General features: G+C 41.5%; 5 protein-coding genes across 6 annotated transcripts; all 5 read right to left on the reverse strand.

Annotated features, from left to right (window-relative positions):
* Positions 1-24,115: 24,115 nt before the first annotated feature.
* On the reverse strand, positions 24,116-26,284 carry foxc1a (forkhead box C1a). Its single transcript, XM_080439001.1, has one exon. It carries the CDS (start codon positions 26,020-26,022, stop codon positions 24,583-24,585), a length of 1,440 nt encoding a protein of 479 aa, XP_080295127.1. The 5' UTR covers positions 26,023-26,284; the 3' UTR covers positions 24,116-24,582.
* Positions 26,285-30,684: 4,400 nt separating this feature from the next.
* On the reverse strand, positions 30,685-31,089 carry LOC308092890 (small ribosomal subunit protein eS17-like; the record flags this gene model as incomplete). The annotated part of the gene is made up of 1 exon (XM_080439006.1): positions 30,685-31,089. The coding sequence occupies one exon, from the start codon at positions 31,087-31,089 to the stop codon at positions 30,685-30,687; it is 405 nt and encodes a 134-aa protein (XP_080295132.1).
* Positions 31,090-33,406: 2,317 nt separating this feature from the next.
* Positions 33,407-34,243, reverse strand: LOC308093478 (DNA repair protein complementing XP-A cells homolog; the record flags this gene model as incomplete). Its single annotated transcript, XM_080439814.1, has 1 exon — positions 33,407-34,243. One exon carries the CDS (start codon positions 34,241-34,243, stop codon positions 33,407-33,409), a length of 837 nt encoding a protein of 278 aa, XP_080295940.1.
* Positions 34,244-43,352: 9,109 nt separating this feature from the next.
* Positions 43,353-46,440, reverse strand: foxf2a (forkhead box F2a). The gene is made up of 2 exons (XM_080439003.1): positions 45,127-46,440; positions 43,353-44,306 (listed from the first exon to the last, which is right to left on the reverse strand). Exons 1-2 carry the CDS (start codon positions 46,073-46,075, stop codon positions 44,137-44,139), a joined length of 1,119 nt encoding a protein of 372 aa, XP_080295129.1. The 5' UTR covers positions 46,076-46,440; the 3' UTR covers positions 43,353-44,136.
* A 2,836-nt stretch (positions 46,441-49,276) lies between these two features.
* Positions 49,277-51,382, reverse strand: foxq1a (forkhead box Q1a). Of its 2 annotated transcripts, XM_080439005.1 has the most exons (2): positions 50,474-51,382; positions 50,297-50,421 (listed from the first exon to the last, which is right to left on the reverse strand). In XM_080439005.1, the coding sequence occupies exons 1-2, from the start codon at positions 51,173-51,175 to the stop codon at positions 50,416-50,418; spliced, it is 708 nt and encodes a 235-aa protein (XP_080295131.1). In that variant the 5' UTR covers positions 51,176-51,382; the 3' UTR covers positions 50,297-50,415. The 2 variants fall into 2 exon arrangements, with proteins under 2 accessions (XP_080295130.1, XP_080295131.1); XM_080439004.1 differs by having other exon boundaries at positions 49,277-51,382.
* Between the last annotated feature and the right edge of the window lie 20,707 nt (positions 51,383-72,089).

Here is a 72,089-nt window from a genome sequence, read left to right on the forward strand (position 1 = left end):
GCCCAAGCTAGGGGTTGGAATGCTAAGGGGGGTGGGGGGGGGGTGTTCTGTGCACAACTTGTGCTTGTGTGTGCATGCTTCCAGGTGTGTGTGTGTGTGTGTGTGTGTGTGTGTGTGTGTGTGTGTGTGTGTGTGTGTGTGTGTGTGTGTGTGTGTGTGTGTGTGTGTGTGTGTGTGTGTGTGTGTGTGTGTGTGTGTGTGTGTGTGTGTGTGTGTTTTTTCACGCGAGCATCTGTGTGCATGTCTGATATCCTATAATGTTCAGTTTATCTCTTAGTTCTCCGTACTGTATCCACGGTGTTACTGTTAGAGCCCCGCAAAGATAGAGAAGCAATTAGCACCTATCGGATCATTCAGTAAGTGAGGTAGTAATACACTGATCTGCTGTTAATGCATTAATGTACAGTATGTATGATAGAGCCATCAATGCCAAGCCCACACTTTGGCACAAATGACAATACATTTTTGGAAACATGGGACATTTATCTGGGGTTATTTGAGGTTGCTATTTCATTTGGCAAGGTGATTTAGGGGCAGGTTGACTCTAAATCATTCCATAAATCTTTCACACTGGGCATTGATGAGCCAGTAAAACAAAGTAAATTATTGCTTGGAATTGAGCCTATCGCTCACTGCCATTTCCTATGGAGTGTTAACCCATCATCACCACCTCTAAAGTATCATCCTGTGAATTTCCCCCTCTGCAACAACAGGTTAACTTTATAAATGAGGCATTTCAGTCTATGGATGCATATGGTGAAATGCGTATCGTGGCGGGAACCTAGACGAGCTAAAACGGAGAAAATCCATTGATTTCTTATTTCAAACTATAATTTTGCAACAATTTTAAGCTTTGAATTGTCAGGATATACAGTATAATTTATTATCTAGCATGAAGCAGGGCATGTTGACTGCAAGTAAAATTAGATGTTACAGAAATCTAATTGCATAGCAACACATTGGATCCATTGGATGTTTTGGCCTGTGTTTATCTACGCAGTGCCGTCCCACCCTGCTTATTGAGACTGCTGAATAGCAGGTGGGGCTCACATTTAGGTTATTTAGGGGTTATCTGCGATCGCTCGTCATAGTATCTATATGTCAATAACATGCTCTCGATTTGATACTGTATGTATCCTGTTTTATGGGCATGTTGTAAAGCCAGCCAGCCAGAAGGGGATTTCTGCACTCCTCGTTGCAGTAATGCTGTGTGAAGTGATGGACAGCTTATTTCATTTTATTGGGTGAGTGGACAATGTGTATGACATGTTGGGATTTTCTGGATTTACAATTTTATCGCGGACTTTGGTTTACAACCCGCGTAACTATGCCTATAAAATTCTCGACTGCTCGCGGGAGCCAACAGTCCGACGGATAGGACACGTCTAATCTGCGGTTGTGGAGACGTCCTGACAGATGTCAATGTATAGGACACAATGCTCACTTCACTGGCGAGCACCAACTTTCTTTTTAAAAAGTAGTTCGAAGATCATCCGGGGGGGAGAAGAGAGGTTTTAGTCTCTTTTAGTATATCTCCTTATACCAAAAGTCTTCCATTACATCAGGGGTCTTCAACGTTTTTCAGGCCAAGGACCCCCTAGTTGAGAGAGAGAGATGAAGCATGGACCCCCTCTATATTGTACAGAATTGTGTTGGAGATTAAACTCTTTTTTTTTTTACTTGGTCTGCTCTTTTTTCCCTCTACACCATACCTCTTTGCCAAAAATAGCCGATCTACAAGCTCACAACGCCTCGCGCTAAAGGCCTCCTCAGAAAAGGGATGCTAGGGTTCAAGTGGTTCATGTAAAAAATAGATACTGTATCATATCACACAAAGATTTGGCGGCCCCCCCTGTAGTAACTCTGAGGACCACCCTAGGGGTCCCGGACCCCCTGTTGAAGACCCCCCTGCATTACATAACATTAATAGTACCCTGGATCACGGCTAAAGAGAGAGAAAAAAAAAAGCTCCCCCTCAAGAGTTCCTCCTTCAGAGCTCAGCCATTTCCTGTTGGGATATCCCCTTCTCTTGACCTCTGAGGGGAAGAGGAGAGATGGCGGAGAGGAAAAAGTGAGCGCGAGACTGGCATGAGACTCATTACGGGGCGTGCCCTCTTCAAGAGGAGGCTGGGGGTTTGGAGAGAGCAGCCATACGGCTGCAGCCTGACCTATAATGGATGTTTGAGTGACGGGCAGGCGGCCCGCTGGAGCAGGTGACGAGGAGTCGTCTTGGAAAGAGGCCCCCTCGTCTCCATTGTTCTCCCCGTGGCGTTCCCTGCCATGCTTCAGCGAGGGCAGGTGCTTTCGGGTGTGAAAAGAGGAAGCCCTTTTGGACAGGCTTGGCCGATGTCCATGCTCTTCTGACATAAGACAAAAGCGCCCACTCTCACCTCCAGCACAATAGGGCGAGTAAAAAAAGTGAGAGCAGGTCTTTCTCCTAAAAAGCTGCCAGAGACCCTCATGCTCAAACAGGAAATGGCACCGACTGACCTTTTTGACCTGCATGTGTCTGCTCCCTGGAAAGAGTTGCTCATCTCCCCTTCGTGTTGTTTTGTGGGTTTGTCATAGCAGTGATGTTGATGACGATACGCTAATAGTACTGTTTCAACCAGAATTAATCTGGTCATTTTTGGCCCACGCACGGTGCATTATGATTCATGGTCATCTATCTGACCAAAAGCTTTGCTTTTTGACCAACAACTTCTTTAAGCCTCCCCAAACATCCAGTGATAGATTCGTTGTAATGTATAATTATGTACAATTCTGTACTTGTTTGTGTTACAGTATGTGCACCTACTTTGGAAAATTATTTCCTCTGTAAAGACAATCAATCAATCAATCAATCAGTCAGTCAGTCAGTCAGTCAGTCAGTCTGTTTATCTAATCATCTCTGGTAGTTTGGAAAGCTTTATACGTTGTTTTTAGGCCATACTCTAATTACCTGACATTCAGTATATTATGCTTAACATTGAGAGTGAAATGATTAGCAAAGTAGAGTAGGCCACTGTCCAAAGGAGGAGACACATAGTTTTCCTTTTCTTTTTTATGATAGCCCCCCATCTGAATATTTTCCACAAGATTTTCCTGTCAGGATGTTATGATTGTCTTCATGTTTGGTGGCCAGTGATAAATGGTGTCGCCTTTTCTGAGGCTGATGTCATACGACAGCTTCAAGGCCTGACTTCCCCTTCCAGTAAGTGTGAGCTGAAGGATGCATCCAGGGCAGCACGCGTGTGTGTGTGTGTGTGTGTGTGTGTGTGTGTGTGTGTGTGTGTGTGTGTGTGTGTGTGTGTGTGTGTGTGTGTGTGTGTGTGTGTGTGTGTGTGTGTGTGTGTGTGTGTGTGTGTGTGTGTGTGTGTGTGTGTGTGTGTGTGTGTGTGTGTGTGTGTGTGTGTGCCCCTCCTAGAGCATACCCTACTTTCATCATCAAATTTAAAATAAATGGGACCATAATTTATCAAAACGCATATCATGGTGATTGAAAGAAGACTTTAAACTAGCGGCTGGAAGCATATAGTATATATGACAATGTTTGTTAAGGTAATAAAATCAAGTCTAAAGTTCGGCAAAAACCCACCTACTTGCATTGAGAGTTATTTCTTCTGACACCAGCAGGGGTAAAACAGCGAAACTACAGGCCATTCATATGAACTGTCAATTCCTATATAGACTCAATTTCAAAGGCGTATGCTGGGCCCTTGGTTGGTAAGAGGGGTTTGTTTCTGTCTGTGAGTGGCAGAGGTGTGGCTAAGTGCATAAGACCTGCACCTGTGTACTGCTGCGTAACTTAAGAAGACAAGAAGAGGTCGTTACTTTCCTTCTGAGTTTTAGTTTTGGGTTATAAACTTTGGATGACCAAACAATAACATGTAACACTTCCATAATAAACTGAACAGATCCAGCCCGAGGGCTCTCCAGACTGCGCTCGCCAAGGCAAGGTGAAGACAACAATTGGGCTTCACACCAGCGGGGCCTGGTGAGAGGTGAACCACACTATGGTGACTACACTCCCCCTACACACCCACCTGACAAGGCTGTCAGGTGGAAGAAGTAACACCTCAGTGGTGGAAGAAGTATACTCTGATGTTTTACTTATGTAAAAGTAGAAGTACCGCAATGTAGAAATACTCTGTTACTTACAAGTAAAAGTAAAAGTAACTCAAAATGTACTTGAGTAAAATTATAAAAGTATTGGCATCAAAATATACTTAGAGTACCAAAGTAAAAGTACTAAATTATTTCAGACTTTGTTTAATAGCTCACAGTGGGCTTGTAGATTTTATTTTTGAAAAGCTGAAGTAAGTAATAGGGCTTAATTGGTTAATGCATGTTTTGTATTAATAATCTAAATCTGCAATGTAACTAGTAACTAAAGTTTTCACATTTTCTAGAGGAGTGAAATTACAATATTTGCCTTTGAGGTGTAGTGGAGTAGAAGTAAAAGTAGGCCTATTGAAAATTGGAAATACTGCAGTAAAGTGAAAATACAAAAGAATACAAAATGTACGTTCCACTTACAAAATGTTACGTTCCAAGTTTTGAAATGTCATACTCAAGGAAAGTAAAAGTACCTCAGAATTGAGTAAATGTACTTAGTTACTTCCCACCACTGTACACCCACCTGCCAGTCTTCCTGTTCATCCATGAACATCAACACTCACACTCACTTGCATGTTAGGGCTCCTTGAAATACCCCTAGAGCACAAGAGCTACCCGTAACACGTCAGTGTTTTTTTTGGTGTTTTTTTGGGGTGTTATCCACACTTTCCATCATTGTACCTGCTTCCTGAGAAAACAATGGAGTCTTGACTTGGTCGGGGTACTCTGGGTCTACTGGTGGACCAAAAAAAAGCCTTCCCAGCCTGCATTAACTTTCAGAAACAAGAATCCATATTGCTCAACAGAAGCAATTAGATCTATCATCGTATATAGCTCGGAGCCCATGCTACAAGTGCCGTTATTTAGTTACTGTGCTTCTGATTGTCCCTCAGTGAGTGTGGAATGTGAGGGCGGAATGTATTTTCGTTGGCTGTCCCAAATGCTTCCCCAACAATAATGTATGCAATGACATTAAGTCAACAAGCATCTATGTTTTGTTTGTTTTCACAACGTGTCCAACGCTCACTCTGCAATTGGTTGATTAGACTTTAGATTTCCTGCAGTGTAATAAAAGCCATTGCAGGAATGTGTAACGGGCACCAACGTAGGGCACAGACACAAAGGAATGACTAGTACTTACTGTATGTCACTGCTAACCGTTTTACAAATATTTTGATAGAAACATTCCTTAAACACATTCCTTACACACCAGGAGGGATATTAATTAAGCAACTATTTCAACAATTCTTATGAATACAATGTATAATAAATACATCTGATAGATCGATTGTTTATGAATGTACGTCTGCAGGAGTCGCACTGACGTGATGTTGATACTTCAACAATGCTAAATATCAAAACATCTGAAAGGATTTTTTTTTGCAACTGCCAATGCTAGCAAATATGCCATTTATATTGGTTAAGGACATTTTGCAGTCATTTCTATGGTTTTCATCATCAAACGTGGCTGAGAGGAAATGGGGCATATTGTGAAAAAGGCACCTGAATGTTAAGGGGTTAATTGCAACTTGACCCAATGACTGAATTTTCCAGCCCTCTCATTTCTTTACCTCCTTCTGGTGGGCTGGTAATCTTGATTGAGCAATTCATTATTTTGCAGACACCTCAGCTGTGTGTGTGTGTGTGTGTGTGTGTGTGTGTGTGTGTGTGTGTGTGTGTGTGTGTGTGTGTGTGTGTGTGTGTGTGTGTGTGTGTGTGTGTGTGTGTGTGTGTGTGTGTGTGTGTGTGTGTGTGTGTGTGTGTGTGCCTGCCTGCCTGCCTGCCTGCCTGCCTGCCTGCCTGCCTGCCTGCCTGCCTGCCTGCCTGCCTGCCTGCCTGCCTGCCTGCCTGCCTGCCTGCCTGCCTGCCTGCCTGCCTGCCTGCCTGCCTGCCTGCCTGCCTGCCTGCCTGCCTGCCTGCCTGCCTGCCTGCCTGCCTGCCTGCCTGCCTGCCTGCCTGCCTGCCTGCCTGCCTGCCTGCCTGCCTGCCTGCCTGCCTGCCTGCCTGCCTGCCTGCCTGCCTGCCTGCCTGCCTGCCTGCCTGCCTGCCTGCCTGCCTGCCTGCCTGTCTGTGTGTTTGAGTGTTTTGTTTTTGTTCTCTGCTTGTGTGTATGCATGTGTGTGCAAGTGTGTTTATATGTGCTTGAGTGCATGCGTGTGCAATACTGTTTATGTTTCTGTACAGTGCGTGAGTATACGTGTGTGTGTGTGCGTACGTACGTGTGTGTGTGTGCGTGTGCGTGTCTTTTTTTTTTTCAGTTTATCCTCTCATTTTTCCTATGTGCTTTATCTCCTCTGTCGGTCCTGGTGAGATTGCAGGCTGACTAAAGTTTCCCCGGCGATGCCAGAGGGAGCCTGTGTGGCCATTGTTCTGGGCTGTGACGGCATTCTACAGAGCCCTCGCTGATGGACAACAACACTGATTCACTTGTGCTTCCTGTGCAGACTCAGACAGAACTCACAGCTTGCCTCCGCGCTCTTATCACGCCTGTCACCGGCACAGCCAGCAGAGAAAATAAGAATAAACAGCAGGAGTGGGAGTATTGAGTAAGAGCAAGAAAGCCAGTGCCCAATTTATAATCCGTTGTACGAAGGTGTCCTGCGACAAAAATAGCAGATCTACAAGCTCACAATGCATCGCACCATGAAGCATTGAGAGCTCGTAGAGCTGCTATTTTTTATGCGGGACACCATCGCAAGACTAAGTATACATCAGGTTTAAGAGGGCTGTTTCTCTCTGCTCTTTTAGTTGACAAAAAGCCAACAGCCATTCCGAGCGGATGAGAGGGGAGGCCGATTTTGTTGTGCGTCAAGCTTTTTTCTGTGAGTACAAACAGTATATTTCAGTATGTGCATTATGTGTATAATATACGGGGGAGGCGAGGGCCAAAATAGAACTTTCATTATGAGTGTGTCTCTCCCTGTTTGGACACGACAAGACGTAAGATTGTTGCTAGCGATAAGATCAGAATGTAGCAGTCGCTTGCTCTAGTTGCAGAAGGAGGAAATGCCTATCAGATTGAATTTTCACTTTGGATTTTGAATGGGGAGGAGGAGGAGTGATACTTACATTCATGTGACATCCCCAGGGTGTGAGATGGCCTCCGGGCAGCGTCCATTTAACTCTCAGAGTGTTCAATGCGTAATTTGGACATTTGGACACTTTCAGAGTCACAATCGTTTGTTGTATCCATCTCTGGTGGCTTCTATGAGGTCAAACGTATGAGTTACGTTAGATGTAAATACCTGCAGTGAGCATAAATTCGGATTCTTATGGGTCCAGACTTTGAAGATTCTAGCACTGCTTGGGCAGGGATTTGACGTGACGTGACACACTATGGCACCACATTGTACAGCTTTCATCCCTGTTTGACACAGCTGTTTGAATCATTTGATGATTATACAAGGCAATGTAAAGCAATAGCTTTTTATAACAATCCTTGACACGTGGCGAAAACTGCTCAGCTGTCCTGCGGTCAAAAGGACAGGCTATATTGCCAATTCCAAAACATTTATTTGACACCGAGACCATTTAAGGTCAGCTCCCACAGTGGCACCGGTATTAATCAGCAGCAGGGAGAATGACTAACTAGGAAAAGGCAGAGACTGGAAAGCTTAGAAACGGGTTTCTGGAGATCCCCGGCACACTGGATTTCCTCACGTCAAAGTCCTCCTCCGCCTGCTATTGTTGCAGCTTGTACACAGTAAAATCCTGAGTATTAATTTAACTGTGAGAGTACGCAGATTTTCATTTGGTTACAATTGTACTCTCTCAGAGTTAGAGTTACAACTGAATAACCAGTGACGTTACGCAAAATGAATTCAAACTTAATAACAAAGATTTTCCAATAACTTTTTTTCAGATAGATGGACATCCGATGGAGAAGACCGATTGCTGGTTAGAAAATGTAAATATTGTATAATAAAGTTCACAGACAACTGGCCAGGAAAAGAGGTGTTTAATATGCTGTACAAATTAAAGCTCAAGGCTTTTATTCTGACACTTCATAAGCAAGCGGATGAAGCTATAGGAGAGCACAGCCCTGTTACTGCCCGCATCAGAGTCCTGAAGGTGAAGTGAAACGCAGCTCCGTGCCTCTACAGCTGGCCGAGATGAGGGCTCTGTCTGCATGGCGGCCCCTCCTTGCCTCTTGTGTGCTCGCCCATACCGTCCACCAACGCAACGCCATCGTTCCAAAATAGTCGTCATTTCACAGCAACAAGGAAAGGATCTTTGACAGTTTGCTTTTGTGCTCTGATGCGGCGGGAGTGGTGAAGCGTGGGCAAAGTATGGTAAACATTCAGGGAGGAAAAGGAAGGATTTGAGATGACAAACATGTCTGATTGGATTTTTTAATCTTTTTTTTTTTCTACGAAAGGAAAGCCAATAAAAGGCCCTTCCGTCATATACCGATTGAGTCACTCAGAATGAAACCCAGACTTCACGATCCCAATCACACGCTCAGAGCCCTCCGTGAAGTCAATGCTGGGTTTATTTTCATTAGCAGTAGCAGCATTTCCTGTATGCAACAACAAGGACTGGCTGCCTCAGTCCCTCTCAATTGCTCTGCTAAATACCAGAAAACCACAGACAGAAGCGGGGTTCATGACGTTTTAAAGTGGACTGACGTACTGGACTCTTGACCTTACTGTCAGACCCCATATGTTCGCTCGCTCGTATAGCGAGGGACGAGTTCATTATTAAGAAAGTGCGTGAAACAGAAGGTCAATGCGTGTTGTTCCCAAGGTCAAATAACGTGTGTGACCTGTGCATTGTTGATTGATGGCTGCCTCACAACGTCAAATCGCACACGCAGCTTGGAGTTTTCTTGTTGTTGTTTTTTTGTTTTTTTTTGCAGTGTGCGGTTCTGTGCCAGGTGGCTGAAGTGCAGAGCTGTTTATTTCTGCGCTCTGGTTGGGACTGCAAACCCTGCAAGCGGTCACAGACAGCGCTTTCATGTTTCCCCACACGGCATGCCCTATGCAATCCACTCGCCTGTTATGAGCATAGAGTAAACAAAACATTAGGTCATCATTAATCACAGGCCAGTGACATGTCTGGGGCTGAGATTAGACAGCCCGAGCAGAGCAGGGAGAAGGACTCTCGTAGCAGATCTACAAGGTCACAGCGCTCACGTTACGACGCGTTATGAGCTTGTAGGTCTGCTATTTACACACTGTGCGACCAAGTATAAATCAGGCATCACCCTCTCTCCGCCTGCAGCAGCTTCTCTCCTCTCTGGTCCCTATGTGTAAGATCATTATTGAAATTGGAGCCCAATTAAGATAAGGCTAAATTACTTTCTCTGTCTCTCGCTTTGATGTCCAGGGGATTTTCTCCACTCTGCATCTGAAACACAGACTGTTGAAAATAAAGCAAAAAAAGGAAAAGGAGGAACAAAGTGCTTTGATCTTGGAGTTGTAGCTTTGTATGAGGTTTTGGTTTGATTGAAAATGTGGCTCATATTTTTACTATGTGGTTAATCTGAGACAAAAGCTCAATTTTCAACAGAATGCTACCAGTCCAGTTGCTCTGTTACGTAGTCAATTAAACTTTTTTTGCTGTTGTTTTCAACTTTTGATGAACTCAGTGTTTGTTGCCACATGTGCCTCTGGATCATTCCTTGTACATGCTGGATGTAATTGAGTGTAATTGAATATCTTTCCTACTGAGGGGGACTATGGGCAGACCACAGCGTGTGAACTAAAGGGGTCAGTGTATGTATGACAATCCCACTATGCTCCACAGGGATGCTGACAAAAATAGTGTGTTGTTCAGCCCATCGGAACATCCGATCCCCATCGGCAGTGGATCAGACAAACACTTAGAAAGGAAAGAATAGACAATAATGTACTAGTAATTGGGTGGTTATGTTTTTTGAGCCTCGCATCCTCCGGCTCAATCCTCAGTCAACAATGTGGCCTCACATTCTTAAATGCACTCCAGTGTGGTGCCGTTCATTTACATGGCTACGTGCCCTATCAGAATATAACATTGTTGTTGGTATGTATGTACTACACACATCTCGTTTCTCACCGCTTCAAGCCAATACATACCTACCACAAGCGTCTATTGTTCGCCCGCCTCTTCTTTGTCCTAAAGTTCACGTATTTGCCTGACTTCTCACTGTAAACACAATGGTGAAAACATCAGAGGTCTGTGGACTGGGGATGTTTACACGAGCCGAGAGCTTGGAGATGGAACAGAGATACGAGGCACTGATCTGTGAGAGGAACCACCGCTTGTAGCGCTGCCGCTCGCTCGCCATCACACACAAACACCAGCTGGATGTCCCTCGCCCAGACGGGGAAGACCTCACACCTGCCCACCTCATAGAAATCCTTGAAGATCCATTCATATTGTATGTATTTGCTTTAGCTTGTCTGTGAACCCCACCCCCACCTCTCCACCACCACCACCACCACTAGCTCCTCCCGAAGCTGTGAGGCCTGGATTGTAATGTCACAACTTTTGTTTGGGTTTGTACCTCTTTGTGAAATGTGTCATGTTTTGTTGTTGTTGTTTTGTTTTACTTTGGTGTGTAGTGCTTTTACGATTTTCATATTTTTACAAGTTTTACTTCAGATGTGTGTTTGGCTTCATCAAAGCGGCTTGCTGTCTCTGCTGAGCATAATGCAAAAATGTACATGTGTAATACTTGAGGTTTTATGAAGACCTTGTCAGATGGGCTATTTGCCCAAAACTAAACAGCCAGTAGACTTCTGAAAGCGTCAGACTATATTCGTTCTTTCATTCTTTTCTTTTCTTTTTTCTTTTCTTCAAACAGTGCTGGCGCCGTTTCAAACATATTCCACTGAAAGAACAATTCATTTTTCCATTGAACGATAAACTTTACTCATAGAAGCCACCAGGGCTGAATACAACACAGTTGTAACTCTGAGATTGTACAAATACCGGAGGTTCGGGCCGCTGCGCATTAACGATCAGCATTTTACAGCGTGTCTGTAGAGAAGTGTAATGGGCTTGCTGCCGGCCATTACCTCTATAGAAAGCTACCAGCTAGCTTAAAGCTGTTTTTGTGGAGGATTGAAAACGGAGAGGAAATGTTAAAAGAACATAGTTAGAAGATACATATTAATAATGTCACTTCACATTTGGAAATTAAAACAAATATCGGTATAAGAAACACGTGTTATATTGTCTGAGAGCAATCAAGAGCTTATCAGTATTCAGTCCCTTTCCCCTCTTGATATCCATCTTTGCCAACAAAAACACACAGATATGTCTCCTCTCTATGTGAAGCTCCTGCATTACTTTGTCTTCTTTCTTCTTTTAAAAATGTATTTGTCTGCAGTGCTTGCCGTGTAATAATCCCACTTTGAACTACAGTATATCTCCCTTTCCTGTGTGTGCTGTTTGGGAGCCCATTACAGTGCAACCAGGCATGCTAAATGTAAGAAAGGAAGACTCAGAGAAAATTAGTTAACTGACTGGAAGACAAACAATAAGGTGCTGAAACGTACCGGCCAGGAGGAAGAGCGCGACTCAAAAGGGTCAAAGGTCACATTGTCCACTGACACTGGCTCTGACAGCCGACACTTGAGACTCATCTTGAATCTTCTTTGAAAACCACAGTTTCCCACGCTTTAGTATTTGTGTGTGTGTGTGTGTGTGTGTGTGTGTGTGTGTGTGTGTGTGTGTGTGTGTGTGTGTGTGTGTGTGTGTGTGTGTGTGTGTGTGTGTGTGTGTGTGTGTGTGTGTGTGTGTGTGTGTGTGTGTGTGTGTGTGTGTGTGTGTGTGTGCGTGCGTGCGTGCGTGCGTGTGTGTGCGTGTGTGTGTTTATAAGGAATTGATAAGTTAACACAGGGGATTTTACTCTGTGTGTGTGGGTGTGTGTGCGTGCGCGCGCTTGCGGTGGGACATCACACACTTTTCAAGAAGGAAGGCAAGACGTTTCCGTTTCATTGCATTTCTCAGATTTTGCATTTTTTCCCCTACTATTTCCTTGGTATTCTATATAAGATTACATAGATAAAACAGGATCTGTATCCACTTGAGGTTAGCGCTACATAGTGAACCGGATCCACATGATGATTATGTGCTGTCCCATCTGGTCATACTTCCTATTGAATTCATTGCTTCAGTGTTCTTAGGCCACTGGTTCTCAAACTTGTCCATGTCATTGTGAGCTTGTAGATCAGCTATTTTCGAATAGCCTTATTATAAAATAGGGTTAAAGTGCTTAAACTGATTTTAATGCCATTTCAACAAATGTAGCTGAGGACCCCCTGGAACCGCCCCAAGGACCCCTGGGAGTCCCCAGACTCTACTTTGAGAACCACTGTAGGCAGTAGAGAATGTTCTAATAGTTGAATGTTATTCCCTTAACCGGTTTGGGTTTCCCTGTCTGTGTTTCACCTCGCACTTTCCAGCAGGATAATCTCTGTGTGTGTGTGTGTGTGTGTGTGTGTGTGTGTGTGTGTGTGTGTGTGTGTGTGTGTGTGTGTGTGTGTGTGTGTGTGTGTGTGTGTGTACCTCCCAGCTTCAGCAGGTAAATCCCTGCTTCCTGCTATTCTGGTTGCAGGGACTGATCATAATCTAGTTGGAAACACGGAGCATGCATGAGTGCAAGGCTGTCACTCCAGCAAAGCCTCCTCCTTGCTCCTTAGTACTGTCTTTACGGTCTCTCTTTCTCTTGTTTTCTTGCTCTCTCTCTCTCTTCATAATCTCTCTGACACACACACACACACACACACACACACACACACACACACACCACACACGCATGTGATTAAATGACATTGATTATGAATAATGGTAACTGAGTGATTCTTATACTTATACTATAGTATGTGTTAGTTACCGTACAGTTACAAATAATTGGAAAGACCTTGATGTTTGCATGATTAAGCGAGCACCATCATTTTTTATAAAATGATTAATAATGATCTCTAAATGTATGTACATAAATGTAGTTGTAAAGAGTCAAACAATTCCATCGAATGTGAGTAATCCCTTGGATTAAGCAACCAATTGAAATTGTATGTAGGTAATCACTAAATGTCTGCTAGATTACATTTTGAATGTAACCGTCATTAAAGGAGGGTTGCCTGTCCTTATTGGTTATATATTTAATGACATCAGCTGTATTCTCTCTCCTATAAGTTTCTATGACCAATGAAAACATTAACCTCTGATACAGCTCTTGGTGTATTCACAATGTTTCAAACACGTTGAATTAACCATTTATATACCCTACATTCCTAGTCGGAGGACAAATACATTTAGCGGAAATAGCTGATCTACAAGCTCACAATGTGTACCATTGGACCGCGTTGTGAGTTTGTATTTTTTTCCTACATTTTGAAATGTATTGACATAAAAAAATTGCCTATAATGACATGCCCAAAATAGGGACACCAGGGTTAAAGTGGTTGAAGTGGTTAATATGAACTCGTTTTTTGTTTTGTTTTCTCCAGCAGAGTTGGAATTACCAGCATTGCATAATTTAGTGAACTACACCATTACTGCTGCTCTGTGAACTCTGAGACTCCCTATAACAAATCTTGAATGCACGGGAGAGCAGATTTGGCAGACTGGAACACTTAGTGCTGCATAAAGGCAAATAGCATTGAGGGGGACATCCAGCCAAAAGGGAGCACAAGACGGAGACAAAGAGGGAGGTCCGCTGCAGACAGCAGTTCTGGTGGTCTCGCTTCAAGTCCCAATGGACCTGCCTGCATGGCCAGAAACACAAGAGCAACAAATCCTACACAAGCATCCTACCACCACAACCACTCCATCCCACACATACGCACGCATGCATACACACACACGCACGCGCACACACACACACACACACACACACACACACACACACACACACACACACACACACACACACACACACACACACACACACACACACACACACACACACACACACACACACACACACACACACACACACACACACACACACACCCCTAGCCTGAGTAGCCCTCACACCACACACATGGCACCGTCACTGTTCAAATCAGAGTCCATGTTTGTTTGGTTCACATTGGGCCCACCTCTTCTTCCCCAAACCACTATGGTACAACATATTATTGTATCTGTCTTAAGGAAAGATGGTGTTTACTATGCAGCACCTATTCATCACTGTCTCTCCCTCACACTCCATGCGCGGCTCTCTCTCCCATTCTACCAGTGGTGGACACTGACAGTAACAGTACATTTACTTAATGAATACAGTACTTAAGTACATTTTTGGAGTATTTGTACTTTACTTGGCTATTTGTATTTTTGGATACTGACTTTCACTCCAATACTTTTCAAAGACAAATGTTACTTAATACTTTTGACTGTACTACATTTCTAGGAAGGGAAAAAGTAGCCTACATTATGAATTTCAATTAATTTAATTGTGAAAATAGCAGATCTACAAGCTCACAACACATCGTTGTGATATTTTAGATCTGCCATTTCACCATTATTGATATTTTATTGGGGAAATGTATGGATTTGGGGATTTTTTGGGGAACATTCTAAATTTGAATGCGAAAATGTACTTTGTAATTTGTACTTTTGAATTATTGAGTATTTTTGTACCTTGTACCTTTGATTTGAATACTTGTTTTTAAAAGCAAGTGCTCCAGTACTTTCACATGTAATATTTGGCCAGGAGTATCTACTTTACTCTGTGTGGAAGGACTGAAGGCCTGAGTGTTGTGATGGGTCACTTCCATCGCTGTCTCCTCTATCACTTCTGATGACATCCGCCCAGAGTTATAAGGTGTGAGGAATACCAGGGACAGAGGGAAAGGTCTGGAGATAACAAGGAATTGTGTGTGTGTGTGTGTGTGTGTGTGTGTGTGTGTGTGTGTGTGTGTGTGTGTGTGTGTGTGTGTGTGTGTGTGTGTGTGTGTGTGTGTGTGTGTGTGTGTGTGTGTGTGTGTGTGTGTGTGTGTGTGTGTGTGTGTGTGTGTGTGTGTGTGTGTGTGCGTGCGTGTGTGTGTGTATGAGTACATGCCTGCATGAGTGTCTAGCAGTGGTTAATATGTATTTGGCCGCAGACCCCTATTTGAAAACATGTTGTGCCAATGACCCCCGTACAAGATTTGTGTTGTTAAAATGTTTTTAAAATATTCCATATTTTTCACGATTTTTTGACAATAGCAGATCTACAAGCCCGTCATAGTGAGACGCGTTGTGAGTTTGTAGATCAGCTCTTTTCAAATAGCTGATGTGTAAAATATAGTTAAAGTGGTTAAACTGATCTTGAAATTTTACTAACTTTGCTGGGGACCCCTTGGAACCCCCTCAAGGACCCATGGGGGTCCTCAGGCCCCACTTTGAGAACCAGTGGCAATCCAGAGTTTAATTTATTTAATTTTTACATTCCAAGAGTTCAGAATTTTGCTAGTAGCATTTAGAATGCACAATATTAATAATGAAAGAGGTCTGGTAGAGGTATTGTGATAATACAGTTGAGAAGCATAATGTGAATTATAATTGTATATTATAAAGATGAGACTTTGAGAAAAGGGGGACTTGTAAATGGCATGATATAAAATAAACATTTGAATTACAGTTACCACAAGCAGAGGTCAAAACTTGGTGAACTTTGTGTACATGTATGTTATCACTTCGTAAAAAGGAAAGACAGCTATATATTAGCCATGACAGAGGGCTATTATAGCCTATAAATTGTTAGAGATTTAAAATGAAAACCTGCTTGCATTAATATATTTGGCTTATATTTACATGACTATTGGCAATTTATTATTTTTTGTCGTTTTATGCAAGCAACAAACGTTTTCCCACTAACATACAATTTGAGATGTAAACCATATACACACAGTACATGACTTGAATAACAGCACAAAAATATGATAAAATTTCTCTCGCATGTTGCTGATTTCAATCCTTATTAAAACCGGGAAAGCATTTTAGATTTTTGCATTGGCTATTCATAAATGGCAGATCTACAAGGCAAGCTCAGCGGGTCACTTCATGCCACGCTGCGAGCTTGTACATCTGCTATTTTTGAACATTTGGGGGAAATCTTGAAAGTGAGAGAACTATACTGCTTTAGAAGGCATTTGTAGAATCGGCCTCAGGTCTTAATTATTATTTTTTTGTTTTTTAAGAAACCGCTGAGTGCCTGATCAGTTCACCTATCATCCTCTGTTGATTCAGGCCGTGACCCCCCAAAATAATCATATTTGAACTGGGGACCCCCCACTCGGTTCCACTGATAAATATTGTGAAAATAGCAGATCTACAAGCTCACAACGCCTTGCAACACTGTGAGCTGTGAGCTTGCAGATCGGCTATTCTCTTTTTTTTACATTATTTGACAATTCGGCCAATGTTAGACCAGTTTTTATAGTATAGTTTGTTTATACCTTTGATGCAGTAATTTATTTATTTATTTTTAGTAATTAAAAAGGTCCTTAAATTGTCATTTAATTGTCATCTCCCCCCCCCCCCCCCAAAAAAAAGAGAGAAATAATATTTGGAGACCCCCCTTGGGGTGCGGACCCACAGGTTGAGAACCACTGCCTCATATACCATAAAATGAGATGAGACCCGCGAAAGACACAGACAACTGCTACTGTGGCTCAAATAGCAGTAGCCGGCAGCTTTGAAGTCGTCCTATCATGTGACATGCTGCAGAGTTCAAGTTTGTTCAGTTTGAGCCCTCTTCTCTCCTAGCAGCGAACAACTGTCTGGAAACTATAAAGTCCTGTGAAATGCTGTATTCAACTAGGCTTACAGGCTATTAATTAATGAATTAATTAAATTACGAATGTATTTATTTATTCATTCTGTTTGGGCTGACAGGTATAATAACATAACAATATGCAATGGCGAGGCATTGATTGCACCGTTGTTTTCCCGAGTATTTCGAATGTTCATTCCTTTTTTAAAAGCCTGGCTGGTCAAACACCCTAATAATAAAGTGATGTGGCATTTGATTGTTGCAATTCATCCATCATTTGGCCTTTTAAACTAACAGTTTAGGCTTCCGTACGTTGTGGTGAATTTGAGCCTTATAGACTATTTATGTCCAACAGGGTTTGTTGTTACTCTGCAGTATAGTAGGCCTAAGTACACATAGGAATCAGCCGGTAATACATTAATTTAAGCCCCTAACATTTGACCTAAATAATCAAGTGCATAATTGATCTCGCAATAAGCAGCAGTATATATATCACATTTCTCACTTGAGTCTATATAGCGTTCCAAAGGGTCTCATGAGTAACGTGAAATAAAAATGTAAATATTTTGCGGTAGGCCTATAATATTATCATTAACAGCTATAGAGTGACAAGAGCGAAAATTGTTCACTTATGGATACGACACCATCGAAATACCGTATCTAATCAATTTTAAACTATACATTGAACAATAAAAACCAGTATGTGTCAAGCTCACATATTTGGGACATTCAAGTCCACGGTGCGTATTAAAGGTGCTATAATTAGATGGAGCAGCAGAGAGCAGAGAAGTAGGTTTTGTGTATAACTTCACTTCAAGGCAAGTCACTGTTGGTTTGAGGCTTTGGTGCCAAGGTTCTCGGGTTATCCGTAGGTCGTCGGCACGGCCATTTCCCCTCGCTCTGAAATCACACTGACTGCCCCATTATTCCACCAGGCGCTCTGCGCTGCAGAAAGAGCTATACAGCCTGCAGCAGACCCCCCAAAATAATCATATTTAGAGGCATTACATTTAGTTTTACTCGGTTCCACAGATAAATATTGTGAAAATAGCTGATCTACAAGCACACAACTCCTCACAGTCGCAATGCGTCTTATATTATTTGACAATCTAGTAATGTTATTAAATTGTCACTTAACTGACATCTGGATGTGACCCCCCCAAAAATCATGTGGGACCCCCCCATGTGGCCGGGGTCCCGACCCACAGGTTGAGAACAACTGCATTATTCCACCGGCGCTCTGCGCTGCAGAAAGGGCTAGAGCACTGTGGTTCTCAAACCCTTTTTCATGTCAGGGACCCCCCAAATTAAAAGTCTTCTATATTTGGGCTCCGGGCCACCATCTGAAAATAGCATAATTGTGCCAGGGACCTCCCATACATGCAATATTTGTGTTGTAAAGTTTTTTCGTAAAAATATTCAAAAATGTCACATTTTTCCATTTATTTATTTTTTCAAAATAGCCGATGTGAAGCCTATATAGTGTTTAAGTGGTTAAACATATTTTGATACTATATCAACTGATTTGGCTGGGGATCCTCTGCAACCCACTCAAGGACCCCTGGGGGTCCCCGGACCCCACTTTGAGAACCACTGGGCTACAGTAGGGAATGTATTTGATCATTTTTTTTAGATAACATGAACAATTTCTTGTTCATTATCTGTTTGCATTTGAGGGACATTTCCGTTTTTAATTGCGTGTTTTCCAAACGCTTAAAATAAAAAATAAAATAGCAATTGTTTAGTCTATAGCTGCAAACGTTTAACTATAATCATTTATGCCCGGACCTGCAGGCCAGCATCTGATCCAATGTTATACTTAAACAATAGCCTATTTATTTGATCAGGGTAATTTAACACTGAGATATAATGGGACATTGAGAGAGAAGAAGCTGTATTACGGAGGGATTGTTTTCCTCCAAAGACAAGTGTTGGACCTCCAGCCTTTTTTACTGGTTTGACTGCAAAGCACAGTCTGCGTGTAGGGGCTCCTAATTGGAAACAGATGGTAGTTGGAGTTAAGGCCTTGTAGGCTACAGTTTGTGAGGTAAAACACAGCATTTTTCCATTGAGCGGAGGCAGTTGTACATGGAGCCACACAGGTGCACGGTCCCTAAGGGCCACAGCATATCTGCTCTGTGGAACATGGGATGATTTAGCTGGAAATTAACAACAGAGAATGATAAAGTGTCTTTTCGGGTATATCATTGGAGTTATAAGGGTAAAAAAAAAAACATGCGTTACAGAAGTGCCCCCTCATTCTGGCTGCAAAATACGAGGGCATTGTCGCTCGTTTGTATGTATTTGTATCTGGATGGAATAAATAGTCCCACTGTACTCAACCTTTTCAGGCCCGTGAGCCGTGACCCCCCAAAATAATCATATTTTAAGTGGGGACCCCCCAGCCTGACAAGCACTTGGAATTGTAGGAGTTGAGACATTATACATTTTGACTATAGGTTCCACAGATAAATATTGTGAAAATAGCAGATATACAAGCTCACAACGTGCGCTGTGAGCTTGTAGATCAGCTATTTTGAAAATGTTTGCCTCTTTCCATATTATTTGTCAACTTGGCCAATGTTTGACCATTTTGTAGTTTGTTGATTATACTTTTGATGCAGTAATGCTCTTTTTTCATTTCATTTTTTTTAAATTGTCACTTAACTGTCATCTGAGGACCCCTCCCCTACACCCCCCCCCCCCCCCCGTGGAGAGGAGAGGGCTAATTGTCATATAGCCTCTATCTTCAGGCGTCTGCATCTGATGCTTTATCATCGGACACGATGCAGGACATTACGCACAGAGAAGCTCATGCAAACATTAGCCAAATAAACCATTTTCCGTTCACTTTATTTTCTTTGTCATTTATAGGTCTGTTTATATATATATATATATTACAACAAGAGATGTTTATTGTTTATCGTCATGCTTTTAAAAATCAGTTAACGTTGTAATCTATGGCACCTCGTGATTTCCCATTTCTTTTTTTTCCTTTTTTTTGGGGTTGTTTTTACAGTAACGAACTTTGACCTTTATATTCACATTATTCTTTGGTGGTCCTTGTCCATTCCACACAGGCTTCTCCTGTATTTTTTTGTATTAATAGTATACGAACTGTTAAATTATAACTAGGCCTATGTCTATAATTTATTTGAAACCATGCATTTGTTTTATTTTATACGTTTTTTAATTAGCATAACATATGGATCAACTATAGGCCTACCGAAGTATTCCTCCCTGTAAAAAATGAATACAAAATAAATAAAATGAAAAGGACCGTTTTGTTCACATTAACAATTATAGCATAACACATGATAATAGTTGTTGTCTTTTTGCTTTTGAACAAATAGCCTACTGACTGATTAGTGGCCTACATGATCTATGGATGAAGATGCTGGTGTTGTGTTTAGTTGAATATCAAAGGCATGTAGAACACAGTCACTTTTGTCTTTGGTATTCGACCCAAAGACATGAGGGAGAGTGGTATATAGAGGACGGGTGTGTGTGTTGACGCGCATGCGAATCCGTGCATTTTAAGGAATGTAGCGGAACATTTCGGGAAACAGAAGAAAGGTGACGCGAATGTCGAACCTCTAGAACAGTGGTTCTCAACCTGTGGGTCCCGACATCATTTTTTTTTTGGGGGGGGGGTCCCCAGGCCCAGGCTCAGGCTCAGATGAGAGTTAAGTGACAATTTAAGGACTTTTAAGACCTTTTTAATACTTAAAAAAAAAAGAAGGGGAAAAAAGACCATTACTGCATCAAACTAACTAACTAACAAACTGGTCAAACATTGGCCAAATTGTCAAATAATATAAGAAAGAGGCAAAAAAAAAAAAAAGTGAAAATAGCAGATCTACAAGCTCACAAAGCCTTGCAACGCGAGGCGTTGTGAGCTTGTAGATCAGCTGTTTTCACACTATTTATCTGTGGAACCGAGTCAAACCAAATGTAATGCCTCAACTCCTGCAATTCCAAGTGCTTGTCAGGGTGGGGGTCCCCAGTTGAAATGTGATTATTTGGGGGGGGGGTCCCCAGTTCAAATGTGATTATTTTGGGGTGGGGGTCCCCAGTTCAAATATGATTATTTTGGGGTGGGGGTCCCCAGTTCAAATATGATTATTTTGGGGGGTCGTGGCCTGAAAAGGTTGAGAACCACCGCTCTAGACAGACAGAGCACTGTCGATTTCATGCCCCCCCCCATAGAGAAAGTAGGCTATACCTGGCTACTCAATAACAAATAAATAATACATCACAAATCTAAATAGGAGCAAGCCTGAAGTCTACTCTGCACAGCAATTCACTATTATGCTTAGTGTATAACTATAAGATAATAATAATTTAACCACTTGAACCCCAGCAAGACCAGCGTCCAAATTCTGGGGGAACATTAGCCAAAAATAGCAGATCTGCATCTGCAGTTATTTGGTGTAGAAGGAAAAAAGCGGCCCAGGTACAGTTGAAACTCAGATCCATTTTACTAAGAATAGACTAGAGAATTGAAGTGCAGGTGAAGAGTTTTGTGAATTGATTTAAATATGACTATTTTTGTAACGGGCCCCTAAACATTTTAAACCATGAATGTCTAGGTTTTGTTTTTGTATTAAAACTATACAGTGTTGTTGTTATATGGCCATTGGTTCTCAAAGTGGGGTCCGGGGACATCCAGGCGGGGTACTAGGGGGGTTTCCAGCTAAAGAAGTTAATGTAGCGTCACAATCATTTGAACCACTTTAACCATTATTGTATACTTTGGCTATTAAAAAATAGCAGATATACAAGCAGATATAAATGATATACGAGCTTGTAGATCTGCCATTTTTTGAAAAATCGTGAACATTTGCGCAAATCTTTGAATATATATTTTTAAAGCCAACATTTGTAACTCAGAATCTTTGCTTCTGGGGGTCCCTGGAACAACATATTTTGAGATGGGGGTCCGTGGCCAAATATATATATAATTTTCGGGGTCCTTGACATGAAAAAGTTCCATCAGATCCACTGGCTATACCTATTGGAGTTGTACCGTGTCCTGTTATATTGTTGATGGTGCTCATGGCGGCCGACATCCTCCTCATTGACCCCCATCTCAGTCTCTGCCTTTTCCGTCTCGTGAAAAATGATTCCAGCGCTCTGATTGAATTTTATTCCTTCCTGACCCGGGCCTATTCTGTGAGGGCGCCATCAATCTCTGGGCTAACACGACGTTTGTTTATTAGACCTACTTGGGAAAGGATCTAATGACTTTTATGAGCCTGATTACACAGTTGCTGGAGTGAGAGAATCCAGTGAGCCATTGTACCTCAAAAGCTCAATTGAAAAATGATTGTTTGCCAGTGGATGATTTTGTTGTTTCTTCCTTTCTTTCCGTGACGGGCGCAAAGAGCCTACTGGCATAATATTAACAACAACAGAGGCACGGGAAAACAAAACGTATTATGAGAGGATAATCGATATCTTGAGCCTCTCTGCTGCTGCTGTAATTATATATTAAAATGTATTGTTATTGCTTTGATTTCATCTTCAAAATGAACGCATCCAATGGTGCCATAGGTTATATAGGCACCTACACAGCACGCCACAGGCAAGAGTTACCCAGTCTGGCATCTGTCACAATTTTGAATTTCATTTGTGTCATCATCCTCTCCTTATTTCTGTAAAAAGTAGAAAATGTTCAGAGAAATGGGTAGTATGCGTAAGATGCTGCGAATTACACAGAAATAACATAATACGCAAATAAAAATGCTAATATTGTATATTATTTTGCTTAAAATTAATTAATAATCCACCATGATGATGTTATTTAGAAGAATCTGATAATGTGACAAATGTATGTCAATGATTATGATGCTTGTTATTATTTTTACATTATTATTATGTTTACAAAGCAATTGCCATAAGCATTTTACGCACACTCGATTATATCAAATCCGCAAAAGGTTAATATTTTAATGTAGTGAGAATATATTCAGCATAACTAGGCCTATATCATAATGCGTGCGTTAAAACAGTAGGCTATTTGCAAAACGAAGAAACGCTAAACGCTTATTGTTTGCATGACAACCTGTAAAAAAACAACCTGTAGACTATTTAGAATATTCGAATTAAGTATCATAACAGCACCAAATAAGTATTTTGTTAAATATTTTGAGTGTTGTTACCATTTGAATAAAAGTGAGTAATTTAATTAATCAAATAAATTGAGGTGAAACAAATGATAAAACAATGAAACAACACATCACAAGTGTGGTAGCCATTAATTATATTTGTAGTGTAATGAACCTCAGTAAATTGCTTTGACTTTAATTGCTAGATATTTATTATATGTTATAGCTTAGCTGCATTACTTACATTGCAATGCAGTTAATGTATAAAATAAAAATAAAATAAAACGTCACATTTACTAATGTGACATTAGCCTACTTGCGCCCATGCATATTCCAGTTTCACGTTAGATCTTTTATGTTTTTACGGTTCTTTTTACAATTCAACCAGCTACTCTCCAGTGACAACAAGACTATGTTTGGCATGCGTGGTATGATATTAACTAAGTAATGGAATGCAGCAGTAAACACACGTGGCTATCCAAAACAAAGTTTTGCAGTGTGGACTTTAGCAGCCTGCTTCCACTGCTTCAACAGGACCATGGGGTCGAGATGATGTCAGGTCGTCTGCTATAGCTGACAACAGCGGGAGATAAACATTGAAATTATGAATTATATGTAATTATAAATTATGATGTGCCACACTTTAATGCGTATACGTTTGGACGTCACATTTACTCATGATCTTGGTTATCCAGTTATTTATATCGACAGAGGGTTTCTTTACTCTTTTTTCCCCCTTCATTAACGAGTTGAACAACTAAATTATATTTGCACGTTATTACATAACTGATACTGGTTTAGTTGGTGTGAGCAAACTAAATTTCATTTTCTGCAGTCCTATAGCCTGATATTAAATTTTGACAGATTTATGGTGACTGCTATAAGCTCCAAGAGGCATTTCCAGTCTCTTCCCATTCTACCCTGTTGATAAAAAATAAAATAAAAAACGCAAATTCATGATATTTTATATTAGCCAGCACTATATATTCTCTTTTAGAATGTTTATCAATAATTGCAAGCCTTGATTGAGACCTCAACTACTCATGTGACATTAGGGAATTGCCAAAAGCTGCCCTCGGCCTGCGCTCAGACACAGGGTCAAATGTGTTTCATAACGAGGCCTATTTGCCTCCCACACAACATTAACTGCATGGCGCCACGAGCCTACACACCATAGAAACATACTATGCAAGTTTTTAAGAAACCAGTCGTATTTAAACTCACATAAAATGACAATTTATTAAACAAACATAATGCAAATCCTTCAGAATACTTTTCAACAAAAGATGAATCTTTGAAATAGTACGACGATATACAAGTTCCTTTTTTTCTTTTATAATGGAACAATTTCGGACAATTAAGGCAATTCAATTTAGAAACACTTTTTGGTGTTTGGTCCATAATATCTGGCTACAGTTTAGAAATAAATTACTATATGCAATTTACATATTATAATATGTCCATGAAAACTGACATATCCTAAACATAATATAAAGTCACAAAAGCGAGAAGAGACTTACGTGTTATTGGCAGTAACACTGTTCTTTATAAACCAAGATCAAGTCATGCTGTCTTTTGTTTGAGTATTCTGTTTCATATTTGTCCATGGTAAGGCCAGGCGAGTGAAACAATTCACTGGGTTTATTGAGAGAGCAACAACACCATGAAAATCAAAGCCTATTTTGGTCAGAACTTGCTGCAGTCATACACGAAAGCTCCTGAAGTGCGATAGAGGGACTGGCTCGGCGGGAAGGACATTTGACAGCTGTTATTCCCGTTCACCGGCGAATTATTCAAGCCAATTCTTTGGGACTCGAACATCTCTCGCACGGAGTGGAAGTTCTGCTGCTGTCCGACTCCCGGGTAGGCTGCGCCCAGGTGGCCCAGGTCCCCCGCCTGGTTGAGGTACCATGAGGTAAGCCTCCCTTGGTGGGGATGGTGCCCCTCCTGCCCAGAGTTAAGGTTACCGTGGCCCAGAGAGGACGAGGTGGTGGTGATGGAGTAATCTGGCAACGTTTCGTCCACGGTGGTGCTTGGAGCGAGGTGACCTGACCTGTCACCGGCGTATAAACTCATGGCCTGCATGTTACAATGATAGGTCGCGTTCGAGGTAGTGGAGATCGAGTTTTGGTTACAGGGCGAGCTATAGACTGACGTCTGGTTGGGAGAATAGTTTAAGGACAAAGACGGTGTTACACCCGTCCTGGTGGAGGCTATAAGGCTCGGGGGGAGCTCGCTGGCTCCTTGCGGTGATCCGCGCAGAGAGGTCATGATATTGTCCACGCTGAAGCCTTGCGTCGAGGCCTGGCCCTGGTGATGGTGCTGGTGCTCGGAGCTGTCCATGCCGATGGAGCGGTTGGAGGGGATGCTGTGGGGGCTGCCGCCGCTGGACATGCTGCTGCTGCTGTCCGGACTCTCGATTTTGGGCACCGTGCTCAGGGAAGGCGAGTCGGCCTGCGGTGGGGTCGCGTTCCCGTTCTCCGTCTTAATATCCTGGATCCTCACCGGCTGAGAGCCCTGCACCGGCTGCTCCTCCCGGCCTCCTGCACCTCCTCTGGTCGGGGTGTCCTTCTGGGACCGGTCTTCTTTTTCTTTCAGCGCGTCCTTCTTTTTAAACCTCCGTCTCCTTCTCAAAAAGCTCCCGTTTTCGAACATGTTGTACGAGTCTGGGTCCAGGGTCCAGTAGCTCCCCTTGCCTGGCTTTTTGTCATCTCGAGGCACTTTGACAAAGCACTCGTTCAGAGACAGGTTGTGTCTGATGCTGTTCTGCCAGCCCTGCTTATTGTCTCTGTAGAACGGGAACCTCTCCATGATGAACTGATAAATCCCATTCAGGGTCACCTTCTTGTCTGGCGAGTTTTGAATAGCCATAGTGATGAGCGCAATGTAGCTGTACGGGGGTTTGACCATATCCTTCGGCTGTGGCTGAGGGGTGTACGGTCCATAAGCCCGCGCCATGCTCCCACCGTACTGGTCGTGGGCCGCGTGAGAGTACATGTTCATGGGCGCGGGCATGCCGGTGTATCCTCCACCGGCAGCGGCCCGATAGTAGTTCGTCGGGTCGCTGCTAATGTAAGGCACGACGCCCAGGGAGTTGGGACTGGACACGGAGTAGCGTGCCTGCATGTCGGCTTTCCCCTCCGCTATTCGATCCGCTGAGAAAGAAGAAACGCTCCAAAATAAAGACGCAGCCGGAGAGAGAGCTCCACGTTTTTCTCCCCTCCGAAAGCTGAGGTGCTCAAATCACAGTCGCTGGTCCGCTCAATTTAAAAACAATGGCCTAATAACTGTGTGCGCTGATTGGGATCTTAGCAGTGTTTAAGCCGTTCCCATCTCTGTGGTTCTGAAGCACACATTGAAAAAGTTCTGAACTTTGTTGCATCCGTCACTACACGGGACTTTTGCTTTGCGCAGTTAAATTCTTTCCTCCTTTTTGCTGGCAGTGGAGCTCCTCCCGAAAGGATCCACGTCGTCCAATTGGAAGTCGGGCAATACTAAAAGAGCAGGAATGGAACAAGGTCCTGGCCACACACAGGGCTTTTAGAAAAACCAGAGGAGGTGTTGGTAACTCCCAGCCCACTCCAGCCAAGATTTCAGACGTGAGAACGCAGCTCACATACACAATCAGACTATGGCATCTTGCATATTGCTGCAGACTGGGGAGAAAGAAAAAAAATCTATGATATGCCACTGTATTATTGAACATAAAAAAAAATCTGTCTTTCATGCTCAAAGGTGACACACTAATATCAAATGACAATTGAATTTGATATGTGCAGATTATAGACCTCTCTCTCTTGTTCTTTAGATGTTCCTTTTCAATAGGGACTTGAAAAAGCAGGCCTGCAATCATGGGCTTTTAACACGGGGCTCTGTTGTGGGATAGGCGTTTGCTACTGATTAATTGATTGAGTGAAAAGAAAAACATGGACCTAAAATTGGATACAATAATTAATTATGCCTTTCCCCCATATTAGCGACTTACGTGCTACTGATGCTGACGGTTGGTTAAATGTTTCAATCAACGGGTCGCAACAGGATCAAAGCACAGAGTGCTTCACATCATTGGCAGTGGGCGGTATGTGCGATCTCATAACAACGAGAATTAAGACAGGTCGGGCTGAGATTGACCAAAGGTGTGATCGTTTAAGATATTCAAGGGAAGATTACAAGACAAGGAGCCAAATGGCATTGCATTGACACCTCACGTGTCGTTTTCCATCAAAATACTTGAAGGTCTAGGCCTAAGTTATTAGGCTATACAATACACATACATAATATTCCATAGCCTATATTCCATTTTTGTTTGACCTACTGCAATAATTCCAACGTCGTCTTCTTCTTTTTTTTGTTTTTTTTTATTTAGAATTTAAATTATTAGGTTAGTTAAAGTGAAATTATTTATATCATGATATGCAGTCACCATTTAATGTGCAGAATCTGACAGTCAGTCAGACGTTCGAATGATTCCGTTTTTCAAATGTATTTGAAACCTATTCTCTAATTTTGCGCAGTAAAGTTATTTGGAATTGTTGGTGAAACAAAAACTGGGAAGGCTTTTGGGCGAAAAAGAAGCTGCCCATCAGATGCTGCCCTGCGCTTTGCAGGCCTATTAGGCTCTATGGCCCACTGACTGCCTCATGCCAGGCCGAGTGCGAAAGAAGCGAGTAGGCATGAAATTGTTAATGGTCATTGTAAGGCAAAGTTACGGTCACATATAGCTCTAATCCTATACAGCTCGTCTTAATTAAACGGCCGTGCACTGGGCTGGCCCGCTGCTCCGCCGGGCTCCTCTTACATGGACCCGGGAATGAACTTTTTCCACTGCCTCGGGCTGTTTATACAATTCACAACGTCCCTTTTACTTTTAGTCCCATGGTCTGTCTGTCCAAGACTCCAAGTAGTCCTATATAGACATGTTATCAACGTTATATCTATGAGTGAAGAAAATCAGTGTTTTTTATATTTGTTTTATTCATAGGTGTTAGAAGAATTGCCTTTTATCACACAAGTGATGATAATACCGAACGTTTTTCCTCTGGCGATTGGTTTAACGATTAAAGATGCATATATATAAATTGTGGATTGGGATATTTTATGGGTTAGCCTACTTTATGGACTAATACTTTTGTATTTCTTTCTCGAAGCAAACAGTTCATGGTCAAAGCAAATTGGCAAATATTGTGGGCCGTTATTTTATTTTATATTTATGACGGTCTTTGCTTATCAGTTACCACTTACCAATTACCACTAAGGTAATTCGTGTTGACTTTGATCTCGTATAGCCTATTGTAATAAATTAAGGAGCACAAAGTAATATTTTTTTGTTTGTTTTTTCGTTTTCTTTGATTGCATTCACCAGCCTAGTAGTTGACAAGATGATACGGTAAAAATGAAACATTGTTCAATTGTAGCTACTGGCTATTTAATAAAAAAAAATGTTATTAAAACATTTGTATCGACAGTAGGGCTAGCCTATGTGTGTGTGTGTGTGTGTGTGAGAGAGAGAGAGAGAGAGAGAGAGAGAGAGAGAGAGAGAGAGAGAGAGAGAGAGAGAGAGAGAGAGAGAGAGAGAGAGAGAGAGAGAGAGAGAGAGAGAGAGAGAGAGAGAGAGAGAGAGAGAGAGAGAGAGAGAGAGAGAGAGAGAGAGAGAGAGAGAGAGAGGTATGTGAAAGAGAGAAGGTTGTAATGAAGTTAAAAGGTTGGAGGTGAAATGAGACCCTTTGCCCCAGTCACAAAAATAGGCCTATTAAATGTTCACTGTGCTATAGGCTCCCTCTAGTGAGTAATTAGGGAAACTCGTTATTTAAAGTATATTCGCAAAAATACATTTGAAATAAAATCCCCTTATGGAAATTCTAAAGTTTGATTTTGATTCATCAAAGTATTGTGAAATGTGTTGAGAAGTCAGTGAAATATCAGCCAAAAAGTGTGAAAACATGTCTTAAGTTGTCGCTATTTTGCTAACCCTTGACAAAACGTGTGACAAAACGTGGTAGGTCGGTTCATTGAAAAGACACTACTGCCACCACGCGTTCAAACTCAACAATACATGAATTACCGTAGCGGTAAGCAAGGGCCATTAATCATGTGAAACACGAATAAGCACAGGATGTAGCCACCGCTGCCAGCCACATTAAAAATGCTTGAAAAATAGAAATGTTGGCTACTGGTGTCAGGCAGCTGGACGGTTGTCTATAAAATCACGAGCCTAGAGGTTGAAAATCCAGCTCGGTACCACTGTACCAGGAACTGCAAGGAAGTTACCTCAGTCCCCACTTAATTACCCTCTCAGGCTGACTTGACACTCCTCTGCAAAGACTAACAGAGATGAGTGTGGGATAATAGTTGGGGGTATGCTAGGAGCTGCCAACCACAACAAAACATTTTCTGAACTATAATAATTTGGCCTTCTATATGAGACCACAAGTCCCAGTGTGTTTTGGATGTGAAGCAGCATCTCCTGCTTGATTTATCCAGCTACGTCCAGCTAACCACTTTAAAGTCTGAAATTCAGATTACGTTTTGTTGGGATACCATATAAAATATGTTAGGAAATATTTTATATACTCTATAATTTCAAACAGAGTGAATATAGCCGATCTACAAGATCTGCCATTTTCCCTTTTCTTTTCTCTGAAACCTTCTGATTATTTTTTTTGTTCTAAATTTCAATACAGCAATCCATTTTTATTAAAAATAAACTGTACTTTATCATTTTCTTTTTCACTTTTTGGGGGGGAGGGGAGGGAGTGCTTTTATTATTAAATGTTACTACAGTACAAATAGCCCATAGCCAGTGTTGCCAGATTCTTGGAGAGAAACAAGCAACCAGGTCTAGGAAAACAAGCCCAAAAGAAGCGACTATAGGCCGCATGAGGACTTTAAACATACATCAGCTATTTTCAAATAGCAGATCTACAAGCTCACAACGCGTCGCACCTTGTAGATCTGCTATTTTCAAATAAAATCTTGGGGGGAAATTATAATAAGCATACCTGGCAACACTGTTATGCATGCACTTCATGGTATCACAACACCTCCAAGGCCTTAAAAACAAGGCTTGAAACATCCCAAAACAAACTTGTAAGGCTACTTCTTGGCCTCAATCACAAAACCCATCTAACCCCTGCTCATTTTGCTAGGATTGGATGGCTTAGGGTTGAGGACAGAGTAGAGCAACTTGCTATGGGCCTGGTCTTCAAGATACACCACAACATTGGGATCCTCCTGTATTTGTCAAAATACTTCCAAAATGTTAATGAAGTCCATGATCATAACACCAGAGGCAGCTCCACAAATCATGTTCAACCCAGATTTGGCTCAACTAAGGGAATGAACTCGTTCTCATGCTATTCATCAAAAATGTGGAATGCCCTACCAAAAGGAGTAAAGGAGTGTAAAACCTTACTCACTTTCAAAACTGCCCTAAAGATACACCTTCAGGAGGCTGCAATTCGAAAATGGCCCCTGTCTAAGTCTTAACCTACCCCCCCTATCCCCCCCCCCTCTTTCATTTTCTTCTTTTGTATATATTTTTTTCACTCTTCATACCAGTAACCTGTAAGCTGATTGTATGACATTCTGTATAGTAGTGTGTATATCTGTCTGTCTCTTGTCATCATGATTTGTGTGCATGGGGTTCTTCTTAAACAAGCTCAGTGCTTAATGAGTCTTCCAGTTTAGTAGACCTTGTATTGTGAATTTGTACTTCCATGTACTGTTATTCTCATGTCTTACTAAATAAAAGTACATCAATCAATCAACTGCCCATAGCCTCGTGAGCCACTAAAGGCCTCGTGGCTGTTTGATATTCCTCCCCACCGAAGGCTGAGTCACCTGCAGGTTGGACAGACCACCGAAATCCAATAGGTTCAGCATCTCCTTGGTGTCGAGGTCAACCTCAATGAACTCCTGGTCCAGGGCAGACACCTCTGGGACATAGTTGTCTCTCCTCTCTCTCTCCTCCTCCTGCAGTTTGATGGAGATTCCTTTCACTGGTCCCTTCTGAATGCGCCCCATCAGGTGGGTCACATATCCAGCTATCTTGTTGCCGAGTTTCTTGCTGGGGATGATGGCGATCTCCTCACACACCCTCTTGTTGGTGTGAAAGTCATTCCCAAGCCGGGGGTAATATTTCTCAGTAATCACACAGGCCGCCTTCTTCACGGTCTTCGTCCTGACACGTCCCATCTTGGATTGGGAAAATAATTTGTACTTTTGAATATAACCATGTGCTTGAGTATAAGTGTCTGGATTATGCCCACATATGGACTTGTCTGATGTCACAATACCGACATCATCAGGCAGGCATGTTTGACCACTTTAAGTTCAAGGTAAGCGCAAATTGGCGTTGTTCGGTAATGGTTTCAGTAGAGTGTGATGTCAGACCAGAGCTACGTAGATCAGAGAGAGAGACGGATAGACAAGGGAGAAGGAAAGAGGATAGTGAAAATAGGGGGAGACTTTGTTAAAGGAGTAGTTCACCCCCAAAATACCTTTTTTTCTATGGATTACTCACCCCATAGAGCCTTGAATTCATGGACATTTTTTTGTTTTTGTCGCATTCCTTCCTTTATTATTTGATTATAATAAATTTAGCCCCATTGATTCCGGTAGGAGACACAAATGCATTTGTGTCTCCTACCGGAATCAATGGGGACAAATTTATTATAATCAAATTATTGGCTTAGGAATGCCACAAAAACAAAAATAAATCCATGAATTCAAGGCTTCATGGGGTGTGCAATTGATAGAAAATAAGTAATTTTTTGGGTGAACTCCTCCTTTAACCATGCAATAACCCAGCCAGTGCCTGCATGGTACTGAAGCCTAAACACGCTGATCGACATGTCAGCACAATAACCCCGGCAACTCCAGGCAAGCTGATAATGTGGCACTTTGTGCCACGTTTTCTGCTTGTCATCACTACGATAAAGATTTGGATAAAAAGAAAAATCTTTGAATAGAGTAACTCAATTTGATAAGTGACTTATTGCCATAACATTGGACATGTTATGTTATTGTAGGTTCTATCCCTGACTTGGACCAAATGTTATACTGAATATACTGAAGTGTGTGTGTGTGTGTGTGTGTGTGTGTGTGTGTGTGTGTGTGTGTGTGTGTGTGTGTGTGTGTGTGTGTGTGTGTGTGTGTGTGTGTGTGTGTGTGTGTGTGTGTGTGTCAGAATCCTGTTTATTGTCATTGTATGCAAGCATTCAACAAGTTATATTGCCAATTCCGACGTATAAAAATACAAGACGCAAACTCAACACACAGTTAAAACAATAACACAATATAACAAACTGATGTCCATATACTATCATATCACATTAAAGTCCATAAAAGTAATGTCATGGCCATATCTGTAATTCATCAAGGTAGAGTCAATATTGCACATGATATTAAAGTATGCAGGGCAGCATAAACTGGTCCCTTTTGTTTTTATTTTTGCTTTTTTTTCCAGTTAATTGTGCAGATGCATGTGTGGTGCCTGTTCTGACTAACCTATTCTTCTGCCTACACATACATCATGTCCTAGTATGAGCGAGTGCCTGTTCTGACTAACCTATTCTTCTGCCTACACATACATCATGTCCTAGTATGAGCGAATAGGGGAAGGGGATCAAGTCACGTGATGCCTTTGTTTGGCCCGGAGAAGCGTCAGCTGTCCCGAATCCGGGTCAAACAAAGGTGCTTATTGGTCAAAAACCCGGATGCGTCTCTCAAAGAATACCGCCTGCCAGTGGACAGTATAGGTCAAAGAGGTGGTGGCCAGGGTGTGTGGCCCTGCTGAGATAGCATTGAGATAGCAAGCAATGTCCCCCATGGATAGCAGTGGGCAGCCAGTGATTTTCTTCTGCTGTCTTTACCACTCTCTGGAGCGCTTTCTTGTCCGCAGCAGAGCAACCTGCGTACCACACTGACATGCTGTATGCCAGCAGACTCTCGATGGTTGACCGGTAGAAAGCCACCAGCAGCTTCCTCTCTGTGTTGTGTCTCCTGATCCCTCTCAGGAAGTAGATTATCTGTTGTGCTCTCTTAACGGTTTCAGTGGTGTTGGCTGACCAGGATAAGTCCGATAATATGAGGACTCCCTGGAACTTAAAGGTTCCACATACCCCCGTTTATGCAAAGTAGGGTAGGTCTGCATCACATCTCTTCCTGAAGTCCAGAATAATATCCTTGCATTTGTGGTGTTCAGCGACAGGTTATTAGTCACTGAGCACTATTTGCTCTATAAGAAAACTGATGTGGGTCGAGGGAGGTATGGTTTTAATATGATGCAGAACACATTTTTCGAAGCACTTCATAATCACTGGTGTAAGTGGTGTAAGGGTCTATAGTCGTTCAAATCTATAGAATTGTGTGTGTGTGTGTGTGTGTGTGTGTGTGTGTGTGTGTGTGTGTGTGTGTGTGTGTGTGTGTGTGTGTGTGTGTGTGTGTGTGTGTGTGTGTGTGTGTGTGTGTGTGTGTGTGTGTGTGTGTGTGTGTGTGTGTGTGTGTGAGTCTACATCTTCTCATAGGTGAGCTCATGTCCACAGGTGGTGCATGTTTTCTTGTAAAGGTCATCATCTTCATCCAGGAGCTCTTCAGGCCCATATTCATGTTGGTGAACGCTGGTGTCTTTGGTCCACATGCTGCTCCGTACTGCCCTCCGTAGCTCTTTGACCTTCTTGTTGAAGCGTCTTTGTTTATTTACTTCTCTGTTCTCCTCCCTGGTCTCTCTAGCGACCTCTAGAGCATCTTCCGAGCCCCACACCTTCATACACCTCCTCTCCACCTGTAGTTTGAGGTAGAGCTTCATGCCTCCCCAGTGGGGGTTGTGAGGGTTTTTCCTCAGTGTAAATCTGAGTGGAGGTTCCCTCTTGTCCAGGTCACAGTCTTGGAGTAAGTACAGCTGCTTTGCTTCTGTACGGGAGATGAGCTTGTGTTTCTCATCGCTGTTTCTGCAGCTGTCACACACAGACAGGTCAAAAGTATTGCTGAGGTAGGAATCCATGAAACGTTTGTCACAGTCGTCACATATCAAGTAGTCTGGTTCCATCACTGGAGCTGGCTGGTGCACCACATTCTTGACCCTGTGCTCCTCTTCTCCATTCTCCTCTTCGTCGATGAAGAATCCAGCACCGGAGTCAATGGTCCTGGTTACTTTTGCAGAGGTCGCGCCCTCCACTGCAGCCACAGATCGGCTCGCTAGTCGGGCTTGACGAAGCATCAACGCCCGCTGTCTGTTACGCTCGATTTTTGCCCGTACTGCTGCAGAGAGCTCTCTGGAGCTGGAGGTACCAGCATCTGTATCAGGGACAGATGCATCCACCACCTCCGTTGATTCTGCCGAATCCATCTTTGATCCTTGGAATGACATTAACTATGTAAAATGTTATATATCAATGTTATATTGTGCATTCATTTGTTGGTGTTGCTTTGTTCACGTACCGTTGTGGTTGTTACACCGTTGCAAGACAACTATGACAGCTCGCTTCCGGAATGTGACACCAGACAGTTTTTAAGTTGTTTGATACAATATTTAGGTGTTTGAAATTCATTTGATTAGACACGATTATAAGGAATGGGAAGACCTTCATCCTTCAGTTACCGGTAGCTATTAATTTCATGCATGGACTTGCAGGACTCCTTGATGCAAGATAACAGAAAATATTAACATAACATTAGGTTGGGGCGTTGAGGGAGAAGGAGAATCAGTGACACAATTACTCACTGGGTGAGTAACTGACAAAGTATTCGTTTAATGTGCGTCCCATGTGGATATCGGACTCCTCATGTGGCCAGTGTATGATGTCAGTCATCTATGACATATGACTCCAAATTAGGGGAAGGCTTCAGCCTGATCTGAGCTCTGTTGACTTCCATTATACGGGTGGAACCGGTGGTTGTAGTAGGTGGCTGACTAGAAAAGAGGGCTCTGTTGTTGCCTTTTCTAGTGCTGATGATGTTAGAAAGAAGTTGGTAGCAGAGAGGGTTTATATGTAATTAAAGTTGTTAACAACAAACTATTAACAACTAGAGGTTCAGAGTTCTGGCCTCTACGCGGCCCTCACCACCGGCTTCGAATGCTATCAATGCATTGAATGGGAGATTATCACGTTTTATCAGACCATTGAATGGGCGAGTAGGCGACGAGTAGGCGATATACGGACCTACCCGCGATTTGTCAGACCATTCATGGGGCGTAATCAGGAGCTACTGACCTACTTGGAGGCGGAGCAGTCCCACAACAATATTTACGATTCTGTGCCTATCGGTACATAACTCCAACGGCGCTGAGTAGGGACGGCAACTCGGTCGCTTTAGCTCCCTCGGTGGTCCTTCACGGGGTGACATTTCGCCTCTGACTGCGCGCCTCCGTCATGGTCCGAAACCAAAAACCGAAACTGAACTATTTAAGTCATCTCCGTTGGTAGGTCAGTATGTCTTGATAACACCCAATGAATGGTCTGATAAATCGCGGGTAGGTCAGTATGTCGCCTACTTCGCCCATTCAATGGTCTAATAAAAGGTGATAATGTCCCATTCAATGCATTGATAGCATCCGAATCAGGTGCACCCTCACACCTACGTTGCAAGACAGATCTGACCGATATGTCTGAGTAGTGTCGGGGGCTTTGTCAGAGTACCTGTTGTACCCATCTGTCTGTGTCCCTTCTGTGCCCATATAGTAAATGGTAAATGGTGCATTTATATAGCGCTTTTATCCAAAGCGCTTTACATAGATTGTGCATTACATTCACCCATTTACACACACATTTGATTCATACATCGATGGCGGAGGAAACCATGAAACCAACCTGCTCATCCGGAGCAATTAGGAGTGCAGCGTCTTGCTCAAGGACACTTTGACACTAACTCTTCTGGGGAAGCCCGGGATCGAACTGGAAACCTCACGGTTACCATCCGGCCGCTCTACCGGCCACTCTACCCCTGAGCCACTGCCGCCCCCCTCTCTGTCTGTCTCTGTCAGTCCCTTTTATGCCTATATATGTCGGATGGTCCTATATATGCACGTGACGTGACCATAAATAGGCATAGCGGTCGGATCTGTGGCTCAACTTGGCCGTGGTCCTGCCTATATATGGGCGTATCGGGTCTGTTCATGGTTAGGTCTGAGTCAGAGTGATGTGGCCGTGGTCCGCCCGCCCGCCGGCACGCCCTCCCATTAGCCTATTTTAATATAGGATTGCTTAACAGGTCATTATGAAAGGACAACTTCACCAAATCTTCATTTAATTGGTCCTCACTGATGCTCATGATAAAACAGCCCTCCTCAGAGACACAGACAGGGTAGACAAAAATGGTACCATATTATAATAAGTATTAGTGAGGACCAATTATATGAAGATAGGTTGAAAATCACTGAAGTCATCCTTTAAGGAGTTTGTGAGTTATTAACCATTTATAAAGGGCATAGGAATTACATTTTACTATAACCAACTTCCTTCACCAGTTGTATCTGACTTCAAGGAATAACTTGTGATTATCAAATTCAGTTATGTTTGTAGAGGGCAATGTAATGACTCATGAATGATGAGGTTATTCTCAATTATTTATTTCACCAAGTATCTTCATAAAGTATTCTGCCCTCACCACACATTACTTGGAGCTAAACACTCTTCTACAAAAGCAGCCAAGACAGGAGCTGACTTGACAGATATTTAATAGAAACTGTGAAACTCTAAAAGAAAAAAAGAGCATGTGTAAGTTCCACATAAGGTTACACAATGTGCATGAACATTAAACAAATGAGCATTATTATCAGACAAATGAATTATAAAAGCATACAAGTCATCACTAAAGTAATGAAACTGAAATGACAACGAGACTGAGAATCTATAGATAGAACATCACAGCTGAGTTAAGCATAAACCCAGGTGACTATACAGTAAAAATCAGTTATCACAGGTAAGAATAACCAATGTAGGTAAGGTAAGGATCTGTACACGGATGTAACAAAAACAAAAACTAGAAAGCATGGCATAGCAATATACGTTTTCCCAAAGAAACCACTCAAACCAGTAAATAAAAGTACATAATTTCCCCAAATCCACTGTTCAGAGACAGACTTATAAACACATTTAAACGTTGCTTCTCAAGGGCATAAAGAAACAGGATGGATGTCAAACGGAAGCTGTCTTCTTTTATTGTGGCTGAACTTACTGCAAAGCTGCTAATAATCACTTGATTGCTGAATGCTGATTGCTACAGCCTGGAGCATTCTGCAACTTTATGAACAGAACCACTAAACAAGAAACAAAAACATTGACCTGCCCCTAGAGGGCACTAAACAGCACAGAGGGAAGAGGGTCATAATATTAAAGGTCTAGTGAAATGAAAAATATGTTTTTCACAATTTTAGAGCATAGCTGTGGTCCTCATATGGGCATACCAAACTATAGATGCCAAAAAATAAATAATTAAATGACCGAAAATGTTCTTGCACTGGACATTTAAGTCCTTGTAGTGGGGTCAGAATATCAAGTGTGCTGCATTGTGAGACTTTTGATGTTTTGAGACTTGGTTAAAAAAATGAAACTTAAACTATTATGTCATGCAAAAATGAATTTAAAAAAAAAGATTTATTAGACCTCCTTTATATACATAATCACAGCAGCAGCAGGTCATACAATGCGACAACACAGCAAGAGTAGGAAAAAAGTACTTTCATTGCAGTCCAGCCATATACTAGCCCCTTTCGGGACCCTGTTTACCTTTTTTATATTTGTGAAGGCGGTATCCAGGGTCCCTTGTCGCTCAAACCACTCTCTCTCGTAGTCGCGGGTACCACTGTCTGGTCTCGGGCTAATAGCTCGTCGCTTAGAAGTTGCAGAGATTTCTCAAAGGTACCCACAAGAGCAATAGTAGCGCGCCAGAAAGCTGCATTAATCCGCACGGATCGGCGATGCCATTTAACATTTTTAATAATTTAGTAAAACTTAAGCTCCTCTCTCACACTCTGCTCCACTGCCCATGTCCCGCCTCCCCGCGTTGTGATTGTCATGCAAGCATGTAGGTGTTCGCCAATCAGAGGCAGTAACGTAGGACCATAGAGTTATGCGTAGGACGCGCAGCTTGTCAGTCACCACGGGGAGGCGGGACATGGAAGGCAGTGGAGCAGAGTGTGAGAGAGGAGCTTAAGTTTTACTAAATTATTAAAAATGTTAAACGGCATCGCCGATCCCTGCGGATTAATGCAGCTTTCTGGCGCGCTACTATTGCTCTTGTGGGTACCTTTGAGAAATCTCTGCAACTTCTAAGCGACGAGCTATTAGCCCGAGACCAGACAGTGGTACCTGCGACTACGAGAGAGAGTGGTTTGAGCGACAAGGGACCCTGGATACCGCCTTCCCAAATATAAAAAAGGTAAACAGGGTCCCGAAAGGGGCTAACCATATACTAGGTTTGACCAAATCTTGTTAATGGTAACTTCGAAAAGAATAACAGAAAAAAATCTCCTTTTTTTGTGTAGAGTGAAATAAGAGCGTACCAATTACGCTCTTTACAGGTCCGTTTTATCAAGTATAGAGGGTTTAAGTTTAGCGTCCCATCCCTATTAATTAAGGACTGATGGTTGTCTTGTCCATGTTGTCCAGCACTAGCCCAGATGTTCCCAAAAACCTTTCCATGCCAAGGACCCCCAAATTGCCATAGTCTCTGACTGAGGCCCCCTATTGCAAAATGCTTTTTTATTGTGAAGAAACACTTATGGCAATAATGACATGCCCAATGTAGTGATGCCAAGTTGAAAGTGGTTAAACAACTGGATTCAATATTTTTTATACATGTAGCACTAGTACTACCCCTTTAAGAGGTGTGCATAAAAGGGGTGACCAGGTTAGCGGCCTTCTGTTTGGACAAAAGCCTGCATTTGGGTGTTTGGTGAAAGACTTGGTTATTCAGCCTAATACTGGGTAAGGAAACTTGGGAACTAATGTTCATGCTTTTGTAATTCTTTTTGGCAATATGGTGACATGTTTCTATGAGTGGCATTCTATATCCCCTTTACAGAATTCGGCAAGTGTGGCAGTTTGAGGGGGAGCTGGGACACTAAAGGATAGGGGGATGCGTTTTTATTATCAATGTTAGGCATGCTGTTAACTCCATTCTATCCTGTGGACATTTATCAGTGGGAGCCTTAAGGATATGTTGACTGGGTATGTTGTGTTATTTTGTATTTTTGTCATTTTTGCTATATTTTGTATAATGTCTAGACTGGGATGAGTCGGTATTGAGGGGTAACCAGATGTTATGAGCTACTTTCTGTCAATAAATTCCATGCAGGTGATTCTTTTTCTAAGTCTTCGAGTTTGTGTAACCAAGAGGTCTTTACTTTGCACACTCGACTTATTTTGCACATATATATCGTACCAATATTGATTGAATTATTTATATTTGCACAGCATATGCACTTTACTCATTTGCACAGTATATTTGAACACAGGAAAAGCAACCATGATTTTAATTGGTGTTAAAACATGGGAGTTTGTTTCCTAGCTGGCAGGATGGTCCCGTCACTCAGCCTTGGACAGTACCACCTGGGGAAACAAAGAAATGTTTGGTCATGATGGGCAAGTGCAATATATTCAGTGCAATACACATAAGAGATGTGCAATATGTTTCAGTGCAATATAATGGCAATATATATGTGATGTTTGATTGTGATTTAATACTTACTGCATCTGTTCCAGGGTGTTCGTGCAAAAGGGCCCTGGGGTGCCCGAGCACCATAATGTTTGTTTTGTGTATTGGAAGCGGCTAAGAATATTGTGATATGGTTTATTTTGCAATAGGACGCATACGTTATATTTATTTACCTGTTGTGTATTGATTGATTGTCTAATGGAATGTGATGTTGGTTATGTGGGATTTTTTTGGTGGAGCTGCACACCACCATGCCACCTTTTGCTGTTGATGCCTTTATCCATTTTGTAAAGCTTTGGTGAATAAACACTTTTTGGTTGCACTACCAGTGACTTTGTGCTGATTTCCAGCTGCTTATTGGGCCAGCCCTTACAGTTTGGAAGGAGGCAGATACTGCGTTATTGAAAACGAGCGCTTCCAAACTCCAACACTTAGAAAAATGATAACCTGCACAGAATTTATTGACAGAAAGTAGCTCATAACAGGTCTATGGTGGATTTTTATGAAACAAAAACTTTGCAAAGAGAACAATTCAAGCTTTCCGCACAGCTTCAATGTTGGTGAGTTTAATGTTGTTTAATATACAATCAGATAGGACTTTTCTGTTTGGATTTATTATTGTAGGGCTGTCAAGGGTTGGTATTGAAACTCTATATTACAGATATTAAAAATAGAATCTAAGAGTTGCTTGCAGCTAGTGTAGGACTAGGTTGGAGGCCCCTTTAGTAGGCTCTGAAGCCTTCGCCCATATCGCCTATTTGCCCCTTGGGTTTAGTCCCATTCTAAGATCTTGACCTCCCAGTTATAATAACCCCCCTTTCCCTTTGTATTTTAACCTGACTGCGTAGTCATTTCCTTATATAGCTGTGCCACTGACAGACAGACACACACACACACACACACACGCACGTATGTATTTTTTTCCCCACTCTTTTGGCTTCAGTACCCCCCCCCCCCTTTCCCTGATTTCAAAATCCAAGTAACCCCTTTACCTGACATCTTGGTTTGAAAAATAAAAACGACATGCTATGCGAGTGAATGATAACCCATCTTTTGAAGAATATACCATAGGAAACGGGGTGAAAGAGTTGTCATTATTGACTCCTGAGCAGATTTATTTGATCACTGAGTGAGGCCACAACATTTCATTAAGTCCAGTTTTCCACTTTCTCTCTAGTACCTCTACATACCCCTAGGGGTACACATACCCACATGTGAGAAACACTGCTCTAGTCTAGTTGATATGACTGCTTATTGGCATTCAGACATGAGTTGAGTGAAATTTAAGATTCCAAGATGTTTGTGTTCATATATAGGCTGCAGGAACAATAAACATAATTACAGAATAAATGTGTTCAGTTTATTTAAAAGTTTAATTTAGAGAATAGTGTATTACAGAAGACCTGAAAGTGTGTGTGTGTGTGTGTCAGTTCAGTATTTTCATTTTTGTCTAGCTGGTAGCCTACTTATTGGTTAGCATTCTGACTTAAGATTCCAAGATGTTAGATATGTTGTGTGTGGCACATGCTGTGTGTTGTCTTTAACCACAGTATAAAATTGTGTTAATTATTGATACATTTATTTATAGTTTTAGCACGCTTGTTCTTTCAAATTATTGTGCTTAGATTGAGCACAATTGTGCTTTATGGCAGGTTTAAGTATTTCTAAGACATGCAATTTCCTTTCTTCTATCTGCAGTGATGAGACAGAGGCAGTCTCACTTGACTTTTAATGCACTTTAAAAAAAAATACACATGGCATACAGTACACATTTATGATGTGTAAGAGCTAGGTTGCACATAATGGTAAGCATCGCGTTAGTCCATGCAGGCCACGGAAGTCGCATATGCACAGCTGATCAGCTGTCAGTCTGCTGATTGCTTTCAATCAGCCATGCTTTCCTACACACCAATCACAGCTCATTCCCTCAACAAGGTGGTCGTTTAATCCGGCTTCCTCATACACTGGAACTTGCTTCCACCTTCAGTCTTGCATTACTCAATTGTTTAAACTGAATGTTGAACTGAAATTCATGTGTGCATGTTTGTTTAGTAAACTCAATTCAATGTTCTATGGCTTTAATTTTCAAATGCATTCAAATTTGTATTCAAGTTTGCACGACTCAAGTTATTCTGATTAAATGTCTTGCTACGGGCCTGCGCTTGTATACCTGTGGGGGGTTTTGCATAGCGTTCCCTGATTTTGCTAGCATGCTGCTTAGCAAAATGTAGGGAAAATCTTAAAGAGGGAGCCATTAAAGCCAAGTTTAACTGTATTCCATTTGTTGCAATAAATGGTTAAATCGATGAGTGTTCCTGACATAATCATGATTTGGCATTTAAACTGGTCAACACAGGGAATTTACCTTTTGGAGAAAAATGACAATTTTTTGGTGAATATTTGATTTACCATGCAGTCATAAATCGATTCAGCCTACCATAATATCTGTATAGTATCTCTTGTATATATTGAAAGCAATTTACTAAGTGACTGAATGGTGTAATAAGTTATTACACCAAAAAAGTAACTGTTATACTAATAACAGTTAAGGTCCTTGCACACTGGTGCGTCTTTTCGTTGCGTTTTATTTTTTTTCATTGTTTTTTCAATTTTTTTCATTGTTGTAAAAAAAACGCAACGAAAAGACGCACCAGTGTGCAAGGACCTTTACTGTTGTTGTTGCTGGTGTAACCTATTTTGTATGAGTCAAAATGTTAATTGCAAAACGTATTGACCCCAACACATTAGCGGTGTTTATAATATAATGTATATACTTATTTTAATTTTAAGCAAAATCAATAATTCCATAATCGAATCATGTTAATATATGGCACCGTGCAACCTGTGTAAAGTGCCACTAGATGGTGGTACTCTACTACTATACAATTGTGTACTTTTGGGGAATTTTACCCTTCTTGCTTTAGGCTGAAGTGTGGTAGGCTAATTTTGCTCCTGGTTTAGTTTTTTTTCTTTCTCACTCATAACAGGGAGTAGGCCTACATGTATCTCATCAGCAATACATGTACTGAACTGATACACTTAAGCCCTTTCTGTTCGGAATCCACATACAGTAGCCTACTGTGTAAAATCCAATATATCTTATACATTTTTTTCCCCGTCATTTTTCAAAGGTTATTGTATTTCCTAAATGGGCATGAATCGACTATACAAATGGCAGATATATTTTTTGTAAATCAGAGTTTCAAAATGTTTTTTCGTGGAAATATATGTCTAGTGTTTGAGATATTGAATGCAATTACTTGTTGTAAAACATCAAATGACTGAAGGTTTTGCATTAGCCCAGCAGTACACTGTAATCATTATAGTGTAATTACTGCATAATAATATCTCAATGGAAGAAGCATGTGGAGTAAACATTAAACAACTACATACTTACTGAAGTCAACAGCAGAGTAGAAAACTGCACAAATAAGAATAGCAAGGGCCATCAAAAAGGGCAGTTTACAAAAACTACTAACAGTAATTGTGATAATAATTTAAATCGAATCACTTTCCCTGCACTTGCCCGTGGTTAGGTTAAAAAAGACGGTTAAAAAGAAAAACTGTTGTTTTTTGTAACTTTTACTGTCACTAAATATATAACTGAGCTATTTCTCAAGGGAAAGTCAGGTTGATGAAAGCATTAATGTAATAAGTAATGAGTTTTATAAAGTTCTGAATTGTATGCCTCATTTTTAATATTGCCAACTTTTATAATATCCATAGCTGTTTCTGCACAATTAAATAGATTTGACAAACAAATAAACCTGCACTCGGCTGATTTATTTTAATGATAAAGAATTCTCATACAAATAATTGAGTCAAGAAATGTCATTTGTCAAGGAATATTAATCACTTTGGTTTTTTAATATTACGTATTTGTTTATACGTTTTTCCCAAATCTACAAGGCATTTACTGTTTATATTATTAACTTAACTTACAGGCAAAACTTAGGAAAAAAATCTTTATTGACAACTGAAACAGCCTTTGGCGGAAAGAAATAAGTGCATGGATAAAGATTTAGGCAACCAACCGTATATGTGTTTTGTCAGTTAACATGTGTTTAGATATTGCATTTATCCACAGATAATGTAATCAGAATACAAAAATAAACACCAAATTGTCACATCATGGTGTGCTTAACAGTCAATAAAGGCAAAGATCTAGCATACAAAAATGGCAAGTAGCCTACAGCAGTGTTCCTTTTAGCCATTTAAACATTCGTCGTCATAGCAAGATGAATTTGCCTTTCAAAACTTGAACTGGAACTGATTCCACCTTTGGGTTTGATTTGAAAAAGAGAATGCAAGCACTCGTCCTTGTGGCTTGTAGGCAGGCTAGTTCTTTCATCGGGTACACGGCTCTGAACAGAATCCAGCAAACAAAAAAACATCAGCACTCACTTAAGTCTTTTTTATGCTCTCTTATTTATTCCATGATCCAGCAACTGTTGGGTCATAAAATAATAAGAGCGCTTAAAAGGGTTTAAGTGAATGCTGGTGGTTTTTGTTTTCTGGATTAAGAGAATCCCACGGCATGATTTGATAACTTTGACTTTTTATTTCACTTGGCCCACTGCTTTATCACATTACACAAGGCTTTACGTCCTGATACACACTTTGGTGATGGTGATGAAGTTGATAGTAAGATCCCGCAGTGCTGGGATGCATAGAGGAGATTCCATTCAGATTGAACACAAAATCCTTCCTGTCACACATAGGCGCCGAGTGGTTTGAATATCGTGATAGTCCCACTGTAAAATAAGTGAGAGAAAATTAATTAGGTCATGTAAAACATGGGGGATTTCAAAAGTAAAAATCGTTCGTTGTGAGGTTAAATCCTGCTATGCCTTAATTCTTTGTTTTTTTATTTACACATTTGTGTACATTAATGTTTAAAATCTGTTTGAAGGCGCACTGTTAATCATCTATATTCAAATCAAAACTCTTCCATTTAATCACTACTAAACAATTTGGAATCATCTTGTTTATTATGTGTCAATATTTGGAAGGTTATATAGTGGAAGGTTTTCTCAACAGAGCTTGTAAAGAATACAAGAATAATCTCCATAATTACCTATGTCCAATTGTGCATGTCAAAATAGTGGAATAATATTTTTGACTATAGGATATTTGCGACACAAAAATAGTCAAATTAACAAATTACACTCGAGTAACATTCAATGTGCATGTTTATTTCCTACAGCAGGTAGTTTTTCTATAACCATTTAAAAAATAGGCCCAATTTAACGATGATAATAATAATGATAATAATAGTAATAATAATACTGAATCAATCACTCACTTTGAAAATCGAATTTATGCAGATGTGTAGGCCTGATATATTTCTCCCCAAGAATAATGCATTTTATATAATATAACAAACATGTTGCCTGATTGTTATATCAAAATTGGAATCAATTGAAAATGAAACTGGCCAAGGGGTCAGTTTCCATTTTGATGTGGCAAATTATGACTATAAATCCAACAACTATTTCTCATCATCGGCCTCCTGTTATAATTCGTTGTAGAGAGCACATGGTTTATAAAATAGATCAAAAAGATTTGCTGTACCTGAAATGTCAGAAGAGTCGCGACCATTATGATGAATATAGCTTTGTTCTAGAGAGTAAGGTGTCATTCCAGAGTGCAAAGTAGAGGATGTGGGACTGTTTGACTCCAGAGATTGTTTGATATATGAGGGTACACCAGATGAAGACCAATGTGAAGTGGCAGCATTAGCATAAGGCGACTGACAGTCCAAGGGGCCCATCATCACTGGGGAAGACTGCAAGGGGCTACCACTGCTGTTCGGGCAGTATTCTGCATTAGAGGGCACCTGGCAAGCGGTCATATACCCGGAGTTTGGTGACATATGTGGGGCATGATGTCCCCCTCCTAATCCATCGAAGCCACCTGGCACAGTGTTGCCCATTAAGTCAAGGTTGTAGCTATTGGCATGACATGCCAGCGAGGCAGAAGTTGACTGGAAATCAAAGTTTTGGGGCAACATAGAGGCACCAAATCCGATACCATTCATCATGCGATACATGGGTTTCATAGCCTGGCATTTCCTCCGAAACCCTCGAGGTCTGCGACGAAAGGAACCCTCCTCGAACATAAACTCGCTGCCAGGGTCGATAGTCCAGTAGTGGCCCTTGCCAGGTCTGCCGAGACCCTTGGGGAGCTTTATGAAGCACTCGTTCAGAGACAGGTTGTGTCTAACGGAGTTCTTCCAACCCATATACGCCCCCCTAAAGAAGGGGAAGCGGGCCTGAAGGAACTGATATATTTCAGCCAAAGTAAGTCTCTTGACCGGGGAGCTTTGAATTGCCATCACAATGAGGGCGATGTACGAATACGGGGGCTTTTCGGGTCTCCGCAAGCCAGAGTTCCCCTTCTTCCCTTTGGTGGAGTCACTCGAGCTGTTCTCCATCACTGCGTCCACAGCAGCACCGGCCGCTGGACCGGAGCGCACAGGATTAGCGCCGTCCAGATGTTGCTGCGAGCGCTCAGTCGTCATGGTCGCCCCGTTTGTTTTAACATTCAAGACCGGGTCACTGTGAGATTAATGAAATATCCCGCCTATATCTTCCACAAAAGCCTTCGAAAAAAGGATCCCTAATGCGATAATTGGAACGACCGGTGGCCGATTCAGTCTCGCATTTAACCTATCGCTCTTCTAATCAAGAACAACAGCTGTGTGTCAGCACTGCTCCCCAGTCCCTCTCTCCCTCTCTGTCCATTGCTGGAAATAATCCTAGGAGTGGGAAACAAAGCTCCTCAACTTTGCTCGCGCATATCCCACTTGGCCAAACAAAACTCGACCACCTATCAATTCTTAAATCTCTCTGCCCACTAGATCCCCTCCAAATCTCTCCAAGAAATCTTCAGGAACTGGAGAAAAATATTCCCTCCCCATCTGGCCAAACTCCAGGCATCATTCTGGATTCGAAGTCGGACACAACGTGAAAAGAGTATAACACAAAATCTCCTCCCACAGTCCCACCACCATGCACCCACTTCCCAAATCACCTCCGTCTCATATAATCTAATATTTGGCACCAGTCTCCCTGTAGTAAGTCATGGTAAGCAAACGCATGCTTTTCAGTCAATAGAGTGACCATTTGACAATGCTATAGCAGTCTATATAACGGTGTAGAAATAACCTAACGGTCTACAGTCGCGCTGTTTTGTTCAGGGTGCGCATGGTTTTTCCATCAGGTCCTGCCAACATACCACACACAGCGCACAAGTGTCAGCTTACCGCCTAGTGCCTGGATAGTATCCCTAGAGAAATTAATTGATTAAATCATCTATATTTAGCTTTTAGACAAAAATCGTGCTGTTTTTTATGTTTCCCAACATGCATTTATATTGTTTATTTTGTGAAAGCTTCTATTTAAGCCATTCGGATACATTTTGATCATATAGGCCCACTGTACCTACATGTCAATAAGAATACATGTTATTGCTTCATCCAATTTCAGGGAATTGCTCAAATGCAATCTGCTCAGTGCTTAGGTTAAAACAAACAAAAAAACAACTTAATTGGACATTTGTTTATCACGGGAAACGCCTGGCTTGCAGGGTATATAGGCTATACAATAATTAGAAAATGGATATCTCACCAACAATAAACAACAATGGAAAAATACAATCATTTTCATATTTCAACAAGGGACTTGATTGATTGATTGAATACTTTATTAACAGTTTGCAAAGACAAGGACAGTGAAGTTCAATACAAGGTCTGTAAGAGGATTTTAAACCCAAGAAAGCACTATGGTTTCCATTGGGGTCCTTTGTACTCAGTTCATCGAAACATTTAATGACAGACAAATATATACGCAAAAACTTCAACAATATGTATATGGGGGGGGGGGGGGGTTTGTCTTAAAAACAACAACAACTAACAGTCACAATCCCTAACTAATTTCTCTGTTGCTTGCATGATGCAACTTTTGTTGAACACACTATAGGAGTCATACTTTACTTTAACATGGCTTGGGATTGAACTACAGTGACATCAGGATGTACAATTTCTCATTTTCGTGTGTGCGTGTGTGGTGCGTGGGTGTGTGCGCGTGCGTGTGTGCATGCCTGCTGCGTGCGTGCGTGTGTGCGAGTGTGTGTGTGTGTGTGTGTGTGTGTGTGTGTGTGTGTGTGTGTGTGTGTGTGTGTGTGTGTGTGTGTGCACGCGCGCGTGCATGTGTGTGGTGAAAGAGGCGACAGCTATTTGTAGAACCAGACACAAAATATAAATATTGGAAACCCGTATCCGGTAACAGTGCAGCTTCACGGACACAGACAAATAAATAATGGGGAGTGAATTTCTCCATAATCGGTGAGTCCAGTTTTATAACAGCCAACATATACCAACTTTATAAAAGACAACTTAATTAAATAGGCCTATACTGTGCTATTATTCACACTACAACAGCACAAGTGTTAATTTAACTCCTATGTAAAGAAATACTTGTTTACACTTCAAATTTAAATTCACCCCGTGATTTTATTATGCCTACTACTAATAATGATGCATAGCTTGTAGTAGGGCGGCTATAGGGCATTTAGGCCTATAATTAGACCTATTAGTAGTATACTGTATACAGTTGCTATTATAGCAGTGGTTCTCAAACTTTTTTTATTTCCAGGACCCCCATAACTCTGAGCCCGATCTCCACTGAGACTGTACACATGGAACCAACAACCAAATGGACCCGTACGGATCCATTTGGTTCCATGTGTACACTCTCAGAGTTATAGACATAAGGGTCAATTTCGAACCCCCTCAACTCAAGCTATATACCTCTGTATTGTTATAGTATATAGCCTATATGGCCTAATCAGCATTTTGTTGTTGCTACTATACGTTGATACTATGGCCGTGGGTTGTAGGCTACGTCATTATATGCAGGCCTTACAGATCTGCACTGGCCTTTTTACTTAGAGGCCTGTAGCTTGAGATAATGATACATTAAATGACATGTTATCTTTACGTGACACATTCTGTTCAAACAAATGTCGGAGGAACCTATAGTTTTCACGAGTCATTAAAGGTGGTGCAAGTGATTTATTAATATTATTATTATTAGGCTATTAGTATTGTTGTTGTTGTAGTTGTTCAAATAAGTAATAAATAATAGCTCTTTTCCGATTGCAATCTTTAGAGCGTTTGTTCACTAATGGGCTCTCCCAGTCTCTCCATCTCTTTAGTAAACAGAAAAAACATTTTCAGGTCGGGATATCAATTTGATATCAATTTGATCTAATCGGGAGAGAGAACCCATACAGGATAAAGGATATAAACAGGATACAAATTGTAAGTGATGAAACAAGCAAACAAACAAACAAACAAAACATTAGCAGTAAAAAATTGCAACTGAAGCACAACACAATGAATGTGGGGTTCTCTCTCATGTCAGTCTCCACCCGTTTTGAACAAAGACCCCATATAGCAACGATATCATAATATAGAGCCTTAACTTAAAACATAATAACAACAAGAAGAATGTTATGTTTAGTTCGTCTTGCACAGAGACCCACCAACTCTCTTCGTCGAACTCTTTATGATGTTCGGGATAACGGGAACTGTCGTCACATTCAACATAATATTCAACATTCTTTATAGTTTATATAGGCCTACATGTCATTTCACAATTTAAGTTCTTAATATATATATATATTTTTTAATAAGGAACAAAAAAATGCAACTGCACTGTATTATAAAACATATAGTCTTTATTGTCATGTGAAACGTTTGCTTGGAGAAAAACAGGAGAAATACAGAAAAAACATACAAACTGCTGACTTGAACACTTTGTCTTTGTCAAACTGTAAACAAACATTTCAGACCAAATTCAGTAACATTTTAGAATAAACATTCCTGGTTAATCATGAAACTATAGCGTGCATAAACATGCCATATGTTTTTAAAACAAATATATCATTTATTTTTATTCATAACACAAACGAAAAAGCAGAGCTCCTCTGTCCTAAATGACCGGTTGTCAAAATAATAATAAAATATAATACAATACAAAGTGCACATGTTGGTACAAATTACTCGTCGTTGCCCCCGTCCCCCCTTTTATTGTCCACCATCACTATGTTGATGTCCAGTCGGAGACGAGAGGACAGCACAATGAACCTCTTAAACCCTCAAGACTAAAGTAAACTGGACCTGATCTGGTTCTGTAGTTGGACTGCTTTTTCCCTCTACACCAAATCTCTTCGCTGTTTTTTAAATGCTCACCACCCCAGACTATGGATGGCTGCTCTATGGCAGTGCGTGGTTCTCAACCTTTTCAGGCCGTGACCCCCCAAAATAATCATATTTCAACTGGGGACCCCCCACCCTGACAAGAATTGTAGGAGTTGAGGCATTACATTATGTTTGACTCACTTCCACATATTGTGAAAATAGCAGATCTACAAGCTCACAATGCCTGGCAATATTTTCAAAATGTTTGCCTCTTTCTTTAAGTTATATTATTTGACAATTTGGGGGGGGAAATGTTGTTATATAGGTATTAAAAGTCCTTAAATTGTCACTTCACTGTCATCTGGGGACCCCCAAAAACATTTGGGGACCCCCCCTGGGGATCCCGACCCACAGGTTGAGAACCACTGCTCTATAGGGTTCAAGTGGTTAAATCCTGCTGCCGCGATGCCCCTTTGAAAAGAGCCCCCCGCCGTATGCGTGGTGCAGCACATGCGCAGTGTACGAGTCCAGTTGGAACACTGACTTGACATGATGTGGGGAGAAGGAGACAGCAGCAGGTGGATGTGGATGAGGATGAGGGGCCATCATACCCGGGTAGTACGGCCAGCTGAAGGCAGGATGGGGTCCCCATGCGTTCATGCCTTCACCACGGTGATGTGACAGTGGTCCCCCATCCCCATGATGGGGGACCACTGTCACGTCGTCGTGAAGGCGTGATGTCTCCGCTTTGAACGGTTTGCTGAGGATGCTGTCTATGGCGAACGAACTGGTGAATTTGGCACAGGGTTCCACTTTGGAGGCGGGTGACGACGGCGAGGTGCTGCTGGTGTGCGTGATGTCCTCCTCCATCTCCTCCTCCTCGTGATCGGAGACCTCCAGCCCCTTGTTTTGCTTCTTGTTGATGCGCTTTCGTCTCCGCCTGAACACTCCGTCGGCGAACGTGTATTCGCTGTGAGGATTAAGCATCCAGTAGTTGTCTTTGCCCCAGGGTCTGGAGGGGTCGCGCAGCACCTTGAGAAAGCAGTCGTTGAGAGACAGGTTGTGTCGCACCGAGTTCCTCCAGCCGGTGTAGCTTCCCCTGAAGAACGGGAACTTCTGCATCAGATAGTCGTTGATCTCCGCCAGGGTCAGGCGTCCGGAGGAGGAGTCGCGGATGGCCATGGCGATGAGGGCGATGTATGAGTACGGGGGCTTGGGTCTCCGCGTGTAGGGCTTCGCCTTGTTGCTGCTGTTGTCGGCGCACGATGGAGCGACAGGTGGCGGACTGCGCGCGACGCAGTCTCCATCCGAGCCCAGCTCCTCTTCCCCCGACAGGGGAGATCGGACGCTGCCCTCGGCGTCGCTGCAAATGTCCAAAGACTTCATATGGTTTCCACAGAACACTTCGAGTTTCATGCTGTCTGATATTTTATCCTGCTATAGTATACTCCGTTAGAATTATAGGTCCAGTTTATTGCCCCCAGTAGGGCACCAAAAGGCTGTCCGTGGAGTACAAAACGCTCGTGTCAAAACGCCAAGTGCGATATTAACTCGGAACGAGCCTGATGGAATCCGATGGAAGTGGTCGTTGTCATTAATGTCATACCTGCAAGAGCTCTGAAGCCCGTCTCACCTACAGTCTGTCAGAGTGCAGCTTATATCAGGCTCACCTCAGAGCCAACCCTACAGGGCGGAGCATCGTTTCAAAAGCCTTTAGTTCAAACAAACATGTTAATATGTCGTGGATGATGCACCATAATAAAAGGATTCATGACATGGGTACATGATTTGTTTGTCAATGATGGCTCATGTAGCCCATTCCTTTCATCAGCCCAATAAAAGCCTCGTATATTGACTCACCTGTAGAATTTGATCTGGCAAACAACTGCACAACAGGGGATTATTTCACCTGAGACAACCAGGTGGCGTGCGTTTCCTGCACATGACTTAACGTCAAGGTGCCACTGCCTGCTCCTTGCTATTAATGATCACATCAAGGATGTATCCTTTTAATGTGTCTGCAAATGTGGCATTTTTATATTGGTTGTGAATAAATTAGACATGGCTTATCATGTGCAGTTCATCCATGGCAAGTCCTTCGTTGTGTCTTAAAATGGGTATTCCCATTTGTCAATTGTTAAAGGCAGTTAGGGGAAATACCTATGCTGTATGCTCTCATCTAATACATCAAAGGACTTTATTTTGTCACAACAAATGACAAGGGGCTTCATCAGTCACAGGCAATTCTGTCCTTTAATGTCAGTTGTATTTCTGATTTGTTGCATCGTGATGGGATGATGGATTATCATTATCGCAATCTATTTATTTTTTATTTAACAATGTGGCCCAGGCCCTGCAGGCTTTTGATGACTTTTAGGAACAGGGCAGTTATGGTGACATGATTCCCAAGGTTTCAACACAACTGTGAAAATAGGGGATTGGCAAATGGCCATGTAACACAGGTTTCTAAAGGTTACGCAAAGATAGAGTCAAACTCCATGCAGGCTGGATATAAATTAATGCAGGTTCATGGGCAGTTTAGAATAAAATTGGGGAAGATCTCCCTGTTTGTTTATGTACCGTGATTGTGGGATTTTGCCAATAATTAAAATGTACGGGTGCTCATGCAAAGTAGAAATATTTTGTCTCTCTAGCTTTTGTTTATATTATTTGCTATAGTGCTGCTATAACTTTAGGCTACCTGTTCCCCTAATTTATAATGTTTTAGATGAAGGCAGTTCCATGTATGTCAGTAATGGTTATTTCTTAGCATTCTAGACAAAATATGCATCAGTCTTTAGTTCGGAATGCACACTGAATTATCCATGCTATTTGTCTGTCTTCTTGGCACATCTTTCTAAAGTTCTCAGACTGGAGCCGAGTGCAGAAGGGGAGCCCGTGAGACTTCTGAACTTGAGTAATGATGCGATTTCTTCTTTGTCTCCTAATGCCAATGTTTCATTGCAATAAGTGCCACTCCTAAGTTCAGAATCTCTGCTATGTTTACTCCAGTTGTATGTGAACTTTTCTCCTCCCACACACTGGCAGGTTCACCTGGCAGTCATGATAAACTGAGTAACCCATCACTGTTGTTGCTAAAGCCTGATAACGTGTAAACAGCAGATTGTCAGATTCCATAAGGTTTAGTGGTTTCTATAAATGTTATCTAACTAAACCATATATATTGCATCAAAGTCGGTCTAATTGACCAACACACAGCTAGTCCCTTATTGCATTGAGAAACTAATAGCATTATAGTGTAGATATTCAAACTGATTCTAGACATTGCACCAATTTCACAGGCTTCAGCTTTTGTTTATCCAAATGTCACTTCAAAAAGCATGATGTGTGTGTGTGTGTGTGTGTGTGTGTGTGTGTGTGTGTGTGTGTGTGTGTGTGTGTGTGTGTGTGTGTGTGTGTGTGTGTGTGTGTGTGTGTGTGTGTGTGTGTGTGTGTGTGTGTGTGTGTGTGTGTGTGTGTGTGTGTGTTTTGATAGCAGCTTCAGAGTGATAATCTGTTTGTGCTGTATGTGACACCCAATCCAAGGTGAAGTCACTGTTTTTGAAAGGCAGCTCATCATGGATGGAATCCTGTAAGCTAACCACACAATGACAAGAGCTCAAATAGCATATAGGTATTCTGTTCCATGCATGTAGTAGCTTGTGAGTACGTGCACCGGTGCTCTTGTATACGTCTTGATCTTCTTAATAATAGTTTATCTGACAGGGATCAACAGGTTGGTCCAGGGTGAAGGAGCGCGCTGAGTCCCTCATCCAAAATTGGGTGCACATTGGGACAGTGTTACTCTTCAAACTAAGACAGTGAGATGCTCATAGGCTATTTTTTTTTTTTTTGCTGGGTGCTTTTCACGTTGTATATTAACAAATTAAATTTTGAGGGTACTAGTCACCATATTAATTAAATGACAAGAAAATGGACAAACATTTATCCACTTGCAACTCTTCACTTAGGTTAACCACAGTTAACAAACCTAGAGTCCCTATTTGGGGGCAATCATTTTGTTCAAAATAACAGATATGTGAGCGTATAGATTGTCTAAGATAATTGGTGTAGGCAAAAAAAGAGGGGTCTTAGTATAGACCATTGGGGGATCAAAGAAGTATATAGGGTTTAAGTGGTTAATGCTACATACATAAATGTTATGATATTGGAAAGGTTGGATAAACCCATTGACATACATACATTATTGTTTTATAATATTGCTGCTGACTTCAATAATTGTGTGTGTGTGTGTGTGTGTGTGTGTGTGTGTGTGTGTGTGTGTGTGTGTGTGTGTGTGTGTGTGTGTGTGTGTGTGTGTGTGTGTGTGTGTGTGTGTGTGTGTGTGTGTGTTTATGAAGCAATTGATTGACAGTTATTGCTCACTCTGTCTCAGTCTTCCTTGCCGTCTCGCCTCTGTCAGTATCAGTATAATGAGATTTATGAGGACATTAGATTACATTCGGGGCCTCATGAGAAGCCTTAGATCAGATAAGGCCCTCCAGTTAATGAAAAAAGTCAGGTTTTAACATATGCACGCACACGCACACGCACACGCGCACGCACAAGCGCACAAGCGCACAAGCGCACAAGCGCACACCTGACCTGTGAGCTATGCAGAGCATTTGTTCTGTGATTGAAGCAAGAGAAGTACCCTCTGCTATGCTTGACATTTATCCAGAAATTTCAGAAGCACACATTTTCTAGGTATGCTGTCAATGTCGTTTTCATCAACCATCAGCCTCTAAAGTCACTCCTGTTTTCTCATTTGCATATTAAGGAACTGCTATTGCAGGTCAGCTCACATTTGAACAGCATTCAACAAATGCACTGTAAAATCCACAGTTAATTTTACTCTGACAGTGTACTGGTCCAGTACATTTGTACTGTCTTGGTGAAAACGTTTGCACTTAGAATTTTACTGTGTGGAAACTACAAACTCAATATGTACCTGCACTGCCTCTAATGACTGTTAAAATTCATGAAACAGATTATGTTACATTTCTCTGCTTAATTCAAAGTTTTCAGGGCTATAAAGCCCTGTCCATTGGCAGACACCAAACAAACTGTATACCTAACTTGGCAGCAAGAAAATAAGGTTGTTAGCCCTAACAGTTAATCATAAAAGAAATGCAGGCACAGGCTCTGTTTGTTTCTAAAGGAAAATCATTTGGTTAGAGGGCCCCAGGCATAAGTATAAACAATAATTTTCTTAGTGGACTGCAGGTGCAGCTTAACTAAAGAATGAAGTAATGGCCAGCGTACTGTACGTTTTTATGTGTCACATTTGCGTTGAGTTGTGCTGTATTGTGTGTTTGCTTGTAATTAATGTTTTTCATTTTTCTGTAGCTTTTCATGTTTCTCTAACGTTTGGGTAAATGATGCTTCACCCATCCTTGTATTTGTTTAGCTGAGGAGTTTGTGGTTTGTTTTGTCAAGGGCGTATTGTCATGAAGGAATAACAACACCAAGTATAATCCCACAGTCTTTGCTCCATTGTTATCATCATACTTACTTACTGTACCGGCCCCCTTCAGAGGGTTTCCACAACTTTCCAGGTTTTGAATCTAATGCAATTCCCGAAACTCAAAGGTTGCAAATGTAATGAGTAATGACACAAAAAACTGTTATGAAAATGTCTCAAAAATAATAAAGCGAATAAGTATTAAATGTTACATAATGTATGTTAAAGCCCCAATCAATGATAAATGAGTAGCCCCACCACAAATAAGCAGTGACAGTGACGTTTTTATTTGAACACCAAATTGCTCGCCCCAAAACGCAGTCGCCCCGGGCCAAATCTGGCGGTATTCACCTTGCTATTCCTAAACGGTGCCAAAACCTAACCTTATTCCTAAACTTAACCTCAGTATGGCTAACCCTAAACTTATTTCTATCCTTATCCTCAGTAAAACAAATACAAGAATACAAGAACCGCTGGTCCGTGGAAGAAATGGGGGCCGTGCGTGTTTTGGGGTGAGTCTTCCAGTTACCTTTTATTCCCTATAGTACTGTAGTTGACTGACTCCATATTGTATATACACTTCTCTAACAAATAATTCATGCAATTTTATTCATTGTGTTATGGTCACTGTGTAGGTTTGGTAGAGCAAAATCTAATATCGAAAGGTATGCTTGTTTAATTGTTCTATTCATCTGTCTAAGAAATATTTCAGTAAATATCTTTTATTTTATTCTATAACTTTGTTATAATGGTTAGAATTGAGATTTTGAAACATCAAGGGAAAAATGTAAATCATGACTTCTTGAGTATTCCTGTTATGTAAACTGTTGCGCCTAATTGCGCAAGCTGTCTAAAAATATCCACCTGAAGATGTCAACCTGCCATGCATTAAGTCTGCATAACTTCAGCCCAAGGGTTGTGTCTGTCGTTCTGTGCTAACAAAAAGCATTTGCGTGCGAGGCAGCACATAATTCGAGATGTTCAGATGTTTTGCAGAAGATTACGCTGTTGAGAGCGTAAAGATCATTGAGCCCCTTCACTGAGTGCGGGACATGGACTCAATGGTTTAAAATAGACAAGGAATTCCATGCTGATTCCAGACATTCCTTCTTGTTATTCATGACAGCAGCGTGTTTATTCTCATTGTACAATACATTCCACCTCAACGTATTTCATCAGGCAATAATTATAGTATTTTGACAGCTTTGTTTTCAAACCACTTTTCCAGTGCCTCAGTACCCAACTGGAGCTTTATGGTTTTGCACAAACATGTGAGTGCTCTTGGTAATCATAGTACAGCTTACAATAGTGACTGTTTCTTCATGTATATTTAGTCACACCCTCTTAATGCACATCTTGTGTTTCTTCGCAACTGCCTTTTCTTTGGCAACTGCTTAGCAGTACTTGAAAACAAACACTGTGCTTCAAGATAAGGTGAGTTTGGATGAATTCGGTATTAAGTTTGTACTGAAGCCAAGTCTTCAACCTGTTTAAAACTTGGATCAGCTTTCCTGCTTGGGCAAGGTCAGTTTACATGAACTTTTGATGTGCTCCAATAAAGCAGTGCTGTGAGCCAAAATGTTAAAGATGACAGTAAACAAAGCTCAAGTTCACTCATGCCCAATGATATAACAAAAAAGTAGCAAAGAGGGGGTTGTCTGTTGCTGACTTAAGACGTTTGAATTTTACTCTCCACTTCAGAGGGGAAAACAATTCTTCAGAAGAAATTTGAACAAAAAGCAGAACAGGGTGAGGAAAATCGGTGTAGACTATTTCAGGTGCACTGAGTCTGTCTATGTCTATCTCACTGATAATATACAAATCCAGAATCGTACAACACTAAACTAAACAGTCTAGGCTGTTATAGCTTTATAACTCTGCCTGTCATTAAACAATTGGTGGCATAAACCTTGAGATTTTACACCCATGTCACACCGCAATAGATAAGAGCCTTCAATCTGTCACACCCTATGATGGATGATGGAGATAGCAAGCTAGGAACATTATATGGGCAGCGAATTGAACATGACGAGACGCCCTATCTGGGAATACTGCAAATCATGTCTCTGAGCCAATACCATCATATAATATAATACATCATATCAATTCAAGTTCAGGTTCTTGATTGTCCCAAAAGCAGAAATGTGGTTTTAAACAAGCTCATGTACAATACAATATAGTATGCACACAATTGACAACAAGGTGCATAGAAACATGCAATAATGAAACAGTAAGGTGTAGAAAAGGCCAAAAATGTAGATGAATTGTATTGCAGTTGATTTAACGTTAACCCACGTTTGAGAGAACTTACACCCTGAAGGGAGGCCTTGGACCCTGTATTTAATGCTTAAATGCCACATTACACATTCAAAAACGGTATTGTGTGCTTGGTTAACTTTATTACTAATAAACTAGTTGGGGGGGGGAGATGCACCGATAAGGAATAATCATTGCGTGTTGTACAGGTGATACAGTAACAGGTATGCAAAAATAATACACTTTGACTGACAGGATGGCATTCTTCTGCTCTTCTCTACACAGCTCATTAGCCTTTCAGCACACGGTTCCAGGGTTCTCTGATTTGATTCCAGCCTAGAGAGAAACAGGTCTTCCTGTGCCTGACTTGGAGGAAGCCCGAGCAAGGGAAAGGGGGGAGGCATTTAGCAGAGAGATGGGCTGGAGGGCAATGTGGTGCAGTGGTTAGGATGTGCATTTCGTGCAAGCTTTCTCTGTGAGAACACCTCTCAGCTCCTCTCTCGTGTTTGGACAAAAAGGAAAAGGAGGAAGGGGGTGAACTGTGCCAAGAAAGGAGCAGCGAGGGTGAGGCTCAGTGCCAGAGTAGGGATGAGATGCAGCTCACGAACGCTGAAACAAATGTCAGGCGTTGAACGGGGGTTGCTTGTTGCTTCATAACAGCCCGAGTGATAACAGACACTGGAAGCATTTAGAAGCAGAAGCAGTCGTCTCTCTGTTTGGACTCCTTTGGGTTTCTGGGTGGTGTAGTCCGTACCGAGGGGGGCTAGCGTGTAAGCAGCCGCCTCAGACAGACAGATGTGCATAAGCTGTTACTGACAAGCAGCGGTTACATTCGCAGCTGGGCTGGAAGACTCCTCATGGTGATGGTGTAGAGAAAGGCCAGAGATACATTTCAATCACGCCAACCAGTAATATAATACTAGGGGGACTTGATGGTTGTTTTAGGGGAAATTCAGACCGCTGCGATTTTACAACGCAACGTTCTAATACTTCATTTATGCTCCGTCGTATAGGATGGTGTCACGTGCCGAGTCTGCTCAGTTAAATTTGCCATTGATTTCACCATTTCCATAACTTTCTCTAATGTTAAGCTCTAAATTGAATGGATAAGAAATGGTTCGGTTCTACCATAGAAACAAATGTATGTATTGAACATACATTTCCATTCATAGTAATGCTGCGCTTTCTTGTAAGGGGGGGTGTCTCTGTGAAAGTATTATTGTCTCTGCCAGAGGTGGAGAGTATGTTTTCGTTCTTGTCCTTCCGTGTGTCCCCCCGTCTCAGCCAAGCTAACATTGGTCAAGCTTCGCGTGACACGTGACAATATTGTTGTCACCAATGCTCTGATTGGCTAGCGAGACGCATGATGACATAGAAACTTATAAATAGGTGTGTCACTTCAAAAAATTATTCATATTTTTTTAAGTGAGCTTCCATCAGCCAAGCTAACATTGGTCAAGTGACACGTGACAATATGTAATATAAATAGGTAAGACAGGATTAATCAGGAACAGTACTGGCGGAGACCTGTGCTCCGAGGAGCACATTTTCTAGTTCAATATGAAGATGTGTTATAATGGTATCCATGGCAATAAGTCATCACATCCCCAACAAAATAGATGGCTGCTTATGACCTACAGTATCTATACTCTTATCTTATCTTTGTACTGTAAGCTATTGTAGGCCAACACCAATGTGTATTGCGTGCTGTATTGTATCATGGATGAATGGAACTTACAAAATCGCCTCATGGGCAGGGTTCATTTATTTAGCAACAACAGCAGGACCTATCTTTAATGGATGTTCTATGGACTTTATGCATCCTATCTCTGTACACTGAAAAGATGTATTGAAGTGAAGTATTCTCCAAACTCTTTGGTCTGACCACCCACAGAACTCTCCAGCTGTAGGCTTCTCCTTTAAATGTCAGACTTTGCATGAAATCTTCCAATGAATTCCAAGCCTCTTATCTAATCTAGTCCACGATTCTTATCCAATATATCACCAAACATAAACCACTGAACATCTTTTATCATGCTTTATCTCTTACTATACGGTGTCTCATAAACTGACATTTGTAGAAAGTGATACATCTTGTACAGTTTGTCAAAAGGTACATTCACTCAGCAGATAAATGCTGTGCTGACCAGGATAACAGATAACAGACACTGACTGTACTGTGTACAGCATTGCTTCTCAAAGTGGGGTCCGGGGACCCCCAGGGGTCCTTGAGGAGGTTCCATGGGGTCTCCATCAAAATGAGTTAATAAGGCATCAAAATCAGTTTAACCACTTTAAACCTATACAGTACAGTACTAGTAATATGTTTTGAAACATTAACGCAAATCTTGTATGGGGGGTCCCTGGCACAAAATATTTTCTGATGGGGGGTCCGTGGCCAAATGCATGATAATTTGGGGGTCCTTGACATGAAAACGTTTGAGAACCACCGCTGTACAGTACATGATGGTCCACACACAGCCGAGGCAGGGACAGGTCTGTGCTTCCTCAAAGCACAAGACACTGAGCAATAGATGAAACAATTAGCAAAGCGGCACCTTAGATTTTCAACATGACTGCACACCTTTCATGACGTCTCCTCAGATGCCCTTTCAACTAGTCACTCTTGTGTAGAGTAGCTTATAGCCAGGCCTTATAGACAGTTTGGGCTTCGCTGTATGTAGTTAGCTATACGGCTCAATAAAACAATGGCATACCTAATGAGCTTTCGATTACCATTGGAATTTAAGTTTGGGGTCTTCGTCAGAATGCAATAAGTATTGGATTTCATGATTTCGAATTCATTGCACAGAAAAGTAGCTTGGTAGATTATACATTTAAGGTGGCATGTTGGGAGAAAAGCTAGTAATAAGATAATACGATTTTCAACACAAGGCTTCTGCTCTCAGAAAAACGTGTGCTTGTGTTATAAATGTGTATGTTAGAGTAACTATCAGGAGCAAATAGAAAGCATAATGTGACCATCTCAAGCTGCTTTGGGTCCAACTCACATGTGAATGCTTATTTTGACAGTACATTTAGTCAGTTATAATCTGTAGTTTTAATTGGGACTCTTATAAGCTCTAGTCTAATATTAATTGTCCTGCACCACAGTTTTTCTCCCAGAGAGGAACACCATGGGTTCATCATCACCTGTAGGTAACCTTACACCATAGTTATTTTAATTGACAGTCCTGATACATTTCTGTTGCCATCTGTTTGGCAGCCTGTGTGCCCAGGCCTTGAGGCGTTGAGACATAACCAAAATAGAAACAACTCAAAGCCATAAACAGGCTAAGACCTGTTCCCCCTGTGATATTTTGCACATAACCTCCAGTGGCATGTCATTGGTGAACATGTGAACTGAATCTTAAATCCAAAAGTTACTGCAAGTGCCAAGTCATGCCACCACAGTGAGTGCTTTATGGATGGAAGACTACCGGTCAAGGTTTAAACCGTAATCATGGTAATTTTCTTTATGCCCCTGACTTGGGTTACCTGCCAGAGGACGTTTCATATTTTTTTATGCACAGTTTTATTGGTCATTAGGCTTCATTTCTGTTGCATTAAATTGTATTGTATCCTTTGCTATTGTCAGGGGCACACACAAATCATGTGAGCCCTTCTTGTTTTTAGGTTCTAGCTTGTTTGCATGTTACTGGTCAGATGTCAATAGTGTACCTTGTTGGCAGTTCTGGGGAATATCCATGAAGCTCAACTATTGTTAGCCTTCCACAATATCTGAACAAATGGCCTTTATTTTCATCTCATGTGACCACATTATACAAACATCTTTATTCCAACTGACACTCCAGAAGAACGAATGCAAAACAGATAGCAGGCATGACTTCTTTATTCTTTGTCTACTCAAACCCTACAGTGTATACTTTGTTGTACGTCAAATTGGAAAATGTACAAGCTCACATGTTGTGAGCTTGTAGATCGGCTATCTTCACCAAATGTTAACCTATTGCCACAGAATATTCACCTATTTTTGGATCCCAGGCAAACCAAGAACCTATATAGCACCAGTCTACTCTAAACAATATACTAAATAAATAACAATCTGTAAATTGAGATTGTGGAATACCAGGTAAACAATGAACCTAGGATCTGTTTAAATAACATGCTATCTAAATTAACAATGAACCTAGGATCTGTTTAAATAACATGCTATCTAAATTAGGCTACATTCTTAACATTGTGGTCAAGGAAACAGACCTAAGTGACAAAAACATGAGAACGAGTGAGATATGTCTGCATGGTAGCCAGATCTTGGTCAATCGCTATCATCAATCGAATCGAGATACAAGATATACACATATCATTCAAGATTACATTCAAGATATATGCATACTGTATCACTGCAGCCCCAACCTGTGCAGATCCCATGATGTTGCGTCATTTCGCCTTGTGAGCCTGTAGGTCGGCTATTTTTGAATAGCCTATGTATAAAATAAGGCTTAAGTGGTTAATGTATGTTTTGTAATATTAATCTAAATCCGCAAAGTAACTATAGTAACTAAAGCTGTAAAATAATTGTAGCAGAGTAAAAGTACAATATTTACCTCTGAGACGTACTGAGCTGTATGCTATTAAGTTAACCTCAAAATCACACTTATATACAGTAGGCTACTTGAGTAAATGTACTTAGCTACTTTCCACCACTGGCACTATTACACTCAATTAATTTCCATGGCACACATTCAGGTGAACCTTCTCACCTGTGTTTGTGTAACTCGATTATTTTCCCTTTGTCTCATGTGTCTGGATAGAAGCCATGGAATGTCAGGCTTTGCTGTAATCTTTGCACAATATATAGTTACTTTGTAGTTTGTTAAGTGCAAGAGGTTTTGTTTGGCCGTCTGCCAGCAGACAGCTGACCATAATGATCAGAACCACCCTACCTTATCTGTGAGGTGAACAGTAGCATGGTCTGATGCAGTGGTGGAAAGTAACTAAGTACATTTACTTAAGTACTGTACGTAAGTTCAATTTTGAGGTATTTGTATTTACTTGAGTATTTCCAATTTCCAATACTTTTACCTCTACTCCACTACATCTCAGAGGCAAATATTGTACTTTTACTCCACTACAATTATTTGAAAACTTTAGTTATACTTTGCAGATATAAATGATTACATTATAAAACATACATTAACCATTTTAGCTCTGTTTTATACCTAGGCTATTTGAAAATAGCCGATCTACAAGCTCGATGTGACACGTTGTGAGCTTGTAGATCTGATATTTTCAAACATTTTAGTACTTTTACTTTTGGTACTTTAAGTATATTTTGAATTTGATGCCAACACTTTTGTACTTTTATTCAAGTAAATTCTGAATTCCGAACTTTTACTTGTAATGGAGTACTTCTACATTGCAGTATTGATACTTTTACTTAAGTAAAGCAATTGAGTACTTTTTACACCACTGGTCTGATGCCCTGTGCCTAAACATTTGAAACCGGTCTCGAACCGGTTGTTTGCTGACAAACATTAAAATCCTTAAATCTGAGACTTACACATGTAACCAAATGTGTCCATTTGTTTACATTTACACTTGCTGAGTTACAAATTATGGATAAATGAACACTGACGATTGTACTGTGTGTATAGCTCAACTGTTCTAGTGTTCTAGACATTAACCCCTAAAAGTTATGATACAAGAAGGATCAAATCAAGCTTACATAACTATTGTGATATAACATTTATATCGCATGCTTTGTTAAAAACCACACACACACAAATAAAAACCATGACAGGCCTCTCAGACTGCTTACATGTCACCTTTGACCCTCAGCATTGCCATTTACTGTGGGTCTTTGAAAAAGTGTCTCTGAAATCCAAAAGGTCCTGACCTTGAAAATGACTATCTACGGTAAGCCAGTAAGACAAAAGTGAAGCCTCTGAAAGATGTTCAAAGGTGCTTAGCCCAGTGTTGATTTCGTCGACTAAAACTATGACGAATTTTTTTCGTCGACTACCTTTTTTCACTGACAGAAAAATAAAAACGAAATAAAAACTAAGATATGATGACTAAAACTATGACTAAATATATTGACAATTTCGTCAACAAATAAAAGCTAGACTAAAATGCTATAGGGAGGGACTAGTGGACAAGAGATCCAGTAGAAGCTCACAACGTGAGCTTGTAGATCGGCTGTTTTCAGCATGCAACCAAGTGTAAAATCAGGCATTACGACACCATCAAGGCACCGCCAAAATACATTTTAGTCGACTAAATCAAATGTAAATGTAGTCGACTATAATCTTATGATATTTAGTCGACTAAAGCTAGACTAAAACTAAAACATTCAGATGACTAAAATGTGACTAAAACTAAATAGAATTTTATTCAAAAGACTATGACTAAAAATAAATCAAAAGTTGCTGTCAAAATCAACACTGGCTTAGCCTGCCCCGACCGGTGCTCAACTTGTTTCTCGCCTGTAAAAAAAAGAAAAAATAGTTCTGCTCCGGGCCTCCTTCGTGCAGACGAGGAGGAGGAGGAGGCGAGGGGAAACAGCCCTGTGACGGGATCCCCCTTCAGGTGAAGTGTGCTTAGATAATATCACCGTTACTACGTCCACAGAACCTGTTTGGGTTATTTTCGAATGAGAGAAAAGACGCGAGGGGGGCGGGGGGGAGGGGAAGGCTCACAACGTACACTAGTAGACAACAAAGGGCCCCTGCGTGCAAACGGGAGGAGGAACTCCCTTCAGGTGAGTGCCTGCGAAACACAGGCTTTGCACGAAACCAACGCACGTTCACCGGAGCACACCTTATTTTTTACACACTCGCGTGCACTCACGTGCAGGCACCGGGCGAACACACGCACACACGCACACACACACACACACACACACACACACACACACACACACACACACACACACACACACACACACACACACACACACACACACACACACACACACACACACACACACACACATAGGTGTCAATTGGAGGGCAATTGCTTTTCTGTAATGAGGCTTGTGTTGCGTGCTAGATCTAAAATAGTAATCTACCTGAACACACACGTCAAACCCTCAGTGTTAATTTGACTCTGAGAGAGTACAAATGTAAGCAAATGGAACAGTAAGAGTTAACTGAACGCCCGTAAGAGAGGTGATGATCCTGATTACTTTGACTGTATTTTAAGTTGCAACTTTACGTTTGTTGCTATTGCTGCCATCATGACTCGGTTGCTCCCTGTAACCAGTGATGGAAGACGTAGCCTACTCAATTAAAAAAAAAGTAAAAGTAGCAATATCACAATGTAGAATTGCTCTCTTAATACAAGTAAAAGTCCTCTATTCAAAATTTTACTTGCGTAAAAGTACAAAAGTATTTGCATCAAAATAAATACTTAAAGTACCCAAAGTGCATTAATAATTATGCAGAATGCCCATTTTAGAATCATATACTGTATTCCTCGTTACTGAACTATGATTATTGATGATTAACCACTTGTGGCCTATTTATGCTATTCAAAAATACTATATCTACAAAGTCACAATGCATCGCATCGTGACGCATCTAAATATCCAAAGCTGTCAAATAAATGTACTGGAGTAAAAAGTACATATGATTCTGAGATGTAGTGGAGTACAAATATAAAGTAGCAAGAAATGGAAATACTCAAGTAAAGTAAAAGTACCTAAAAATTGTACTTAAGTACAGTACTTGAGTAATTGTATTTACCAGTAGTTACTTTCCACAACTGCCAGATACCACAAGGGAATTTAGGCTTGTAAGCCATGCTATGGACTATCAAGTATATATATATATAAAGACTGCTCGCTTCTCGGGCCTTGTTTATGTAACCAGGTCTATTCTGTCATATATCTTTATAATCCTTCTTTCCGATGACAAAACTACATCTAGGATGTAAGTGAATGAGGCTATTTAGATATTTGTGCTTAAAATGAAATAAAAGTCAGTTTCTCGTGTGGGCTCTGCTGGCCACCGTAAACAGATCTCCCAGGTGGTCTGGGGGGGTGTGTGTGTGTGTGTGTGTGTACATGTGTGCGTGCGTGTGTGTGTGTTTGTGTTTGTGCGTGTTTGTGCGTGTGTGTGTGCGTGTGTGTGCAAGAGGGAGAAAAAGAAAAGCAGGCAAGTATGGAAGACAGCCAAACTCTTATGGATGGCGGGGCACTCCACAGAGCCAAATGCAAGCTGACAGCTGAGTTTAATGATATTTATTTCCAGTCCACACGCTGCCAGACTTGTTCTGGATCCGCTCTGTTGAGTCGTCCCGCGCTCAGCACAATGCCCCGAGTCTGGTGTGTGTTTGCCCGCATGTCTGTGCTCGGGAAATGTTTATTTTTATTGTTTGTGCGTGGCATTTTTATGTTTTATTTCAGATATGCCAATGGTAGAGAGACAGGAAACCAAGGGCAGAGAAAGAGAGGAGAGACGTGCAAGGCAAGAGAGTTGGATTCGAACCCAGGTCCTCGCACTCATAGCAGCACAGTAGTATACTGTTGGAGCATAGCATAGTCTGTGCACTAACTGGCTGATCCAGCAGGAACACGGCCATGGGAAAAGTTTACTGTGTGTGTGTGTGTGTGTGTGTGTGCGTGTGCGTGTGCGCGCGTGCACGTTTACGTGCGCACGCATGCATGCGTGCATTCCCATCGGTATGTTCACTGTCTTTCCCACCTGCCTTGTAAAGAGAGTGTGAGTGCATACATTGCTGACAGAATTCATGGGACTTTTATTGCAGCTTGGATATACACAAGCTCTCCTCCAGGTGAATTAGCCTGCTCCTACCCGTCACGCTGGGCAGATTTACAACCTGGGCAGCCGTCCATCTCATGTCTGTTCCCATGGGCCCCAGCACAGTGCTCAACAAGGTCAGCGCTCTGCTCAGCATCATGCTGAAGTCTAGGCCGCTTCCAGCAGGCAACACCCAGCCAGCCCTTATCTCATTGTGAGACCACACTGACTGACCAGCAGTCCTTTACTTCTTGTGTTTCCACAACGGCTTCGCCCAGGATTTAGATCATATTTCAAATTAAGCAATCCCGGAAGTGAGATCGTGCTGAATCCTAGCATCCCAATTCCTTCAGCTAAGATATTAACTCATTAAGACCTGAAGACAATTCTACAAATCTCTTCGAAAATCCTAGTTTTCTGAAAAACCTATGTTTCTATGTCAGTGGTTCTCAATGTCAAGGACCCCCAAAATGATATGTATTTGGCCGAAAAAGTGACACAGATGCGTTCCAGGTTAAGTGTAGAGAAAAAACAGGAATGGGCCTAGTATAGAGCCCTTGGGTTTATGTGGTTAAAATCATTGGTTGTTAACAGGATCCAACAATATTAAAACAGTCAATATTGTATGAATGTTAGTTACTATTTTCAGCTTTGCATACCACTTCATGTAGTGTTTAGGATTTAATTCTCACCCAGTCAGAGATCAGAATCAGAATCAGAATCAGTTTTATTGTCACATCACAGGTTTACAAGGTAAAAAAGTGGGTGAAATTCTTTTTTGTACATCGTTCCCATCGCAACGTTAGTTTCCATAGAAAGAAGAGGGGGGGGGGAGAAGAAGAGGGTGGGGGGCAGGTGGGAAGGAGATCAAAAACAAGAGAGCAACAGAAGGCCAGACAAGTTATCTACATATTTACAAATTACCTGAGATAATAAATAAAACTAAAAAAACTAAACTAAGGTGCCTGAGCATAGCAGCAATGTATTGTACTGTGCATGTTATACTTATACTGTGCATGATAGACAAGGACGTTAAGGTGCTTAAGGAGCACAATAAAAAGACCCAAAAAAAGTCAGTGCGTTATACAAGGGATTAAGGTGCAAAAGGTCAGTGCGTGTCCACCTAGAGTGGACTGACCCTAGTATAATCCGCATGTAGCTCCATGAGGGAGTGCAACAAAAAGTCATTTGTACCTGGTGTAGTCCACAGGTGTGTCCGAGGGGGGGGCTAAAGTCCAAGTCATTGTCCCTGGTATAATCCACCGGTGTGTTCAGGAAGAGCCAGAAAAGTCTGCGCCGCCTGCTGTCAGGCTGCTGAACTCATCCAGGCTTATGCCCCATTCAGCATTCTGACAGCGGCTGGATTGAAACTACACCAAAATCTGGTGGTGGAACTCTTGATACTGCGGTAGAGCCCCTTGCCCGGTCGCGGTCGTTGTAGGGGGTTGAACAGTCTATGACTTGGGTGGTGCTTGTCCTTGATGATGCGCTTGGCTTTGACCACGCACCGCTTTTTGTACAGTTCCTGGAGCGCTGGGAGCTCGATTCCCATTATCCGCTCTGCCGATCGCACTACTCGTTGTAGGCTGACCTTTTCTCGGGCAGTGCAGTTCCCGTACCAGGCCGTGACACAGCCTGTTAGGATGCCTTCGACAGAACTGTTGTAGTACAGCCTGAGGATGCGACGTCCTACTCCGAGCTTCTTCAGGCGGCGGAGCCAGTACAGTCGCTGCTGAGCCTTTTTCCTCACGTGTGTGGAGTGCGTCTCCCATTTGAGGTCCTCCTCGATGTGTACTCCGAGGAACTTGAACTCGCTGACCCTTTCCACTGCAGCACCGTCGATGAGGATGGGCGCATGGTCTCTCCGCGGCCTCCTGAAGTCCACGATCAGTTCTTTGGTCTTGTCGACGTTAAGAGAGAGGTTGTTCTCACGGCACCAGTGTGCCAGTGATTTGATCTCCTCTATGCTTTGAAGGACCACACTGGGTTCAAAAATATCATTGTCTATTCACAGCTTCGGCCATATACTGTATAATACAGAATATAGAATAAATTAGATGCTTCATTTTTAGATTTCGCGTTTGTTTACATCCGTGGACTATTTCCGGCTAGACTTCTCAAATGGTTTTCTGTTTTAGAATGCAAAGATATTGTAACTTTGGTACACAAAATGCGTAAATTGTATACATACAGCATGTATAAAATATTAACTATGTTCGATTACCTATATCTCAAGCAAGTTGTAAGTCTCTGCGTTTTGGTTTTCATACTGTACTGAAATTAATGTACAGTATGCACACAAAAAAAAAGTCGGCAGTAATATGTATCAAGTATACCATGAGTCATTGTCAATGGGCTGATCACGTCAGACCATCGGTTTGGTCCTTTAAAATAACTAATCACCCCTATTTAATTGAGGGATTCAGTCTTGTAAGCCGTAAATAGAAAGGATATGTATAGCACTCTATAGGGCCAACATTTGAGCCAAATTTGTACCGTGGCTTAAGGGTAATCTCTACAGTACCCTCTTAGCTTTCTGTTCCCCCCATTGTCTGTATAGAGAGTATCACTGTCAGACTTGTCCATCTTTCTAAAGACAGAGTGATGTCAGTCACAGTAAACCGGACAGGCGATGCACAATGGCACCATTACCTCATGGCCTCACAGCACTTTATGAGCTATTATGGCCGTACAGGTTTACACAGACCTCGACGTTCAGCCAACTCTCAGTGGATTGTTGCACCTCGCAACAAAGGCAATCACAGCTCACGTAATGCGATATAGAACAACAATCCTCTGGGTGTGTAGCTGTTTTAAGAGTAATCTTGTATCAACAGAAAGTGCATTTCGACTTCATCTATCGCACCTTTATCCTCTTTCAGCTATTAGAATTGGTTCATTTGTTTGATCTGTATGGCACGCAATTCTTTTTGTGTCGATAGCATACAGTACCGAAGGCTACTGACATCTACCACCTGTTTAATTGTAGTTGTGAGGATTATTAAATCAACTTTAACATTAATTCAGTTGATTAATTTGTTATTTTATTATAAATGGGCAAAACAATTGGTCCCAACTGTTCATGGGACCAATTCACTAAGAACATCAATATCCCAACATTTAAAAATGTATGTGAGCACAACCACTTTACAGGGACAGTGATCACAGCTGTGTTTGCATGCGAGGCTTCAAAAGACAGATTCCCCAGAGCCGATGTCACCCCTCTGACCCCGTTGATCTCTTTAATGACAGCCCAGGGATGTTTGTCTATGCTGAGGTTGGCTGGAGAGTCTACGTGACATCACACAGAGTTTCACTGTGTTTGTGATGGCTGAAAATTACGTGTTAGCATCATAGATCATGAACAGAATCCTGCATGAGAGGGAGAGACATAGAGAGAGGAAGAGAGAGTTATGATTGACAAATTGATGAAGATGTCAATAATGTCGCAGTTAGTGTGGTTGAGTTTCCCACGGAGCAATGTTTTAAACATGGCTTTGTCTTGAAGACATTGCTTTGTCTTGAGGATTTCTGACATTACCGTTGCCATCTATAAATAGCTGTCATTTGTGACTGTGAACGAGCCCTCCCACTCCTCCCTTAACCGCCTGATTATCTCTGAAAATGTATGTTACGCAGTTGGATGACAGACAAAAAAGACGTAATTTTAAGGAATGCCACCACACTAGAAAATAATCTCCCTGTCTTATGAATGCTGGTAGTACAGCATGATGATCATACAGGCAGCCATGAATAATCTGACGTATGAGTGGAAGCCTTCAGTACGGTAGCCTATGTTGCCAGTGATAAAAGACGGCTCATTGGCCTGAATAGAAACAGGTTTCTTTTACAATGTTTTGTCAGCTGCTTGATCTCAACAGAAACGTTACTCGTAACAATTCAGGCTACAGTGTATATATAACCATGCTCCCTTGTCCCAATCAGCGGCCTGTTTAGACTAGACTAGACTAGATCATCAGTAGGCCACAACTCAAGTCATGACAAACTGGATACAATTTGAACATAAAATTGGGAGGGAAAAAAAGTTGATTAATATTAATTACAATTCTTATGTTTTTCCTATAACACATTTCTGGGATTATTTTAATGTGCAACACTTAAAGGTAACTGAGTACTACACTCAGTTACACATAGAAGAAGTCCATCATCGGAACCACATGCCCCTGCTCAAACCGAGGATTGAATCCTTTCGGAACCGCGGAGGTTTTTGCTCCACTCCCACAAGAGTGTATGTGTCTTGGTGTGTGGTATGTGTACTATGTGGAGAATGTAAACTGTGCCTGCAACACGATCCTCCTCTCTTGCAGTCAGCGTGGATTTTAAGATCTGAGATAGATTAACGTACTGTAGTCTCTGCACGGTGTTTGAAGTCACCTTGCAGAAGTTGGTTTCACCTTACTCATAATCTCTCAGGACAGATTCGGCTAACAGCAGAATCCGTCGGCCCTAAACATGTAGTGCTGTTGTTAGTAGGAATAAACACAGGAGCACCCGGGAGGAAGTTGGCTAAGAAAGGGGAGGAGCCAAACCGAGTTCCTGTTTCTACACAGAAAAGGAGGTGGTGCCTCCAGAGGCAAAAACTGAATGGGTTCCCTTACTCATGACTGCCTACTCAAAATTCAATAAACAATTTTATTATTAACCACTTGAACACTAGCACCCCTGCCTATTCTGGGCAGTGGTGGAAAGTAACTAAGCACATTTACTTAAGTACGGTACTTAAGTTCAATTTTGAGGTATTTGTACTTTACTTGAGTATTTCCAATTTCCAATACTTTTACTTCTACTCCACTACATCTCAGAGGCAAATATTGTACTTTTACTCCACTACAATTATTTGAAAACTTTAGTTACTAGTTACTTTTCAGATATAAATTATGATATTATGAAACATACATTTACCACTTTAGCCCTATTTTATACATAGGCTATTTGAAAATAGCAGATCTACAAGCACACAACGCGGCGCATCGCGACGCGTTGTGAGCTTGTAGATCTGCTATTTTCAAACATTTTAGTACTTTTACTTTTGGTACTTTAAGTACATTTTGATGCCAATACTTTTGTACTTTTACTTAAGTACTGTACATTTTTTATTCTGGACTTTTACTTGTAACAGAGTATTTCTATATTGCAGTATTGGTACTTTTACTTAGGTAAAGAATGTGAGAACTTTTCCCACCACTGATTCTGGGCATGCCATAATAGGCGAACATTCTGTGAATAGATTTGGTGTAGAGTGGAGAAAAAAAAAACATTCTGTCAATGGAATATATATATAGGTTTTAAGTGTTAAAGCCATGGTAACTATCATACCTTGCCAGTGTTGCAAGGATGGGCAGCATTTCCTAATCAGCCCTCCATGTGTGTTGAGGTGCGTGAGAGACTCTGTTGGTTTCATGAATCATTCCCCAATTATCAGATCAGCGTCACCTGACGAAAGGGCATAAATGTGTCTATATAAACATTACCGATAAGGATTGGCAAGAGTGATTGATAAAGGATCTAGCTTTTGTATGATTCATCTGGATAAAACCCAACCAGTCCACAGCGAGTCTTGGGTTGCACCCGGAATCTGTTTCCTGGTGTAGATAGAAATGTCAAGTTTCAGATCCCCTCCCAGGCTGTGACGCAAGAGATCCATGTAGTGTCATTTCTGTTTAATTCCACTCTACTCAATGTTTTTATTATAGGAATTATGGGAGTTTATCAGGGGCAAATACTCTCCTGAGTGAACATGTATAGGCCCGGGATTGCATCTTCTTACAATAAATGCAGGGAATCTCTGTACTGTACGTACGTACGTCTGTAACCCACGTATCTCGAAAACCGTTCGACAGTTCGACCTCAAATTCGCCACTTG

The sequence above is a fragment of the Gymnoscopelus braueri genome, assembly GCF_963280865.1.
Source record: "Gymnoscopelus braueri genome assembly, chromosome: 10".
NCBI lineage: Eukaryota > Metazoa > Chordata > Actinopteri > Myctophiformes > Myctophidae > Gymnoscopelus > Gymnoscopelus braueri.

What these genes read in the sequence shown, in the direction of transcription:
- foxc1a (XM_080439001.1), bottom strand. Translation starts at nt 26,022, where the DNA reads ATGCAGGCACGCTACTCCGTGTCCAGTCCCAACTCCCTGGGCGTCGTG.
- foxf2a (XM_080439003.1), bottom strand. Translation starts at nt 46,075, where the DNA reads ATGACGACTGAGCGCTCGCAGCAACATCTGGACGGCGCTAATCCTGTG. An exon ending in CGACTCTTCTGACATTTCAG is followed by an intron (nt 44,307 to 45,126) that starts GTACAGCAAATC and finishes CTTATTTTACAG; the next exon opens with TGGGACTATCACGATATTCA.
- foxq1a (XM_080439004.1), bottom strand. Translation starts at nt 51,175, where the DNA reads ATGAAACTCGAAGTGTTCTGTGGAAACCATATGAAGTCTTTGGACATT.